At 33.7% G+C, this 62,329-nt stretch overlaps 1 protein-coding gene and 1 long non-coding RNA gene across 3 annotated transcripts; both read right to left on the reverse strand.

Annotated features, from left to right (window-relative positions):
* Window positions 1-2,914: 2,914 nt before the first annotated feature.
* LOC120090379 lies at window positions 2,915-6,066 on the reverse strand. The gene is made up of 3 exons (XR_005485531.1): window positions 5,839-6,066; window positions 5,573-5,702; window positions 2,915-5,460 (listed from the first exon to the last, which is right to left on the reverse strand). It is a non-coding gene; the product is annotated as an uncharacterized LOC120090379 (long non-coding RNA).
* Window positions 6,067-10,970: 4,904 nt separating this feature from the next.
* LOC120074647 (membralin-like protein At1g60995) lies at window positions 10,971-26,594 on the reverse strand. 2 transcript variants are annotated; one of them, XM_039027847.1, is made up of 14 exons: window positions 26,109-26,594; window positions 25,361-25,423; window positions 24,008-24,442; window positions 20,878-20,959; window positions 18,089-18,150; window positions 17,808-17,902; window positions 15,963-16,042; window positions 15,173-15,256; window positions 14,613-14,729; window positions 13,684-13,764; window positions 13,549-13,558; window positions 12,529-12,620; window positions 12,363-12,439; window positions 10,971-11,835 (listed from the first exon to the last, which is right to left on the reverse strand). In XM_039027847.1, exons 1-14 carry the CDS (start codon window positions 26,259-26,261, stop codon window positions 11,359-11,361), a joined length of 1,908 nt encoding a protein of 635 aa, XP_038883775.1. In that variant the 5' UTR covers window positions 26,262-26,594; the 3' UTR covers window positions 10,971-11,358. The 2 variants fall into 2 exon arrangements, with proteins under 2 accessions (XP_038883775.1, XP_038883767.1); XM_039027839.1 differs by having other exon boundaries at window positions 13,452-13,558; window positions 13,684-13,769; window positions 26,109-26,590.
* Between the last annotated feature and the right edge of the window lie 35,735 nt (window positions 26,595-62,329).

Raw genomic sequence — 62,329 nt, forward strand, 5'->3', positions numbered from 1 at the left:
CCCTCGCAAAACCACAACCTTCCATCTATTCATTTGCCCAAATGCCTAAATCCTCAACCCCTTCTAAAACGACACAGCAGCCTACGTCCAAAGGCTCTACCAAATCCACTACTGCAAATCACTATAAGAAACCAACCCCTCCACCAACCATCCCAACCACCATATCAAACATTTTGACGCATGACCCAATTCCTGAATACCTTCGAACCGCTCAATCGCATGTCGTGCATTCAGTAGTTCCCCTAGCCATTGAACCATTGGCCACTATCTTTCTCATCGAAATGGCTGAGCTTTCCTCTATCTCTTCACCTGGTTCGCCGCATATCCCTTCCAACATCTCGCCTACTACACCACCACTACCATCTGATGAACCCTCAAGTTCCAATAGTCCTGTGTTGGAACCAACCCCATAACCTGACCTCAATGAGCTAGCTCGCAGAGATGAGTAAGAGGTCTTCGGACCAATTTTAGCCAATCTCGACCAAAGGGAGATTGCTGAAATGGACCAAATGATGCATTGAGAAGGTGTTGATGCATCGATTGAAGTAGAGCCTGACAGGAAAAGGGTCGCAAGCGCCTCGAGTCTAATGGAGGAAGAGATGGACGGAGCTGATAGATATGCACTAATGTTGGAAAAGGAAATGGAAGAAGAAGAGAGAATGAGAGAATTAAGCTCTGACACATTTGCACCACGCATATCTGATGTGAATGAAGGGCCATCAGAACAGGTGTCATGAAAGAAAAGGTGTCTTATAATTGAAGAGGATGAAGAAGAAGAAATCAAATTACAGCTAGACCTGTGGTTGCAATGCAGGAAAGTAGCTTTTCAAACTCGAGTGAGTTGGAACTCAGGCTAGAAGAATACAGACATGTGCATCAAGGACAAAAGAAGACTACTCTTCAAAGAGAGTTTGAGGAAGAAGCAAAGACGTTGGCACGTGGGGTAAGGAGGCATAAGGAGGTTACCAACAGAAAGAAGGTGGCAGCCACATCACCAAAACAAACCAAAGGAAGAAAATGATAGTTTAACAACATTGATGTCGAAAAGGGCTTCTTTCCTAAACGCAACACATTGCCAGAGTACATCACTGACACGATCGATGCAATGGGCTAGTGTCAGCTCTGTGAAGGCCCAACTAAAATTTGGCCCCAATTAGTCCGCACCTTCTACGGAAGTGAGTTTGATGAGAAGAAAGATGCGGCATTGGTGGAGGACATAGTCGTTCATTTTTTTTCCAGAATCATCAACGAAGTGCTCGATGAAACCCTAACGCAGAGGGTAACCACATCCTTGAGCAGCCAAATCCAGACCAACTAGAGGATGCGGTAAGAGTGGTGGTTAAGCATGGGAGTTTGTGGCAAATATCTCGAACGGGCATCATGATGATGGCTCCCAGGAATCTTCTCCTAAACGTCAACTTATGGCTCTATCTTATCAAGAATCACACCATGCCTACAATGCATGATGAGACTGTTTCAAGAGAGCGAATCTTAGCCATCTACTGCATCATGCAACGCATCCCCCTCGACATTAGCAAAATCATGGTGGAGCAAACCAAAGCAATCAAGGGGAAGCCATGCGGGCAACTTTATTTTTCGTGACTAGTATGTGCGTTGTGTGAACGCACGGGCATCCCTCTAGAATGATGACTCTAAAGAAGTTGAAGGTTTAATGGACATCAAACTGATCAGGCGTATGCTTCGAGGCTCGTCTAACCAACCAACTCTACCTTTTAAACCTAAGGCATCAAAACCTCAACCTTCAAAATGTGCAGCGTAAAGAAGATGCGTCGAGCCTTTCAATAATGAGCCTAGAGTGAAGCTTCACAAGAAAAGCAAGAGTCTGAAGCTGAGTTGGCATTAGAGTACGAGGACATCAATATCGTGGACCTCAACTTATCTCTCCCTTCCTTAACCTTAACCTTAACCCTTGTTGATGACCCAATTGATCCAACGCCTTAAAATGAAACACACAGGGATCAAATGGCAAAACGCAAAGCCCTCAGCCTTCTCTTCTCCACTCACCCCTACTTCCTTCCTTTAATCCTCCCACGATCGTCTATAAGCCAATTAGGATAGAAACCAAAAAAACTCAAGCCACTGACGACCTAGTTGAGGAGACGTATGAAACACTTAAGGAATATGGATGAAATCAAACAATTCAACCAAGATCAAATAAGACCCCCGGCTGCATCCATGGAAGTACTTCATTTGCAACTGGCAGTACTGCAACACTAAAATGTTGTTCAAAGGGATTATCTATGCTAACAAACGCAAAGGAGCCATGACCAATTTGACTTTATAATGCAGTACATCAACCAGGTCTTGATGGGAATGTTTACCCTTCCTCCTCTACCTCAACATTTAAGGAATCCCCTTAGATTCATGGACGAAGACCTTGCATTTGAACGCAGGGATGATGCGTCAGCCTCATAATTAAATTTGGGGGTGTTGGCCTTTTTATTTTATTTTAATTTCTTTTCTATGAATTTACACATTTTTTTAATTCTATGTAAATTTCTTAATCAATGAATGAAACTTATATCATTATGATTCTTGCGTTTGACTTTAAGTATTCCTCTTATACCCTCTTTTATTACTTTTGTGCCTTGCGTCGAGCTGTGATACCTCAATGATATTATTAATGTTTGATAACTTACATGTTTAGTTAGGTGTTGGAAATATAAGAATAGAACCTCATTGAATGAAACATATTATGGAGAGGTGGAGCTAAGGCATTTAGATCATAAGAGTATGTTAAGAAATTATTTTAGGAATACTCAAGGACGAGAATTGTTCAAAATTTGGGGGTGTGATAACTTGTAGAAATACAAGTTATTATTCTCTCAAAGTTGGAATAGTTAGGATCTTTAGTGATATAAATGCACTCATCATGAAACATGACATTTCATTCATATAGTAAACTCGTACAAAAGTATCTTTTTTACGTAAAAAATTGCTTCACTATTGCATCTCAATACAGAAATCAAAGAAATTTACTAAGTGTTGCAACCAAGGCCAATGCAAGGGGTATGCATCCGAGAATATTTGACGCATGAAGGGCACATTGACTCGTGCATTTTCTGTCAAATCGCCACTTGCAGGCATATGCATCTGACTGGCGACGTCTGAATATTTGAGAAGTGGCAGGCGACTGCTCCAAGGTATGGAATTTAATGCAAGTCCAATCACCAAGTTGTTGAGGTTTGCCTATATATAGAAAAGCCACCTTCAGAATCAAAGTTAGACAATTTAGAGCCATTCAGTTAGAAACTTTTCTTTTTAGCACCAGTAGATAGCATCTATCGTTTGCAAGCAAGTAATAGGGGTGAAGATACCATTTAACCGTTGATCAAGAGGTATTGTTGGAGAGAAGCTTGATAAAGATATCTTCTTCAACTTCTCTACCACATTGATTGTAGCAAGCATAAAAAACAAGCCAAAAAGGACAAGAGATTAGACTCTCTGGCTTGACTTTTACTTTTCACATTCATTTCTATTCACTATTTCATTTCATTAAACTTAGATTTTATATATAAACACTAGTTATCTTTAATTCAATCTCAAATTTGACCATTTATCACATCTTCATCTATTTACCTTTGAAATTGTATGTGTTTGTGAAATTGTCTGGCTTAATGAGAGTATGAAATTTGTTGCTTAAGTATCTCTGATCAGTTGATTAAAGTAACTAATAAGTTAAGTCACTCGAGAGAGAAATTTAACTATTGAACGCATTAAGTCAGAGCGCGACATAATTCTAGAGATAGAGTTGCTTACGTCTTTTGCCTGTGTTCTTTATGACCAACGTATGCACCCTAGAGATAGGATTACATGTGGCTTTCACATCGAGAGATGCTGAACTTAGCATGAACTATAGAATAGAATTTCCAATGCATAGAACATATATTTAGATTGTAAACAAGCATATTTATCATCTTCATCTCATCTTCATTGCATTCATATATATTTGCTAAACTAAACAAGAAATCAATGCATACTACTTACACTTAGAACTATTCATCCATAAATCCCTTTCTCCTTCTGGACTCCTATTTCTTCTTGCATGCGTGTCATTAGTTCCGTGTAAATAACCAACATTTCTCAAGTTAATTAGGAAAATTTTTTATTAGATCCAAAAACAAGGTCTGCATTTGAAGCATTCTAGAGACCATACGTTTGACCCTGGACTTACCAGAAAACTTACGTTAGATTTATAGTTGAGTTTGACTTAAGAAAACTTGTATGTATTCACAAGGTGTGTACGCATCCACTACCAATGCATCCCCTGATTCTCTTACCTATAGAGAAACCATTCTTTCATCCATCTCCATCCAACATATTCATTCATCACAATTCTCCTCCATCATTTTAAGCACATTTAGAATCAAAATCACAAGGCGAACAGGCGTGTTTAGCAACAATTTTAAAATAGTTAAAATTATTTTTTTCATTTTTAAAATGACTTTTAACATGAATATTCAAAATTAATTTTGCCGATGTAGAAAATTGCACTTAAAAGTGTAAAATTAAATATGCGCACACATTCTTCTTGCGTGATGGGTTTCTAGACTCAAAGTGGCAGTGACATGACTAAACTTAACCTATTTCAATCCTTCCATTATCCTCTTCTTTTTTATATACTTATTTATTTCTTGGGAGAAGAGACCTCATTTGGACATACCATTTTCGTTTTGGCTTGCTTACAAGGGTTACATAAATAATCATCCAATTACGGGAAGCAAGTCTTTTAAAGGCACATAGCTTACTCATTCCTCAAGGGCACTTTCATATAGTGAAAACTACGAATGTCATAGTCGTCTCTTGCTACTTGCATCCTCAAGAAAGAGGAGTAATCCTCTCCTAAATACTTATTTCTTCTCTTTCATTTTTTTTTCTCATCATTGTTTTCCAGCTAGATAAATAAGGAGGTTGGTTAGTTAAAGCCCTATACATGTATCACTAAATTGAGTGTTCTGATAACTTAACATCTATCACCAAGGTCTTTTGATGTAACAAAAATATAGGTCAAATAATACAACTTTAAGCATAAAATACCTAATGTAGATGAACAAAGGACTTAAACATGTATGAGAGTTAAGATTTTTTTTTAGTAAGGATAAAAATCATGATTATTTTGTTTAAATATTATCTCATGCAAAAGCAATCACAAGGAAAGTGTCTCATCAACTGTCCTAATAAAACAAACAAGCAATTAAGAAAACATGCATTTCAGATACATATAGTTCGAGCTCAGATGCTCAAGGACTCTTGTAAGATCACAGACAACATCCAACCAACTCTAACTTTTAGAAATTGTGTGTCCTCAGTGTGCAAAAATGATAAAGCATGGGAATAAAAATAAAAGGTAACAGAGAACTCCCCTAAAATTTTCAGAGTTCATAGGTTGCGGCGTGGTCTGATTTCCTTGTTGATTCTCCCTCATGTTCGACTCTAGGCCTCAAAATCATAGGAATATAGAGTGATAGAAAGGATCAAGCTCAAGTAAAATAAAAACAAACAAAACTAAACTAAAACTATGAAAGTAAGTAAATGTTTGACGCTTGATTACCTCCAATAAGCACAAATGTTTAACATCGATTGCTCAACGATGGTCGGTACAATCACTCATAAACGGATTGCTCCATCCTATAAGTGTTTTCAAAGTACTAGATGGAATCACCCTTGTGGAAAACTTTCAACTGATGCCCATTTGATAAAATGTATAATCACGCAACGGAAGCACTCAGAATCGATAAACTTTCTAGTTACATTTAATTTGAGTTTTAAAAGCATGCAAAACATATTTATCATAAGAGGGTTTCATAAAACACATACCTTTGATGAATTCCTCCAATCAAAATTGCTCCTCACGAAATCTCAGCTCCAAATATTCAATGAACCACCAAGAGATCTTCTCTAATATTCTCAGGCTTGAATTTGAGTGGTAGAACTCAAGATTGAAGTGAATTTGATAAGAATTGGAGTGGGTTTGAAGAGAGGGAAAAAGTTTTCTGCTGAAAACAATTTTCAGAAAAACCAGCCCCCAAATTCAAGTCAACTAGAGAGTTTTATCCCTAATGGGGACTGCAATTGACACTTCAATTGCAATAAATTAATGGCCTAGATGTTTGGATTGAGAAGGTGACAACTCATAATCCAAAATTGTGGAAAAATAAACTAACTCAATCCTATCTTCCAATTTCCATTTTGATTTTATTTAATCCAAAAAATAATTAATTTTAAAAATAAAAATTCAATTTCTCAAATTGAATAAAAAATTGGAAATTAATTTGATTTTTAATTAATTAAATAATAATTTAATATTAAATATTAAATTAATCAAACAACTAATTTATACGTGAATCCTATTCATGTAATTAATATTTAAATCAATATTTAAATATTATAAACTCTCCAATTTCGTTTAATTTTGATAAATTAAATGTTAATTATATCGAATATAATATACAAATCTTAATTTGAAATTGAACAATTCAAATTCAAACCCTAATTTATAATTTAAACATTTCAAATTGAAACCCTAAGTTCAATTTGAATGCTTCAAATTGAAATCATTTCAAATTCACTCAATTTACTGATTCAAGGTGTTCATATTTTAAAAGTTAGTAGATGGATCTTATGGACCTACAAATCATGAACTCCAACAATTTGAGATTAATTGACTAAAACATTTTAAACCGAATGAATCAATATTCGTTAACTACCAAGTTACACCACTATAGCTCGATAGTTGCACTCTTCTCACTGTAGATATATTTGTGTCTACCTAATTTAACCATAATCAGTAAATCGATCATTTACAAGTTATTCGTAATAACGGCAGGGTCAAATGTTGTTTTACCCCCAAAGTTACATCTTGCTCCTTAAGTTCCACTTATCCTCTAAATGAACAATTAGTTTGTGATCCAATCACTAAACCAAATCCCTCTCCAGCCGATGAGAGGGTGGGGCTCCTTGTCAAGACCTAGATTCAACACTTAAATTAACAACCTTCCTTTTATCCCTAAATTGGGTAGACATGAATTCCTTACACCCTATGTCCCCAGCTATCTACCCAGTCTTACCCCTGAAATGGGAGACTTATTAAGCCGGCGTTATTGAGCCAACCCTCACCTATGCAAATCTAAGAATAATCCTGAATAAACAGGAGTTCATAATCAGCTCAGGATTAAGATCGAGTTACCTAGGTCATTTAAGCGAAATAGTGAACCCTAAACAGTAAATATCATTATAAAGTAAGATTGACTTATTTTTTGGTCCGATCTTATGCAAACTCATCGCATAGGATGCCCCCACTTCTCATATTAATACATGAACAAATCAGGATTACTTCGTTTGTAGCACCTTACAACAAATTGTAACAACTACAGAGTGGCCGCATCCGATAGTGTTACCAGAATAAGACACCCAACTTTATTCGTATACTATAGACCGTTTTTAGCTATTCATTCAAACTTGATTCATTTTTATGTCTCCACATAGTTCAAGTATTCATATAATAGCCACGAATCTTAGTTTATTGAATTTAGTCTTTAAAAGTGCAATTTACAAATTCAATAACAACTTTATTGAATAAATATTGAATAACATTTTTATTGATAATAGAAAATGTTTAACTTTACAAATTGTGAGTTTTAAGACATACAATCCAACACCATCTACTTTGAACATCTTTCCTGTCTCATTGTTGGTCACCTCCACTGCACCATAAGGATAAAATTTAGTAACTCCGAAATGACCAAGCCAACGAAAGCGAAGCTTACCTAGCATAAGCTTGAGATGAGAATCAGACGGCAAAAATTTCTGGCCAACTTCAAACTATTTTGGGGTGAGTATCCTGTCATGGAACGGTTTGATTTTCTCTTTATAAGTCAGGGACTTCAGCAAAGTCGCTCTACCCATGACTAACTTGCTGCAAAATGATATGAACTTTGACTTCACTAGGATTGCAAACAGGCCTTTGACCTGTTGAAGAAGACCTTGACCAGTGCACCCATCATTCAGCCTCCGTGATGGGATCTCTCGTTCGAGATTATATGCAATGTAAGTAACTATGATGTTGGTGCAGCCTTGGGACAGAAGATCGAAAAGAAGCATAATGTGATTTATTATGCTTCAAGAACCATGAATTCTGCCCAATGTAATGATCCGAATACGGAAAAAGAACTCCTATCTGTTGATTTTGGTTTAGAAAAATTCAGATCTTACATTATTGGCTCTAAAGTAATTGTTTACTTTGATCATGTAGCGTTGTGATACCTACTAACAAAGGAGACCAAGCCTCACCTACTACGATGGGTTCTCTTGCTTTAGGAGTTTGATGTGAAGATTAAGGATCGTAAAGGCTCTGAAAATGCGATGACTAATTACCTGAGTCGGTTGGTGAGAGAAGAAGATTGTCTACCCTCCGATGGAGACTTTCCCGGTCAGACGCTACTCTAAGTTGATTGTATTTCTATGACTCATTGGTATATGAACCTTGTTGATTGTATTGTCACAGGTAACTTGCCTTTAGATTTGAGTAAGAGAAGAAGGGATAAACTAAAGAGCAAATCTAAATATTATATTTTGGAGAACCCATATGTCTGGAAGTTTTGCTCTGATCAGGTATTTAGGAGGTGTGTTTCCAACAATAAATTTGGTGGCCATTTTAGCCCAAAAAGAACTCATAAAAAAGTGTTAGACTTAAATTTACACGAGAAACTTTTAGCACTACAGTAACACATACTACTTCTAGATAGTATTTAACAAACTCTATTGCGAAATCTTCTTGACCTTAGCCTTTCAATGGGAGGGTAGGATTCATACCAAACATCCATAACATAATTGTTTGAGAAGAAAAACATTTGTTTTCTTCTTTTCTTCAAACAATTATTAACCTCCAAGTTTTTTTCTACAATCTTTATACTTAAACGTTGAGAGGCATTGCAAAGTTCACCTTAAACATGTATAAGGTTACAATTTTCACCTTATGATACTTTTGTTCGAAGAATCATTCAAAGAAAAACAAACTCTCAATTGGGTTGAACGAGTTCTTTTTTCTATTTTTTTATTTAATGATATGAAATAAATCGTACCTCAACATCAAAGTTGAACTTTTGTTTTAAAAGAAATTAAGATTGGAAAGATTTATCCAAATCGATAAAACTTGCAAAATTTCCATTTTCATTGAACTGTTTAGAAAGATTTTTTGCTTATTGTTACAACTAGTGGATACAAGATACAACTAATTGGACAAGAGGTAGAATTGCAACATTTGTTAGTCTAGAATTCAATCACATTTATCAACATCGTGTAAAAATGGTTGTTTCCTTTATTTTATTGTTTTTCTTATGAAAAAAAAAAAGGACAGTTTTGTTTCCTAATATTTTAGGTCTCGTTTGATAATCATTTGATTTTTTATTTTTGTTTTTTAAAATTAAACCTATATCGGCCACATTTTTTACAATGATTTATATCTTTCTTAAATATAATGGTTGAATTCTTAGCCAAACTCAAAATAAAAATAACCTTTCGAAAGCACTTTTTTTTAGTTATCAAAACTTGACTTGGTTTTTTAAATCATTGGTGAAAGATAAATAATAAAGAAAAAAATTTGAATATAGAAATAATGTTCGTAGGTTTAATTTTCAAAAATAAAAACAAAAAAAACAATAGGACCTTAGTGTTCTAAAATTTTATTGTTGTCTAGTGATGTCCACTTGTTTGTTGTCTCTGTTGCTATATATATATATATAATCAGTCACATGTTTAGAAAGTATTATGCATGCCTACTTAAAATAGATTAATTCCACTTGTATGCGTGAACATAGTTTAAAGGGTCAAAACACTACTCACCCCCTAAAAGTCAGATTTTTTTATTCCTCTTGAGGAGGAGGAAAAAAAGAAAGTCTCCAAAAAAGGCGTCCTCATAGGTAAATACGTGCAACTTCTTGGTAATATCTACTTAAATGTCATTTTCTTTTAACAATACATGGGATGGAAGGATTGAATCTCTGAAATTTATAATACATACTTAATATCAATTGAGTTAAATAATCTAAGATGTCTTTGGATTTGGGTTTTGAAACCAGCAAAAGGTTCTCCAAAATTAATAACTGAAAATACCATCTAATCTAATAATTAAAGTTTCGTTTGGTATTCATTTGGTTTTTGCTTATAGACACTATTTGATCTTCAAATTTTTTCCTTTGTTATCTACATTTTATCAATGATTTAAAAAAGCAAACCAATTTTTGAAAACTAGAAAAAGTAATTTTTAATAGCTTATTTTTGTTTTTGAAATTTGACTAAGATTTCAACCATTACACTTAAAAAGATGTAAATCATTGTAAAAAATTAAGAAAAAATAAACATAATTTTCAAAATAAAAAATAAAAAACGAATTGTAACCCAACAAGATCTGAATATCCCAATAGACAATTCTCTATAAAGATTTTAGATGAAGTACAAATTAGTTCAATGAATATGACTTTCAAAGTTTAATAAACACCTGACATTATTGCATTTCTTGGAAAATAGTAAACATAAATTTTATCACCTCATTCCAATCACACATCTAAGAAAGTTCAAACTTTGATAATCTTCTGGTTCATGAATTTTCAAAATAGTCCTTATTTTTTTTTACAAGTTCTTAAAATAATTATCATTCTAACGAAATATTTGAATTATTAATCAATTTCCAAAAACAAAAAAGCTTATTACAAATAATACACTTTTTCCAAAGCTTAAGTTTTGACAACATTTGTAAAATATATATTACAAAAATCACTAATCCCCCGAAAATCAAATGATTTTTAAAACAAACCCTTGTTCATTTCAAAACTAAATAATATCTTTTAGTGAGAAAAAATCTTATAATCTTAAAACTTAATGGACAGAATATAAATCATGTAAACAGTAAATGAAAAGGGGAAAAAACATAAAGTTTTCACCAAAGATATAAGTTTATAACAATAATAACCAAAGACAAGCATTCATTTGACAAAATATAAACCTTGCTAGAAAGTGTTTCCTTCATCTTTTATACCATTTTTTCAACATGTGGAAGTACCAGTAAACATTTTTCTTCTTTCTATACACAGAAGAAACAGGATCCCCTCCCATCATAATGGCTTCAAGTAGATTTTTTTCATTGCTATAAACAAAAATAAAACTAAAGGACAGCGTTGTAACACAAACAATTAGATCAATATCATTCTACCTACCTTTCTTCTTTTCTTCTCCATTGCTTCCCCGTCGCCGCTCCATCCCCAAATCAATATTCAACTTACATACACTATTTGAGGAATATCAAACACCTAAGGATCAGTTATCAATCATGAAAATCCAAGACTATTGAACATTCTGATTCCCATTGTTTTCCTCAGTAGGTGATCCTGTATAAACTTGACCATTGTTCCTTGAATCTCGGAAAATTGATCGTAACGAGTTAATACCTTCAGATGTGGCCCCTCCTAAGATCCAAAACAGCAGAGAACTAAACGAGTTCGCATTCCTCGGTTGCCCAAGTTCATGCTGTCCTGGAATTTGAATACTGTCCCCGGCTCTATCGAGACTATTGTTTTCAGTTTGCTCTAGAGGATGGGGAACTTCTCCAGTCACACCTCCGGGTCCAGTGGGTACGGTTTCAGATGTAGGTCTCAAATCATGTCCAGTGTTCAGATCTGTATTTTGTCCACTGGGATTCCTGGTGTTTAACCTTGTGATATGCAATGTGGAGGCAAGAATAGTAGAAGAGGTAATGTGGAAGTCTGGATGTTGATGTATCTGAGATCGTCTATTCTGCATGAACCTCTGCAAAGCCGGTACCTGTATTGGAGTCGCATAAGCAACTGGTCGATTATATTTTTAAATGAGTAGTGAATATGCAACAATATGTGAGAGAATGACAAGACATCATACAAGGAAGCCAAGTGCATGCCTGTGTAAATATTTAAATTTGATCCGACTTCACTTGGAGAACGTAAATGGATTAACTCTTAATAACGCTCTCTCAAGTCATGTCCAGAAAACCAGTAAACAACAGATCCAATTCCCCAAACCAACGGCTATCTCCTGCTTGATATATACTAGCAACTTAAGGCCTTTTGGAATAACTTTTTTTGAGTCATTTCAAATATCCCCCTAGTCTTAACCAACCTCAACTGACATAAAAATGTGTGTAAGAGAAATAAGATAACAGACCAAACTGACTTTGAGAATTAGTTGTAAACCCCCAGGTCCAAGATTCGGACCAGGATTGAAATCTTATAATTCTTATAAAGACACTGATTCTAATACCATTTTCTGAAAATTATGTAAACGTACTTAATTAAAGAAGATGGAAAATAGTTCACCTCAAAGCGGTTCCAAAAATATAGAATCAAATGCTGCATAAAGGCTGCAGTTGTAGAAAGAGCCAAATAGGAAAAACCTGAAAATTTTGTGAAGATAGAATTTAGGATCTGGTTAACTATAAGCTATAATACAAGCCCACAATGGTTTAATAGATAAGTGGCATACCATAAGCATACGAGAAGAAATAAATATGAAAAACCAAAAAATAGAGCAGAAAAAAGCGGGGGAAAAACTTCATTGATATTGGGGTCCGCACACTGCAGGAAATGCAAACAATGATATTAGAATTTGTAAGAGCTAGACACAAGTCATTTATGTATTGTGCACGGCTAATGCAACCATGATTTGACTGTAAGCTCTAATGCAGAACTAGTAGATTTAATTATTGAATAAACCACAAGAAGCAAACTTTTATATTAAGTTATCAAAACTTGACATAAGAATTAAAAATTTTGGTTATACACACCCTTACCACTACAAACATTTGTCACGGTGGATGAATGAATTACCCCGCCGTGTTATACTTGGTCAAACTTTATTAACCAAGGAACTCAAAAAGGAAAATGCCATCTTATTTTAATTTGGACCAAGTACTCCTAAAACTGTAAGAGCAAAATCCACGGTGAGATTAGCCTTCCAACCTTGCCCACCACAGCCAGATAGCCAAATCAAATAGAGGAGCTCTCACCTAAATATTTATTTTAACTCTATATCTAAATGACATCTAATCTAATTATTAAATTTTAACGAAATTTCTAGTGGACTACCCACAAAATCTGGCCTAAATAATATTCTTTAATTTACTCCATACAAAACCACTATAGGTTTCTCCAATTGTGTCAAATTCCACAGGAGACACAAAGGTGTGTTTTTTCCTTGGAGAGGGCAAATAATATTCATTATTATTCTTATTTAGGTGGAAAATCTCTCTAGTGGAGTTTTTATGGGCTTGTTTTTGCATACCCTCCCATTCTTTCATTTTTTTTTTCTCAATGAAAGCAGTTGATTCTATCAAAAAATTAGCTGTCCTTCCACAGGAGATATACACTGTGTGTGAGAGAGAGAGAAAGAAAGAGAGAGGGGGAGACCTAATCAGTGTAAACAATTCACTTAACCACACCAGAATCAAGACCATGAAAGCCAAGAGCTGATCGTCATAAAACTCAAACAGGAAAAATAGTATACCGATCATAATCTGCAAATGTAACAATAGATTATTAGCATGAAAATCCTCTATATGGACCACCAAATAGTAAAACAAAACTAGAAACATAAGCAGGCGTACATATCAACAGTAAAGCAACAATCTGGAGTGCTTACTGGAACAAAGACAAGTGACTCGATTACATGCACAAAGATCAACTGAAACGTTGGGAGTTGATGTCGAGCATGGTGTTGAAGCTGCACTGCAGAAATTAAAAACAAGACTAAACCCATTATATTTCAAGATAATTAATGCGGCCTTCCTAGTTCCTACTCTATATGTAAGAATGGATGGAAATATTCATCAACAGTGCAGGCAGACCAGATATCTCAGAAGCCAGACATAAGAAAGTTGCTGTCTAAAAGAAATATTTATGATGTGGTCCGTTGGATGCAGAACTCCACTCGATCAACCATTTTACTACAGGCAGTCAAAGAAAATTTTGATATAACCCAAGTCTTTTACCACAAATTTTATCTAACGCCACCATTTCTGATGAATGATGACCCCATCTACAAAATCCCTATGTTGGATGTTCGATAGAGTTGCAACATTTAAACTCTATTTTTTATTGTAATTATATATAATCAGTGACTACGCACGTGGCACCATGAGATGAGAAAGTCTACTGAGTCCTTAATGTATTATGTATGTCTAGTACCCTACGGTCACTGCCAGTCTACTTTTCTTTTCTTTTTTTTTTTTTTTATATATCCGTGAGTGTCTGAACCAACTTACACCCACCTCGACTAATTTCATGGGACAACCCGCCTGACCCTACAACATTTGGGTGTTGAGAAAATCCATAGGATATTAAATCCTAAATAGTTAGCCACCATGGATTGAACCCATGACCCCTTTAGCCCTTTGGTGCAACATAAACATATTGAGTCAATAGCAGGCAGTAGACAGGAGAAAGAGGCTCTCTCCCTAAATAAAATGTAGCCATCCAGTAAAGCATGCCACACACGAAGCTATAAGCAGTACAAGGAAACAAAACTTTTCAGAAAACCCTAATTTCATAATGCAAATGAAAGAAAGGAACCTGTAAACTTCAACATGCGAGTCTGTGTTTCCCTTAATGTAAATGACACCGACATAGTGGTAGTGAAGAAAACGAAGAGTGACATCATGAGCACACCACACTTGGTCACGAAGTAGTCTGAATGGAAACAAGATGTGAGAACAAATACTTGGACAAAATGGGCGTACAAAAAACAAGCCCCAAAAACAAAACAGAGAGGAAAAGGCAGCTTTCATAATCTAAAATCTATATATCTACACACAGACTGCTTAGGAAATGACCAAATGAAAATAACTAAAATTAATGCCCACGTATTAAAAAGGCTGGAAAAACTTCCTAGTAACAGATCCGACCTGTAAACATTTAAACTAATTACGTTGAGAATGGAATTGAGCCCTTGATGGTTGAATGGTAAAAAAATCTTTAAAAAATGCCCTTCTGGACTTAACTCTACTTAATATATCGTAAAAAAACAAATACATGGAGAATGATAGAGAATAAACATAAACCTTCATCAGTTATTAAATCATCATATGAAAGGATCATATCAATGCAGTAAAAAAAAGGATAAATCAACGAACCTCCAAATCTGGCAGGGCCCTCAGGCGGCTCAAATGCATAGCTAAGATTGTAAAACTCCTTCGTTTGGTAATTGTAAAGATAGCCTGCAAGAAATCTAAACTTAGCTGGAGATGCAAATGATGGTATACATCCTCTTAAGTAAACAATACATTAAAGATTCTTCATATGATCATATCGAACAAAGGTACAGAGACATCTAAAGAGGAGAAAAGTTTAGTGGTGACAGAGTTTCAAGCAATTCCATGAAGATTTGTCTTATGAACATAAACTAAAATAATGGCCTCATTAACTTTTTTTCTTTTTCCTTTTCTTGTTCTTCAGCAGAACTACAAATGTTGGGTGGGGATTTGAATTTTGATCTAAAGGCAGAATATCAATACCTTGATCATTGAGCAATACTAAGGTTGGTCACTAGTTTAGGGTTACAGGCAAATCATAATAACTCATAAATAAAACATAATCAGTCCTAAGAAAACCCTCAAGATTAAACAAAAATTTCCCTTGTACATCCTTTCATCTATCTCAATGAAAGTTCGGTTTCTTTAAATAATAATAATTAGGGGGAGAGAGAGAGAGAGAGGAGTTTAAACAAAGATTATGTAGGTCAAAGATTACTCTTTGCACTAAATCAATTACTGATGGTAATTTTGATAAGTTTACAAAATGGCAATTGAAAATGCAGAAGAGGAAGGAAACCAAGTAATTTCAAATAAAAGTAAAACACATGCAATGCACACATAACACTTTCCACCATAACAACGTAACTACATAGAGATAAATAGTTATTACCTTGACCTGGAAAGGTCAGTAAGCTGTTCATCAAGATAGTATCATACCCAACAAATCTGTTTATGAGAAGTTGCTGCCATCTGCCAAGAATAATCATTATAATCATTATGATCATTATTAACATGATTGTGACAATTTGAAATAATTATTTCTCTGCACAATTCTTATTTAAAAAATTCACAGCAAGCCGGATAAGATTTTCAATTAGTTCAAAAAAGAACAAAAAATGCAGCTATGACAAACAAAAATACGAGCAAAATAGATGACTGTTCTTTTTTTTGGGGGGGGATGAGAAACGATCACACTGAATTTCATTGATTTCATGAAAATACAGAGAGGCAAATGATGCCATGGAGATGATTACATGAAGTAATTCCAACGTGTGGTAAGAGATGTAAAAAATATATGAACCTATAAATGAAAGACTGAGTCAGATAGAATTCTAAAAAGAAACTCAAATTTATCTGCTCAACATAAATACCGAGATGCAAAAAGCTAACAACTTGTTAGTTTGCTTCAAAAACTTCTTAACATTCATTGGTATTTGTTAGAACACTTGGTCTTACTAGTGATTATATTGATTCAAAAGAACTTGAGGAAAAGCCCGTGTATTCAAGAGCATCAGTAATCGCTCCCCTCTAGAACTACTGTTCTAGTCAAAATACACAATAGTAATCCCACAAAAAATACCAGGCATGTACTAATAAAGCAACCTGCCACCGCGCATTCTTACACAAAAATGTATCAAGCAAACTCTGGCCCATTAAAGGCTAGGCCCACAGTCATTCCCCTTTTTACCCCTTCTAGTATTTACAATTGGAGGCCTAACAGTATCCCTCCTTCCAGTGCCCAAGATGTTGTTCCTCGACTGCGCATGTTAACAAAGCCACGACAACTAATTGTTGAGATCTAAGGTCCTTCCATCAAGGCTATATGTTCACGATTATGGCTTGAAAAGAACCACGAATTCTTGTTGGTGCCTCAAGGGAGCCTTGAGAATTTTTTTTACCTTGTTTCTGAGCCTCAAGATAAGCTCTTCAGCTCATCAATTTTTCACTATTTTCTTTTTTATAACAGTTGGGATTTTCTTTTATGGTATCTTCTTAGTTTCTAGAGTGGGAGGATTCCAAATCATCGTCAAATCTAGTAGCCGTCTCTTTTACACCAGCGAAAAATTAACTAATCTAAACCACATTTGGGATATAATTGAGAAAACAATTCTGTTTTAATTTTTGAAAAAGAAAACATGATGCACCAAGGTGAGGAGGAAACCTTTATGTGAGAAAATGCTTCAAAGTTGTATTAAATGTGAGGGGGGAGTTTAGTTTAAATAATAAACTCCTTTTACAGTCTAGATTAAAAGTTACCAACGGTAACTTAAATTCAAGAACCAAGATTACACCCAAGATTTGCAAGAAACAAGATTTCAAACAAATGTTCTGAAAATTAAAATAAAACCTAAAGAATCAACAAAAAACTAACAAGAAAAGACAAGAAACAGCCTTCTGTTTTCATGAAATACATCAAAACATGTTCAAATGAGTAAGTTGATAGCGACCTATGCCCCTTTGTCCTCCTCACCTTGTTTCCCCTCTGATCAGAAGAGGACAAAATTTATATACGTGGTTATCTAGAAAGAAGGGTTATAGAGACGGAGGAAAAAGCTAACAAAGGTCCATTATCATAATCATGAAAAGTACAAAGAACAAATGCAAAATCTTACTATACAAATGAGGTAAAAATCTTAACTTGTTCCATGAGAATACGAACTGAAATTTTCTACAGGCGTCAACAAACATAACATTCAACATTCAAAAAGTAGATTCACCATATCAATAGATATACCTGTTTCCAAAGCATGAATGTTGAGCTGGTATACTTATATTCACTGTCTGTATATTATGCCTAGACTTAGCTCCTTCTGGTAATAAAAAATATCCCTGCACCATATGAACCACCTTATTGCCAATAAGGAATAAAAGCAACTTGAAAAGCATTTAGTGAAAAGTACTAGAAACCAGGATTAATTCAAATAAACGAAAATAATAAACTTTCATATCAGAAAACAGAAGCATTCTAGCAAAAGTTATAATAACAATAATAGATGGAAAATATAAATAAATTACCTTTTCCCTAGTATACAAGTACGTTGGTTCAAAACTTTTACTTCTTCTCACAAGCCATTGCACTGAAAAGAAAAACATAAAGCCAAGACACCAAAACAGGCCATCAGCAATATCTACAATAACTCCATCACTACGTAGCAAAAATCTAGAGTATTTGCTAACAAGCTTTTAAATTCCAATTTCATCCGTGCATTAAAGGCTTCATTAGGCTTCGTTTGGGATTATTGTAGCTTTTAAAATAAATGTTGTCCAGTTGTGTTTTTAGAAAAATCTGTTGCAAATTGAAGCAAATTAGTGTTTGGTAAATTTCAACTTTAGACCTCAACAAGTTGATTATAGTGTTTAGTATAAATACTAAACTATTTTCTTTTAGATATAATAACTATAATAAACCTACTATTAACATATGTATTTTTTTATAATTTATAACTTTTTAGATAATTGTTTTAAATGGTATATTTTGTTGATCTAGATTAATGGTTAAGAATAAGAAATTTTATTTTAAAAGAAAAATAAGTATGGTGTGATTTGAAAGAATTGGTTGCATTCAACTTATGAAAAATTAAGAGATAGATTTTGGTTATTTAAGAAACATGGACGAAAATATTGTCATTGATGTAAATATCGGTAACTCAAATTAATGGATAGATCAACGGATATTCTAGGAAAGATCATGGATATCACGAAAATTTATTAAAATATTGTGAATTTTTTAGTGAAATTCTAAAACAAACTTATTTAAGTAATAAACTATGCCTTTAAGCAAATAAATCAATAATTAGAAGCCAAAGATGATTGTTAATGGAATAATAGGTAATAGTGAAGACCGAAAAATGATCCTAAACTGAATATTTCATTAATAAAGTCTAGGTCATACAAATAGAATGTCATATACAAGATTCAATAGTAGAAAGTTGACCTAGGAGGTACTAGCTCAACATTATCATAATATAATTGATAATGACCGTATTGCTCCAAGTCATAATATGTTCAAATTTCTTATAATTGAAAATATGTCATCCATGAGCATCAACATCAACCCTAATGCTATCAATGATTCGATAGGAGGATACCTTGGATCCAACCATGTTCCATCAAAAAAATAATTAGAAGTTACAAGATTCAAAAAGTGTGTATCTTTAATATATTACAAAAGGTAAAATCAAATTTTAATACAAAAAGATGAAAAAAATAAAGGCAAGAAAACATACAAGAGGTAAAGTGAGGACGGAGATTATGGACTAGAGACAGAAAAAAAGTAACAACAAAATATAAATTATACAATATACAAAAATGGAAAAAGTATATAGTGAGAATTTTTAAAAAAAATAGACAAGGGGAGAGATGATGGTTGTGAATGATGTTGAGAAAAAAAAAACTATTATTATATAAGAATAACAAGAAGAAAAGTTAGAAATTGAAAAAGAAAAATTGTTGAGAGAATAAAAAAGAGAAAAATAAGAGGAGAGAAAATAGGGACGGTAATGAAACCATTCTGAAAAAAACTAAAATTTACTCCCGTTGGAATCGAAACGGCGCGCGCTCAAGCATGTTGGCATGACCATCCACCAAGGAGGCAATCAAAACGTTTTGACATTACGAGAAGACTTTGTTATATATTCTATATTCGCTACAGGATAAGGGGAAAAAACCCAAAATATCGCCAAAATATTGGCGATATCATCAAAATATTTGGTAATATCACCGATATTTCCAATATATCATTGACTTTTTCGACGATTTACAGTAAAGAATATGTTGCCCCTTGATTTCTCTTACGGTACCTCGATTTTGGCAAAATTTCGTGAGTTTTCATCCTTGGTGAGAAAGATACTAGATATATAAAATAATTTTTAATATCGAAGGATAAATTTGAAAATTGAAAATTTATTAAAAAGTGAAATATGATTTTATGATAATATAAAAGCTGGGAGGGAATTAATTTGAAAACGGCCTAAAAATGAACGTGTGTTTCAAAAAGTGATTTAAATAGATTTAACTCCAATATGTTTTACTAACACAAAAAACAGTTAAGATTCTTTAGAAATTACTTTTAACCCTCTCAAAGTCAACCCCAAACGCACACCAAAGGCACCATAACAATGAAGTAAGCTGTAATTAATTACAAAACTATCAGAAGTATTGGATTTATCTTCAAAACTATTTGTGTTAAAAGTTCAAATGTACCAAATACTAGTTTATTTCATACTACATCACACCAAAATTTTTAGTACTAGGAATTATTTTGGCAGCCAAAGAAATCCCAAATAAAGCTTCGGTCTCATGGAACCAAAGGTTCCCAAATATTCCAACAATCATATAACTCCGATAGGATTTTTCACCTTGTGGATTATGGAACATGGGAGGTATAAGATCTTGTTTGCTTCAATATTTATTCTTGGTAACTAGATATTAACATTTTTATAGCTACTCTATTTTCTTGATTCTAGCCAATTTAAAAGCATTTCAATGATCTACTTGACTAAAATTTGGACAAATTTCTGGTATTCAAGCCTTATCTATGCATTTTATAGGAATGAAATTNTATATATATATATATATCATATATGTATGTCTATGTTACTTATGTTTAGAACTAAAACCTTCAGAGGGTATAAATAATTCTGTCCATGCAAAAATCAAATAACATGATCATGGCCACAAAACCAATTATGTCAAAATACAAGGCTAGTTTTCTATGAATGGTCTGTGTCAACATTAAAAGAAAGCATTTCAAGTCATTGCATCATCACAGAAAACATACAGACAAAGAAAGTAGCCTTATTAACCTGCAGCTGACTGGAGCCTGTCCAGATGAAGAATGTGCGACCACTTGGAGACATCAAGACTCAAATTTATCCCTGCAACATTCTGCACTAGCAATCAGGCAAACAGCGACACGTGTTTGAAAGTAGTTCTGTTTATAAGAAACATCTCATTAACAGCAAGGGAACCATACAATTAGGAGGATAAGATTGCAAGCAGTAACTAAAGTTTAAAATGAATAACAGCTACTATCCAGGAGTATTAAAAGCTCCAAGGTCACAGTCTAAGGATTAAGGAATAAGGCTTACATCATATTATTCACCATAAACCGAAGCATCAACATATATAAAGCCACAAATTTGAAGACTAATACTTTGAGGGCTAGATCCTAATCACTTAGGGCATGTTTTGGCCCAAGGAGTATGAATTGGTGGAAGTGTTGTTAACTCTCACTCCTTGTTTTACCAAAAGAGTTTTAAGCTAACTGTAGTCCCACGATTAAATAACTCAGACTTAACTACTTTCCAAATTAAACAACCTCACTCCTTCCTCCTTAAGCAACCAAGCATCAACACTTTTTTTTCATTTTTTTGATAAAAAGCACCAAGCATCAAAAGACATGAGCCCAGTGAACCAACCACACACTAGTTCTCCAAACTATCATCTAAGGGTTTATTTACTTGCTTATGGTGAGAGGTCCAAGCATTTTGTTCTTGACCTTCTTAAGGCTAAAACTCAATGAGGGTTGGATTATAGTCATACTTCAACAAAATAGATCATCTATTTCCTAATCTAAATTTCTAAAAAGCTTTGAGTTTGAACCCTATCAAAGATCGGCTTTTGGAGGTGCCCTCAAGTGGTGGTGGTTTATAGAAAAAGCCAAAGTGCTATGGACTATGGCTTCTAAGACAACCTTGTGGCTTGTATGGAAAGAAAAAAATGTTAGGATCTTCCAGATAAGTTTAACTCTTTCTAAATACTTTTGTAACCTTGTACAGTTCCCAGCCTCTAATTGGAGTGCCCAACACAAGCTTTTTTTGCAATCACTCATACCATCAACTTAGATTGGAGGGCCTTTATGTAACCTCAAAGAGAAGGGACACCTTGTCCCCTTGTCCATTACCTTGGGCTGTTCTAGTACATTTGATGTCTCTTCTAATTAGAGTTGTGGCTTGTTTCTTAATTATATGTATATTAAAAGAAAAACCCACTTTTTGGGTTTTGTGCAAATTTCTAAACCCACAAGGGAAAGGAAGTGGTACAATTCTGATATAAGATTAAGTACTTCGTTACCTATTTGCTTAAACTTTTGGATTGAGTACTAAACTTTTTTTTTCTTTTATTGAGTAAACAATTGCGGGGGTGGGGAGTAGGGAATCAAACCATCGACCTTTAAGATGGTAATTTGGTGCCTTATTAACTGAACTATACTCGAATTGGCAAGTGGTGATTTAAGAGGCAATCAATATAAAGAGGTCTCCAAGGTTGTGACATGTGAGACAAGTTCTTGAAGATTTATTGCCACATGAAAAGGCTAATTTTTTCAGCTCGTTGACTTAAAGTTGTAAGAGGAGGAGAATAAAGTTTTCGGAGGACAGTTTATGAGGTTTCTTTTCCACAATAAAAGCACTCGAGAGGTTTGTAGCAATGAATCCTTGGGATGGAACTTGGTATTTAAGAGACAGCTTAATGAGAGAGGTTCAGCAAGGCCATGGCGGGAATAAAAAAAAAAAAAATCAAAAAACAAACATTCTAACCAGAATGTAAATAAATGCATGAGGAAGGTGCATGCCTCAACAATGGACCACCTTTTTCCAAATCTATGTTCAAATTTCTTTTTCCCCATTCCTTCACCCTTCCTAAGGTTTTTCCCTTCATATTATAAGATCTATATGACCCTAGTGGAGGTTAAATTCTTGATTTGATACCTAGCTTGATAAAACCAATTCATGCAATAGAATCCAATCGTGGCTATCTCCCCCACTGCTTTATTCTGGGATACACTACTGCCAAAATACCAACAGCATATTTTCTATCATTGTCACTTCTCCAACAGGTCACATGAGATCCAAGACTTGGTGCAATCTCATAAAAAATTCTTTCAAAAGAAGCGCTAAGGCCTTATGGATAACTGCTGCCAAGGCAACTTGCAGGGTTTATCCAGCTGGAGAGAAGTTACAGTATTTTTTTATGGGTCCTGGGTTCATAAAGGCAAAAAGATTTCTGAGGATTCAATTTTCTTCCATCCAATCAACCTATCTCCCTCTTGGTTCAGCCTTTTCCATTCCAACAATGAAACTATCCAACATTTCTTCTTTGATTGTCCCACATCTATAGGGATTTGGACAGAATCTTTTACTGCTTTCAACTGGACTGTTGCTTGCCCTAATGATACACAGAGTTATTAATTTGTTGGACACCTTTCAAAGCTGACAAAAAAACGTATGTGGTTTGGCATTATTTGGTGCTGTTTTGTTGAATGGGATGAAAGGAATGATAGAATCTTCCAGGAAAAAAACAAGACGACAAAGGACATAATTGACACTATCATTCATAATGCTTTTTTTTTTTTTTGTGCAAAGATATACCGGCCATACATAGTCATAATTTTTCTTTCCTTATTTCAAATTGGAAACACCTTTTGTACACCCTCTAATTGAGTTGTTTTTGTATCCCCATTGATAGGGTTCCTCTTGTACCTTTGGACATCTCATTCAATCAATGAAATGGTTTCTTATAAAAAAAAAATAATAAATTAATAAATAAAAGAAATTTCTAATTTTTGTGTTGGACCCAATCTATTTAAGTATTCCATAAGAATTAAGATAATGTGGGGAAATGGAGTATCCCAAGTACCACCTCCAAGAAATCATCCCCCTTTCCCAGTTTATCAATTAAATGGCTTCAGAATTCTAGAGCAAAAAACAGGACAGCAGAGGAGAACAGGAAAAGAAACCCCGTTATTTTATTTGAAATAATAATAATAATAATAATAATCTAATACGAAAAGGAAGGACCTTCTGTGAGCTTCTTTACTTTACATTGCAGTAGTAGAAGAATAGTAACTCAATAAAATATTGAAACTAAAATTGACCAATAAAGGAGCATGCTTGAACCTTACAATTAAAGTAATGCCATCAATAATTTACTCACAGATAGCTTCCACAAGCTGGTCAGGATCTGCTTTGTATGTTTACAAATAAATAAAAACCGCCGGTTCCACCTTCTACCAAAGTGAACAATCGCTGCCTTAAAAGTCTCCTTGACTGATATCAGAAAACTAACGTGGATCTCTTCTTTTTCAAGTTTGATGACTGTATCATCAACTGCTGCTTTTGAGCATTGATCCACACCAGTATTCTCTGCTTGATGTTCTAGAATCTCTGTATCTGATTTCCAGAGCTTTGGTGCAAACTTACCCCTTCTAGCACCTGAACCAAACCAATTTAACCAAAATTTGGCAGCCAAAAATGTCAATTCATCTCCATCATTTGCCACTTCCAAACTTTCTCTCACATTTTCCCCACGAGGGACACCTTCAATATTAAGTTCAGAATCATTTTGCGACCACAGGCCTGCAGTTGTTATCTATGGAAAATTACACAAGTTTAGATTTATACACTAAAGTAGATGTAAGTATGCACGGAAGATAAAAGGCAAGAAAAGTAATTTAAGATGTAGATTAATAGAAATTTATAAACCAAAAACAAAATAATCAAGAGTATAAATCCAAGAACATAAACTAAAGAAAGTAGAGCACTTGAGCGTTTCCAGTATTGATAATCATACTGAAAAGCAAATCAGGATTTTACTACTGAGAAATAAAATTTTCATCTAATTCCAATGTCCAGTCTCTAAGAATATCTGCCTCTTCTTGTCAGTCAGGAGAGAGATAAAAGGAACAAACATAAAAATATACCATGATTGGAAGACAATTATTAGGACTAATCTATATGTTTGCTTCTCGAAACCTTGTCATAAGATAGGATTAAAATATTTTTTACATTTATTTATTGATCAAGGAGATGGTTAAAAAAACCCAACAAGAGTTCGAAAAAAGTCGGAAGAAATTTCTTAGGCACAAAATAAGAAATTAGATTCAACAGCAAACATTTTCTAAACAGGAAACTATAACCTCGTAATCAAAGAGAGTAAGACAGAAAGAAGGAATGACAAATTGCTAAGATGCCAATGGGACAAACAAAAAAACAAAAAAACAAAAAAGGAATTGCATTGGCAGAAATCAGAAAAGTATCACAGTTTTTTTCTTTAAAAAAAAAAAAAAAAAAAAAGGACATGGTATTCTTAGAAATAAAAAATCCACATAGTAAAAATCTTTCATGGAATTATATGAGTTTTTGATAATCTCTCATTCTTATCAAAAAAAAAGCCTTAGAAGAAAAGCCATGCCAACATTGGTCCATGAAATTCTTGCTCTCCCAAAAACCATCAATCACCAAAAGCAACAATCGGTTCAAAGTTTGACTGCTTGGAGACAAGACTTACCTTAATTTGAATAAGTTGGGCTTCTGTTGTCTCAACTCCAGAGAGCTCACTGGAACAACCAGGCTTTGAATGCAGGAAGAACAAAGCTTAATTAAAACAACATAAAAGACTAAAGAACTATCCCATAGTCCATACATAACAAGAAATGGCCCAAAAAATAATTAACAAAGAGGTGGAGAAGCTATATGTCTACCACATGCCTAACCCATGTCCTAAAAACTAAAGAGTTCAACTCAAAATAGAGTCTCTACATTTCATTATCTTTTAAGACTCATTTTATGAACTCAAAATAGAGAGCCTTGAAACCAAAGCATTCAACTTGAAACCCAAACTGTTTAAATTCGAACATTCTGAAAGCATGTACTACAACCAAATTATGACCTTCCGACTTCAATATCTTCATTCTAAAAGACTCATCCAAAATCCATAAAGAAGACTCTATAAAGAGAACTGAGAACACCCATAATTGAACTGCCACGATCTAACACATTACACCACAGTTTGCAAGACTCAAACTGATTCAAGAAAAGTATGAAGAAGAAAAAACCCATTTCCGTAAAGCAGAACTAGATTAAAAATAAATAAATATAGACGAGCAGTGTCACTCAATTCGAAAACAACCAAGACCATCATAAATCCAGCCTAACCAACTGATGAACCCTAAAACCCACGACTAAAAAGCATTGCAAAATAAGAAAGCTCCCAAAATACAGATACATAGAAATCAAATCGTATTGTTGAGAAGAACCTGCTGTACGTAGTTCGCGTGCATGACCACAAGAATACAGAACAAAGTAATGGCTATACAGAGATTCATATACTCCAGAGTGGCTCTGACTTTGGGAGTCAGCATCTGGGAAAAGCGTTCTTGAACTCGAATAAACGTTTGTTCTGGATCCATCCTTTTGCCCTATTATCCAGAAATCGAACATCAAAAAGCTCTGGTATGAGTTTTTCTTCTTCTTCCCTTCTTCTAGGAAAGTGATGCAAGGTTTTTCTTCAGAAATCGATGTTATTGCTGTTATCAATTCAACCGGAACGATTCCTGGAAGCATTTGATCGTCATCCTTGATCTTCCTCAAAGATTTTTTTTTTTTTTTTTCTTCCTTTTCTTTACGAGGAAGATTATGCTCTCATCCTCCAGAAATTAAAAATTAACCATGCATATCGTACAAGATTGTCTTGAACTTGACTTATCCACCTTCCCAAATATTGTTATTTTAAAATTTTTAGGGTTTGTTATTTTAGTTCAATAGATGCAGAGGTAGAAGTAGAAGTGAGACATCGAACCTTTGATAATACATTTCTAAAATTTTAAGTCTCATAAGTTAATTTATGAAAAGTTTATATAGTTCTTTGTCAAAATTATCTCTAATTATGTGTTAATTTAGTCAAAATTTATTTAATTGGCATATTGAAAAGCATACCGTTAATGTTAATGATATTACCAAAATAGAGGTGCTATTTAAAGATACAATGACACATAGGACATGTGTTGCCCCAATAAGTAGTATTTGGAGAGTTCTATTTGTTTGACCCAAAGAGTTCGTGACTTATATACTATAGACCTCATCACGATTAAACAACTTCATTTCTTGCTCTAAACATCTTTTTTTAGTACAACAAAGGAAAATGGGAGAATTAAGGGGAAGACGAATCAACATGGAAGGCAAAATCTGCCCAAGGAGGCTGATTGTCAATTCGAAAAAACCAAATCTACGAGCATGAGAAGCTAAATCATGACCGACGAAGTTACTCCTGCGGTTAACTGAAATGAAGTTAAGGACAAAATCACCGCGATGGAAAACACAAATAAAATCCATGAAAACTTGAACCTCATATGTGTATTTAACTTTTCCAACCAAGAGATTTCAAAGGATTAAAGAGCCTGATTTGGCCCCAAAAGGAGAAATATCAGCTTCAGGGGTTTTAGAAATTCCCTTAAACATGGCAATAGGCTCAACGAGCTCAACAATCCCTACGAAAGAAAATGGCTTTTGATAGGACACTACAAACATCCTTAGGTATAAGTACACACGACTGACAAGTAATATAAAATGGACAACTTGAAGTATCGAATTCCAAGGGAATGAAGTACAATATATTAGTTTTGAAGGGTTAAAAAAACCTTCCCTAAATTTGCAACCAATGGTGACCAAGATAAATGATGGGGATTTGTGATGTGCTTTGGAAATAAAGAAATTAAGTGTTGAAAAATAGTGAAAATTATTAAAGAAAAGTATAAGCAATAAGAGAAAGATGAAATTTAAAAAAGAGTTCCAACTTTGGTTGGATATTGCAACCATTAAGCACCCGCATTTCCTTCACCCAACTAGACCCAAACATAATTTGACATGTGATCCTAGATGCACTCGTATCTTTACTATTTCAAGCCGAGAGGGGTCAAGTCGTATGTGATCAGAATGCACTTGCAATTTACCCTAACTGACAGTTAACCAAATGAATCAAATTCAACTCCTATTCAGCTCTCTTAGAGAACACGTTAAGGATTAAATACACATTTCAATGGCTAATTTAAACTTAGATAATTAAACATACAATTCTAATGAATCTATAGGTACTACCCTAATTCTAAGGTCAAACAAAATCTTATGTCTAGGCTTTTTCCTTCTATTTCTTTCACGAAAACTATTTATTATCTAACTCTTTCAATATTAGACTCAATATGTATGGCAACCTAGGTGATCAATCTAAGTTAACAATATGCATAAAATCAATAAAAGTAAATATAAACTAAACATTGAGCAAGAGTAAAGGGGACATATATGGACCTTTTTATTCCATCCTATAAAGTATCCACATCTTTGAATCTGAAAAGGATGCTTAGCTCATAATGGAAATTAAAGAACTTGAAAAATAAAGGATAAACAAGCTCATAATATTGACATTACAACAATTTGCCTTTAGATGTCAGTTGCCATTTTATAAATGATGACAGTTAAGGAATTCGAATACCCATAGCGGAAGCATGTATATGTAACTGAGTCTCAAAGTTCATTTTAGATAACACATAGTAACTCAAAGGACAGAAAAATGATAAACAAAATTCATCAAGCATGCTTTTACAACTGTGATTTACAAAGGAAAAAGGGAATCAAGAACATACCCTTGAAGATCACTGTCTTCACACTTCCTCTTCCAATTCACAGCAAGGTCACAAACGGCAGTTCTTCTCCCAAACCCAAACAAAAATGCACAGCAAATGTGAAATTCCGAACACCACCACGAGGGCTTCCTCGTTATTCTCTAGGATGAGAATCGGAACGAAGCTGTGGGCTCGCTGAGAATCATTTTGGTAGGAGGGAAGAAGAAAACTATTTCTTTTTCTTTAGAGAGTTACAGAGAATGGAATGACAGGGGAGTGAAGATGAAAATTATCCCCACCGTATAAATTGGTTGAATGAGATATTAAGGAAGAAAGTGGTTATACAAAATAACTCCCTCCCTGTTATTTAAAATTCAAAAAATCAAATTAATTTGAAATTTTAATAATAATAATAAAATTAATATATATTAACTAACTTTATTTATTTATTTATATATATATATACACACACATACAAACACACATACATATAAATAATTGTATGTTATATCACATATAACATATAATCTATACTCTTGTCCATTCCTACTTTTTATGATTATGAAATCTGGCAAATAGATGTTAAGACAACTTTTTTGAATGGCTATCTTGAAGAGAGTATCTATATATCTCAATCAGAGGGGTTTATTGCACAGGGTCAAGAGCAAAAAGTATGCAAGCTTAATAGATCCATTTATGGGCTAAAACAAGCGTCTCGATCTTGAACAGGAGATTTAATACCGCGATCAAATCTTATGGCTTTGAAAAGAATGTTAACGAACATTGTGTTTACAAGAAGATTGTCAACAAAAATGTAGCTTTTCTGGTTCTATATGTTGATGATATTCTACTCATTGGGAATGAAATAGAATTTATAGCTGATATTAAGATATGGCTAGCCACACAATTTCAAATGAAGAATTTGGGAGAAGCACAGTATGTTATTGAGATCCAAATCGTTCGGAATCGCAAGAATAGAACGAAAGTCTTATCTCATGCATCTTATATAGACAAGATGTTGTCTCAATATAAAATGCAATATTCCAAGAAAAGGTATATTGTCTTTCAGGCATGGAATTCATCTGTCTAAGGAACTGTGTCTTAAGACACCTCAAGAGGTTGAGGTAATGAAACGAATTCCATATGCATTAGCAATAAGAAGTTTAATGTATTCCATGTTGTGTACTTATCCCAACATATGCTATGCAGTTGGAATTGTCAGCAGACATCAATCCAATTCTAGATGTGATCATTGGACTGCCGTTAAAAACATCCTCAAGTATCTTCGGGGAACGAGGGGCTTTATGCTCATATTTGGTGCTAAGGATCTGATCCTTACTAGATACAACGATTCTGACTTTTAAACTGATATAAATTATAAGAAGTCTACTCTAGGGTCAATATTCACTCTTAATGAAGGATCTATAGTGTGAAGGAATATCAAGCAAAGTTGTATTGCTGACTCCATCATAGAAACTGAGTATGTAGCTGCCAGTAAAGCAGCTAAAGAAGTAGTATGGCTCAGACAGTTCTTGATCGATTTGGAAGTTGTTCCAAATATGCATCTGCCTATCACTCTGTGTTGTGATAATAGTGATGTAGTTGCTAATTCAAAGGAACCTAGAAGCCATAAGCACAGAAAACACATAGAGCGCAAGTACCATTTCATTAAGAAGATTGTATACCAAGGAGACGTGATTGTCACACAGATTGCCTCTGAAGAAAACTTGGTGAAGGAAATCAAACACGAGGATTTCCATGAGCAGCGGAAAGGATCGTTCGTAATTCCATTCGAATTGAACACAAAACAATTACAGTCTCAAAACGAAAACTAACAGGTCATGCACAACTAGAAATTACAGTATGCTACAATAAGAATCAAGGGATAGAGTATGCATACCTTTGAAGAACCATTCTTTAAGTGTCCCTCGATCAATCTACAATGCATCCAAAAACAGCCCTCGAACGCAACGAACAAGACACATCACGAACACAATCGGTCAACAACTCCTCGAAACCAATCAAGTCTAACTCGATCCACGAACTGAGTGAGGACACACCACAATGGTTACCTTGGTATTCTTGGTGTGAGAGTCCAGAAGTTGTGGGCTCTGTATGATCTTGGCTTGAGAAAGAGATTGGAGGTCTACGATCGAGCAAGTGGGAGATAAGATACTGTCTATCGTATAGATGATGTGCTCGATCGTTTAGTAAATAGCAGCCTATCGTATAGACTTAGCCACTCGATCGTGTAGTTATGATCAGCTGAGTAACTATCGTATAGTCAACTCTAAGGGGATCGCTTAACTGATCGTGTAGTCTTTTAATGTTATCCCTTAGTGAAACTCTTTCACTTGATAACTTATGCATGAGAACTTTTCGAATCAGGCAACTTCTAAAATTAGGAAAACCATTTTCCTTTTTTATCTCACGGTTACCATAAAACTTCCAATAACCTCCCACTCAATTGGTTATTGGAGAAAAAGAAATTAATTATCATATAATTAATATATTATAAATAAATATGATAACCAACTTACCATATTACATTTATAACCCATAGTTTTAATATTTCATCTCATGAAACATATAAACCGTAGTTATTTTTCTATTTTATGGTACTTAATGTAAATCATATTTACATTAATTCCTCCACTTGATGTATCTCATACATCACACCAATTATATCACATATAATTGAATTTCCTCTTGTTAATTTGAACACTTCAAACTTACCCCAAAAACTGATTCTCAACTTGAATCCATTGAGCTACCATAGAGACCTTATGTACCTGTACCTTGAAGCTCCAATAGTACGTGAATAACTGACTAAACTCTATAGTCACGAGATTCACCATCTGTTAACTATCGGACACTTCATTAAAGAACAACATCTGCACTCTTCTCACTACAGATATATTTTTGTGTCCATATCAACTAATCAATAATGCGATAACCCTTCATAGATCGCTCGTAAGTACAGTTGGGCCAATTTACTATTTTTCCTCTGTAGTTACATCTAACTCCTTAAATACCATCGATTCCTCTAATGAACAATAAGTCATAGTCCTACTATGACTGAGTTCTTTCTTCCAAAGAGAGGATATGGCCACTATGTTTAAGACCCGGAATAAGCCCTTAAGGGAGCAATCTATCTCTTTACCCTTGCTTTAGGGAAGGAGTGAGTTTTGTCTTGTGTAATTGAGTTCCCAGCTTCCCAATCAGATAAATCCCTAAAAAGATAGGCTTGTTGAGTTGGTAATCTGGCCACTCTCACCCATACTAATCAAATGATCGCCTTCATAGGCAGGAGTTCCTAAAATACTTAGAATGAAGGTCATGTCACCTAGGTCGTTTTAGTGAGATGTAAGTCTCAATTATCAACAACGTTATATAAAGAGACTAATCATCTCGTGGTCCAGTCTTATACAAACTCTTTGTATAGGATACCTCTGCTCGCATGTTTCCACATGAATGGTCAGGACCAGACCATCTGTAGTAGTTCACAACACTTGTAAACCTCTACAAAGCGGGTCGTATCCGTAGTGTCACCAGGATAAGGTATCTCTCTTTTATCCTTATATTACAGACCTTTAAGGTTATTAATTAATGTATGATCCACTTGTATATCTCATATACATGCTTAAGTTTACATAAAATAACCATAGATCTTTCCTTATTGGATATGAGTAAATGCAAATAAAATAACTCTTATTTTATTAATAACAACGTGTATAAAGTTTACAAACTACGAGACTCCGGGAGAATTAGGACACCAATCCCAACAATCTCCCACTTGTTCTAATGCCTCGGGAGACTAATGTACAATACATGAAAAACAAGTACAATATACAATAAACTAGGACATACTTTATACCCTAATATCATCTCTCACTTGCCCTAGGCAAGATGCCACATGTCCCATAGACCTAGACTCTCCAGATGATCCTCGAACACTTTAGCCGTGAGGGGCTTTATAAATGGATCAACAACGTTGTGCTCCGATGCGATCTTCGTGTCTATCACATCACCATGATGCACAATCTCCTTGATCAAATGATACTTCCGTTCGATATGCTTGCCTCTATAATGACTCCGAGGTTCCTTTGAATTTGCCACAACCCCGCTATTATCACAATAGAGTGTGATCGACAAAGACATATTTGGAACAACTTCCAAATCTGTAAGGAACTTTCTAAGCCAAACAACCTGTTTAGCTACTTTACAAGCAGCTACGTATTCGGCTTCCATAATGGAGTCTACGATGCATCTTTGCTTGATGCTTTTCCAAACTACAACCCCTCCATTTAGAGTGAACACTGACCTTCATGTCAATTTTCGAGAATCTCTGTCAGTCTGAAAGTTAAAGTCTGTGTATCTTGTAAGGATCAAATCCTTATCTCCATACACGAGTATATCTCATTCTTCAAAGATACTTGAGAATTGTTTTGACTGTCGTTCAGTGATCTAATCCTGGATTGGATTGATAACGACTGACAGTCTCTACTACATAACAAATGTCAGGTCTGGCATATACATTGCATACATTAAGCTTTCAACAACCGAAGCATAGAGAATCTGTCTCATCTCCTCAAGCTGTTGAGGTATCTTAGGACATTGCTCCTTAGAAAAAACCATTTCATTCAAAAGCGAGTCGACCGCTAGAACTATTGGTCTTAGAACCAGGAATAAATAGGCTTACTCTTTAATTGAATTAAAATTCTAATCCAAACTCAACCGCAGATCACCCCAAGGACGCCTTCGGTATCCAGGGGTCGCGAACCGACCATAGAACCTTGTTCAATAAGTGGAACGCATTAGCTATCCGCTCTCCGGTTGGGCAGTAAGGGTCGGAGAAGGGCAATCACTCATTCTTAGAACCAGCATTCTTAAGACCAAAGAGGCGGGCGGAAAAGGGGGGAAAGAAAGGTCAACCCGTGTATTTATTTTTATTCTTTGAACAAAAAAGGTACCATTTTCTATTTTTTAATTGAGTAAACAAAAGATTTCTTATTTTTTTTTACATACCCTAAAAAAAGAAAAAGCAATTTCATATTCATCCGCTCAAAACATTAGGAAATTCCACTAATTGCTTTGATAAAAAAAAATTAGTATTTAAATTAAATTATATTCTAAAAATTATAAACGAACTTCTACTAGGCTGTTTTTTGGGGGACAAATCAAATACAAATAAATAATTAAAGATTGGAATAATCTGAATCGGTTTGACTAAAAAAACAGCCTAGTAGAAGTTCGTTTATAATTTTTAGAATATAATTTAAATACTAATTTGGAATTTTGCATCCTGTACTAATCAACATTTGATCAATGTATGATGCCTAAAACAAGGCCAACCTATTGTTCTTATGATCCCGAATGATCTAGATCCCTAGAACATAATGTGCCTCTCCCAAATCTTCATTTGGAATTGGGCATCTAGCCACTTTTTAATGTTAATCAGAAAACCTACATCATTCCCAATGAGTAGGATATCATCCATATATAGTAACAGGAAAGCTACTAAGCTCTTGATGATTTTCTTGTAAACACAAGGCTCATCAACATTCTGATCAAAGCCAAACAATTTGATCACACTGTCAAATCTAATGTTCCACAATCTAGACACTTGTTTCAACTCATACATGGATCTATTGAGCTTGCAAATTCTTTGCTCTTAATCTGGAATAATGAACCCCTCTGGTTGAGCCATGTAGATGGTCTCCTGAAGATTACTATTAAGAAAAGTAGTCTTGACGTCCATTTGTCATATCTCATAATCATAAAATGTGGCTATGGACAAGAGTATCCTGATAGACTTCAACATGACAACATGTGAGAAAGTTTCCTCATAGCCCACTCCCTCGACCTGTGTATAACATGTTGCCACGAGTCTAGCCTTAAAGATTTGCACCTTTTCATCTACACCTTGTTTTCTCATGTAGATCCGCTTACATCCTATAGGTTTTACCCCATCATGTTGATCCATAAGTTCCCTGACATTATTGAAGTACATAGACTGCATTTCCTAGTTCATGGCTTTAATCCACTCATCTTTGTCAACATCCTCCATTGCTTGCTTATAAGACAATGGATCCTCGACCCCATTATTAGACATGATGTTCTGGGCTTCAGTCAAACCCATGTAGCGTTTTAGTGGGTTCATAACCCTCCCACTACGTCGAGGCAGTCTCAACTCTTGAGATGGTTGACTAGATGAACCGACATCAATAACTCTTGTTGATCTATCAGTCTGTTCAATAACTCTTGTTGAACCCTCAGTAGTTTCACTAGAAATCTCACATAAAACAAGCTTGCTTCATGGTTTATGATCCTTGATGTAGTCTTCTTCCAAGAAGATAGTATTTGTGGACACAAACAATTTATTCTCACTCAGATCATAAAAGTATCCACCTCTCATTTCCCTGGAGTAGCCTACAAAGAGGCAAACTTTCGAATACAGTTCCAAATTTTTAGGGTTGCCACAAGCACGTGGGTCGGACATCCCTAAATTCTAAAGTGGTGTAAACTACCTTTACGGCCTCTCCACAGCTCAAAAGGTGTTTCAAAAGCACTTTTCGAGGGAACGTTGTTCAAAATATAATATGCAGTCTCCACTACAAATCCCCCAAAACGAGTCTAAAAGATGAGCATAACTTATCATAGACCGAACCATATCCAATAAAGTTATGTTTCTCCTTTTTGATACAACATTCTGCTGAGGTGTACCTGGGGCTGAGAGTTGGGACGTGATTCTATGTTCTATCATATAGTTCTGAATTCGAGGTTTATATACTCTCCACCACGATCAGATCGTAGTGTTTTTATCTTCTTACCTAACAAGTTTTCAACTTCAGCCATATACTCTTTGAACTTGTCAAGAGCTTCAGACTTACGTTACATTAGGTACAGATACTCGTACCTTGAATAATCATCTATGAAAGAGATGAAATATATATATCCACCTTGAGCTCTAACAATCATTGGACCATAGAGATCTGAATGTACAAGCTCTAAGGTTTCCTTGGCTCTGTAACCTTTTCCAGTAAAAGGTCGTTTGGTCATCTTGCCTTCAAGGCATGATTCACATACCGACAAGGAGATTTCTTCTAAACTATTTAGAAATCCACATTTCACCAACTACTCAATCCTATAAAGGTTGATATGACCAAAACTTAGATGCCAAATATGGGTGTTTTCCTTAGGATAAACCTTTGGTCTTTTTGCAGTTGTTGCTGTACTGAACATTTTATTATTAAGCAAGACTTTTATGACTAAAGACCTTAATACATACAAGTTATTTTCCATTGAACCAAAACTAATCTTCATACCATTCTTGAAAATAAACACTTTACTCTCAGAAAAGTACACGGTATAACCTTGTTCAATGAGACAAGAAACCGCGATTAAGTTCCTTTTGATATGAAAAACTATTAAAAAACATTATCCAGTAACAGATAACGTTTCTTGTCCAAAAATAACTTCAGCCAGCCCACAGCAACAGCTAAAACAACCTCACTAGTACCAACTTGAAGAGTCAACTCTCCCTCTTGCAACATTTTTCAGGAACTAAATCCTTGGTAAGAAGAACTAACGTGATTAGTAGAACCCAATCAAGGTTCTAGGCAGAATCATCATTCTCTACCAAACACGTCTCCAAGATCAATAAATCTCATTTACTATCTTTAGACTTCTTCCTCTTTTAGAGAGTAGTAGGATCAGTATCAGAACCTAAATAAGCTTAAAGTTTCATTTCAGAAAACACTTCTCGTCGATGAACTTCATCAGTGTCAGTAACACTTGCTTTTTCTAACTGGAGGTTATCTTGGAATTGACACTATTGGTTTCTTTGTCATCCATCCCTTTATGCTCAAAAGTGAGAACTGACATTCAAACAATTTGTGCAACGAGTCCATGATCTGCAATGACCATGTTCTCAACCCTTTTGGCTAATGCATCAGGTATGCTAGCCAAAATATGAAGTCGAGCCAATGAATTAGCCTTCATCCACACCTCATATGCATTACGAACACTTCGCGGTGCATCAAGGTTCGGGACTTGAAGATACTCCTCAACCATGACAAACTCGAGGTCGTTTACCACGAACTACCTTTTAACAAACTCTTTCCAATGTATGTAATCTGTCAAACTAGAGGCAATTAATGGAAAATCATTCAAGTTGCTGAAAAACAAACACATTAACCTACATTAGGTTTTAGCAAATACTCATTGAAAAAACAACATCCGATACGGTTTAGCAAAACTGAAATGAACCCCGTGTGACATCTAATTTCGCAATGACGCTTCAAAAGTTTAGGACAAAAGCTACCGAAGGGTAGTCAATTTATCCCTCATCTGAATTGAAACATTTTCAACTAGTTATTAATACTAGAATAACTCGTGCTCCTATAATGACTAGCCATCATTGATTTGGTCAAGAAATCATTAACTGACTTAACAATTTTCTGTAAGTGTGATCCTTCATTTTAGGCCCTAAAGTTCCGCCCCAAGCAACCAATCTGAAGGGAAAAAATCTGATTGGGGCAAAAACTAAAGTGACCTTATCCATTTCTGGAGTTCATCTTGATATTGACCAACTGCAAAAAAGAGATCTGAAGGGGGACGCTCCCAGGGCGATACGAGGCAGTGCAAGAAGATCTCACGGTACAAACCAATGAAGAAGACCGCAGGACATGTTGACGCACACCCTTCACCCACTTACTATAAACACTATCTCTATCCACCTTGATATTGACTCATGCAAACACTATCTGAAGGGGGGCGCTCCAAGGTGCACCGAGACGATGCCAAACATGAATCTCATCAACATGAACATTCAGGAAGAAACGTGGAGTGGAATCATTGACAATAATTCAATATACTTATGCCTCTTCCTTCGCATCTGAGTATTTATAACCTAGGGTTTAGTTTACTAATAGAAAAGACGTTGGCTTAGAGGAATTTTAACTAAGTGACTTTTTAGGATTTGAGTCTCCTTAAGTCAAGTAAAATCTTCTTTTAGTTATTTGGATAAGTTAGAACAATCTTTTGATCAATTTCATTGACCATTTAACTTTATTCTTTTGAACAAGATAGTCTGTTGATCAATCTATATTGCATTTGCTTGGATAGCAATGTGGTTGAATATTTAGTCACTCTTTTCCAAAGTAGTTGTCCACGGGCCAAGGATGAATGGGGTGTTCTCGTTTCCGGTGTAGCCTTTTACCAGTAAAGGGGCCAAGCCTAGACAAAACCCACCTTAGACAAAAAGTCCCTTATAGATAGATTTAATACAAATTTAATTTTTAATGGAAATCAATTTAATCATATTAAACCGATTCAAAAGATTAAACTTAGGTATCTAATCTCATTAAAACCTTCAATTTAGGTCTGTCTCAAGCCAATTTTAAAACTCTTTTAAAACATGAGTTCGCCTACGTTCGCATGTAACTCTTTCTTATTGATTGTAGTTCTAATTTCCATTATAACGCTTATAACAGGAAACAACCAAAACCATTCACAACGTGAAGCAACACGTATAAGGCATTCATAACTCTTATAAAAAGCCTAAGTGTCATGCTTCATGCATTATTCATTCATTGCTACTTTTATATAACACTTATATAACAAAGCAACGAACCAAGCATACATGCTTCCATACTTATAATATAAAGATGATGCATAAATATGCTTAATGCATGCATAAATATAACTCTTATATTTCATGATGCATGCGCATGCTCTCTTGTAATTTCATCATGCCAATAACTATATTATTACACTTATAATATATGATGAATGAATAATTTCATAACCTAAGGTGGGTTTTAAATCTATATATCATACACTATGGCATATAAACAACATACATCTCATGTACATTAAATAAAAGTTGATGAACCGGGATAATTAGCCTCAAATCCTCAAAAACCAAAGCTAACTATTACAAAGCACAATGAGTCTCCGGTTCAAACAGGCAAACCAGATCTTAAATCGTTTGGGCGAAAAAATGCATCTTCTTGATCGTGTACCAACTCCTTGTGATTGCCTACATGATAGAGTAAACTCTTTACTCAATCGTTTAACAACACTTCCTGAGCTTAAACGATCATTTAGCAATAATCGTGTATCTTGACTATACGATTAAGCATGAAGGCACGTGATCGTGCAACGCAAGTCTTAAGCGATCAACTAAACGACAACGATGCGGTGAAGCATAATCGTTTAAGCGATCGTTGAGCAAGCGTTAAGGTATCATATACCAGGTGATCGTGTAGTCAGTGACTATGCGATGATGCATGCTGAACTACACGATCGTTTAGTGCATACCCCTTTAATTAAACGATGAGCATCAAATGCTCTATATAGTCGTTTACCTCCAGCGTCCACGCGATCGAGCAACCAACGCTATGCGATAGAGTAAACGCTCTACCCCATTGTTTAGCATTAGCTAAATAATCGTTTAGTAAATACTACACGATCGCGCATAACTTTTCTATATGATCGTTTAGCCAAATCTTAACGATCGTTTACCTTAGGCTACACGATACTACCAACCTTTGGTCTTCTTCCTCGATGAGAATTGCATCTCCATGCTTCAACACTTCATCACGAACGACTCAACAACTTCAAACACTTTGAATTACAGACTCGATTGCATGTTAATTATGCCAAAAAACGCAAGGGCCCTTACAAATTAACACTTTGTAATCTTAAAGAAAGCTTTAAACAGAGGCAACTATCCCGTAAACATTCATCAACAGATCCACAAACGTATTTAACTCTTAAACACAATGCAAAAAACTTAAAACCCACCAAGACTGTAAAAGAAGTTTAATACAAAAATAGTATTTCAGAACAACCTGTCTCTGATACCAATTGAAGGAAATCAAACATGAGGATTTCTATAAGCAGTAGAAGGGATCATTCTAAATTCCATTCGAATTGAACACAAAACAATTATAGTCTCAAAACGAAAACTAACAGGTCATGCACAACTAGAAATTACAGCATGATACAATAAGAATCAAGGGATAGAGTATGCATACCTTTGAAGAACCATTCTTCAAGTGTCCCTCGATCAATCTACAATGTTTCCAACATAACCCTCAAACGCAATGAACAGAACACAGCACGAACACAACGATCGGCCAATAGCTTCTTGAAACCAATCAAGTCTAACTTGATTCACGAACTGAGTGAGGACACCACCATAATGGTTACCTTGGTATTCTCAGTGTGAGAGTCCAAAAGTTATGGGCTCTGTATGATCTTGGCTTGAGAAAGACACTAGAGGTCTACGATCGAGCAAGTGGGAGATAAGATACTGTCTATCGTATAGACGATGTGCTCGATCGTTTAGTAAACAGCAGCCTATCGTATAGACTTAGCCACTCGATCGTGTAGCCATGATCAGTTGAGTGACTATCGTATAGTCAACTCTAAGCAATCGTTTAACTGATCGTGTAGTCTCTCAATGCTATCACTTAGTGAAACTCTTTCACTTGGTAGCTTATCCGTGAGAACTTTTCAAATCAGGAAACTTCTAAAATTAGGAAAATCATTTTCCTTTTTTATCTCACGGTTACCATAAAACTTCCAAAATCTTCCACTCAATTGGTTATTAAAGAAAAAGAAATTAATTATCATATAATTAATATATTATAAATAAATATGATAATCAACTTACCATATTATATTTATAACCCATAGTTTTAATATTTCATCTCATGAAACATATAAACTATAGTTCTTTTTCTATTTTATGGTATGTAATGTAAATCATATTTACATTAATTCCACTACTTGATGTATCTCATACATCACACCAATTATATCACATATAATTAAATTTTCTCATGTTAATTTTAACACTTCAAACTAACCCCAAGAACTGATTCTCAACTTGAATCCATTGAGCTACTATGGGGACCTTATGGACTTGTACCTTGAAGCTTCAACGGTACGTGAATAACTGACTAAACTCTTTAGTCACGAGATTTACCATCTGTTAACTATCGAACACTCCATTAAAGAACAACATCTGCACTTTTCTCACTACAGATATATTTCTGTATCCATATCAACCAATCAACAATGCATAACCCTTCACAGATCGTTCATAAGTACAGTTGGGCCAATTTACCGTTTTGCCCTTATAGTTACATCTAACTCCTTAAGTACCACTAATTCCTCTAATGAACAATAAGTCATAGTCCTACTATGACTGAGTCCTCTCTTTCAAAGAGAGGATGTGGCCACTATGTTCAAGACCCAGAATCAACCCTTAAGGGAGCAATCTATCTACTTACCTCTGCTTCGGGGAATAAGTGAATTTCGTCTTGTGTACCTGAGTTCCCAGCTTCTCAATCAGACAAATCTCCAAAGGACCGCTCTCATAGGAAGGAGTTCCCAAAACACTCGGGATTAAGGTCGTCGCCTATGGTCATTTTATTGAGATGTAAGTCTCAATTATCAACAGCGTTATATAAAGAGACTAATCATCTCATTGTTTGGTCTTATACAAACTTTTTTTATAGGACACCCCCGTTCGCATGTCTCCACATGAATGATCAGGATCAAACCATCTATAGTAGTTCACAACACTTGTAAACCTCTACAAAGCGGGTCGTATCCGTAATGTCACCAGGATAAGGTATCTCTCCTTTATCCTTATACTACAGACCTTTTAGTTTATTACTTAAGGTATGATCCACTTGTATATCTCATATACATGCTTAAGTTTACATAAAATAACCACAAATCTTTGTTTATTAGATATGAATAAATATAAATAAAATAACTCTTATTTTATTAATAACAATGTGTACAAAGTTTACAAACTACGAGACTTTGGGAGAATTAGGACACCAATCTCGACATTTGGCTGATCCATTTACAAAGGCACTCTCGGCTAAACTGTTCGAGGGACACCTAGTGGGATTAAGACTTCGAAATAGATAGAACTAGGGCAATTGGGAGAAGTACTGGGTATCTGATGCCTTAGTTTAATGTATTTATTTTATATATTTATATTTATATGTAAAATCCACTAGAGTTTTAGTCTAAGTGGAAGTTTGTTGGATTCTATATCCTAAAACTCACAGTTTGTAATGTTAAACATACTCTATTATCAATAAAGATGTTATTGACGTTTATCCAATAAAATTGTTGTTGAATATGTGAAATGCACTTGTAAAGTCTAAATCCAATAAATGAAAGATCCATAGCTATTATTTGAATACATGAACTTTATGTGGAGACATAAGAGTGGATCAAGTTCAGTAACTAGCCAAAATAGTCTATAGTTTATAAATAAGGCTGGGTACCTTATTCTGGTAACACTATTGAACGTGGCATATTCTATAGTTGTTACAATTTGAGTGCTACAAACGAAGTGATCCTGATTTGTTCATGTATTGACATAAGGAGTGGGGGCATCCTATGTAATGAATTTGCATAAGATCGGACTAAGAATTAAGTCACTCCTACTTTATAACGATGTTTACTATTAAAGACTGACTATTTCAAAATGATGACCTAGGTAACTTGACCTTAATCCTGAGCTAACAATGAAATCTTATATATTTAGGATTATTCTTAGATTTACATGAGTGAGGGTTGACTCAACAGCGCCGACTCAATAAGCCTTCCAGCCAGGGGTAAGACCGGGTAGATAGCTAGAGACATAGAGTGCACAATAGAATTCACTCCTACCCGCTTTTAAGGATAGTAGAGAGGTTGTTCCCTTTAGTGTTGACTCCGGATCTTGAACAAGGGGCCCCACCCTCTCATTAGCTCGAGAAGGACTTGATTTAGTGATTGGATCACACATAAATTGTTCATTAGAGAATCAGTGGAACTTAAGGAGCAAGATGTAATCTTGGGAGTAAAATAACTTTTGACCCAGCCGTTATTACGAACAACCTGGAAAGAGTTAACTTACCAATCATGGTTATATGGAGTGGACATAATATATCTACAGTGAAGGGAGTGTGATTACTGAGCTTTAGTGGAGTGATCCGTAGTTAACGAATGGTGGTTAATTAGGTTAAAGAGTTTAGTCGGTTAATCGCGGATCGTTGGAGCCCATGATCTATAGGTTCATGAAGTCCCCTACTAGCTCATATCAGATTAAACCTTAGAACAGTGTGACGAACAAATTTGAAGTGTTCAAATTCGATTTTTGAAGCAAAGCATTAAATATATACGATATATTTAACCTAATGTTTAATTGAGAATTAAACATAAAAAGAGAGAAAATAGGAGATATTAAAATAAGATTTAAATACCAAGATTATGAATAGTGATTCATATTGATTGAGATTAGTGTTAAATTTTAATATTAAATTAAATTAATTAAATTGTTTAATTAATTATTTAATATTAATTTAATTTTAAAATGGATTATTAGAATTAATTTTGAAATTAAATAGAATTGGTCAAAATTGCATTAAAAGTCAAATTGTTGACTAGATTAAAAATGCAATGAAAGTCAATATCTTGACTTTTGACTTTGAAAGTCAAAAAGTCAAATTTGTTGACTTTGGACTTTGAGAATCAAACTTTGACCAAGTTAGTGGAAAGATCCAACATTTGTGAGTGGGAAATGCCAACTTTTACATGGCTAAGTGTTGTCTTCATTTGAAGACACTTGTCCCATTAAACCCCACTTTGAGTTAGTGGATTTTTTAGTGTCAAATTCTCATCAAACTCAAAGTTGCATGTTTTTCATGTAATGGTCTTTAAAAATGAGTGTTTAATGAATTTAAAAACTCTTAGCCATCGTGAAATTTGATGAGATTATGTGATAATCTCATTACAATTTTCTCTCAAAGATTTAGTCTTTTCCTCTCCAAATTAGTCATTCACAGAATTCCACCATCTCATTCTAAGGCCGGAGAATAGTCGGGAAGACTCTCGTGGTAGTCTATGATCGTGAGAATATTGGAGCTAATTTGGAGAAAATTCAAAGTTTATAAAGGTTGTATTCTTTTTTCCTTTTTATTTGTTTCAACTACATGCTTATCTTTGTAATTAACCTAATTAGAGTACTTTAGATTCATTTTTCTTTCGCTGCACATGTGTTCGTTCCATCAGCTCTAAGGGTTCTTTGGCTCTAAAACCTTTTCCAGTAAAAGATTTTTTGGTCATCTTACCCTCAAGACAAGATTCGCATGGAGGTAAGAAGCTATCTTCTAACTGGTTTAGAAGTCCACTTTTAACCAATCTCTCAATCGTATTGAGGTTGATATGACCTAGTTTTAAGTGACAAAGATAGACATTTGGAGAAATTTTCCTTTTCTTATTATAAGTGTCAACTGTTTTAAACATCTCTATATTCAAACAACTTTTACCTCAGTCAGTTTTAACACGTATAAGTTATTTTCCAAATTTGTAGAACATATCTTAAGACCTTTCGAAATAATGAACACTTCATTATTTTCAAAAGAAACTTTATAATTACGATCTAGCAAACACGAGATAGAAATTAAATTCCTTTTCATAAAAGAAATATAATAAACGTTTTCAAGTAAAATGTATCTATCTCTAATAAATAACTTCATATCTCCCACTACTTTAACTGAAACAACCTCCTCGGTCCCTACCTTAAAGGTTGCTTCACCTTCTGTAAGTTGTCTCTAGGAACTAGTTTCCTGAGTGAAAACACATATATGATTAGCAATACCTAAATCTATTATCCGGGTTTTTTTTTTTTTTTTTTATCATTTTCCATTAAGCATGTCTCAATGACAAGTAAATCTTATTTACTTTGTCGTCCTATTTTCGTATCCTCGTCTATGAAGTTCAAAACTTTTTTATTTGAAGATGAGTTGGAAGATATAGAACATTCCTCTATTAAAATAAATTTCAAATCATATCTGCTAGTAAAGTTGATTTCCATGTTGAATTATCGTTAATTAAACTGGAAGCGTTTAATTTTGAAGAATTCGACATGCTAAAAATTTAAACAAATTTTAATTAGTAAAATTGATTTTAAACCATATTCAATTTTAGCAAAAATAATAATGTACCCAATTTTCATTATCTATTTGTAATGATACTATAGTGAGTTAGAATAAGTGCTACCGAGGGGCAGTCAAGTACTTCTTCATTAAAGCAAGACATTCTTGACTAAATACTATATTCATTTATGAAGTTTAAGTTGTTTCGAATCCTATGTTACAACCCTCCGAGGGGATAGTCGTGGTTAGCGACTAGCTAATGCTGCCTAAAAACGACACCAGCACAACATAGGAATCTCATTGCCCAAACTAATGAAAGAGACCGCATGACACGTTGACACATATCCTTTACCCACTTACTATGAACTACTTTCTCCATTCACTTTGCTATTGAATCATGTAACACTTTTTGAATGAAGGTCACTCCTAGGATGACACGAAGCCAAGCATGAATCTTATGGTGTGAACTCTTAGGGACGTGAGAGTTAAGATCAATATATCATATATATTTAATCGTACCATGAACTACTTCCTCTATTCACCTAGTTATTGACTCATGCAAATACTTTTCAAATGAAGGTCACTCCCAGGATGACATGAAACCAAGCATGAATCTCACAGTGTGAACTCTTAGGGACGTGAGAGCTAAGAACAACATATCGTATATGTTATCAATCTCCCATTGAAGTGTTCTAACATATCATATATGTTATTCATATCCCACTAAAGTTTTCTAATAGCATATCATATATGTTAACATTCATCTCCTACAGAAGTGTTCTACTTGTTTAGGTATACTTTTACTTAGGTTTATTTCGGCTAAACAAACAACCTAAGTCTATGTGTTTTATCCAAGTATAATGTTCATAATTGAAATTTAACCTACGATGTTTAGGTAATAAACCAACTTTTAACACCTCACACCGCTCACGCATGTTCATAAAACCGGTTAAAATGCTCAATTATTCGGCCATAATCCCCAGGTATGAGGTGTTTCGTAGTGTTGGGTTTTATGTCCTAAAACTCGCAGTTTGTAAAGTGATAAACATTTTCTATAATCAATCAACTTATTATTGATTTCATAAATTGTATGAAAGTCTAAATCCAATAAACTAAGACCCATGACTATTGTATGAGTAATTGAACTTTATGTGGAGACATAAGAGTGGATCAGGTTCGAGTAAATAGTCAAAATGATCTATGATATATGAATAAAGTTAGGTACCTTATTCTGGTAACCCCATTGGATGCGGCCTACTCTGTAGTTGTTACAAAGAGTTGTAAAGTGCTACATACGATGTGATCCTAATTTGTACATGTTATGACATGAGGAGTGGGGGCGTCCTATGCAATGAGTTTGCATAAGATCAGGACCAAGAAATAAGTCAATCTTACTTTATAACGTTGTTTACTATATAAGACTGACTATTTCACCTAGATGACCTAGGCAACTCGATCTTAATCCTAATCTAACTATGAACTCCTGTTTATTCAGAATTGCCCTTAGATTTGCATAGGTGAGGGTTGGCTCAACAGTACCAGCTCAATAAGACTCCCATTTTAGGGGTAAGATCGGATAGATAATTGGGGACATAGGGTGCAAGACGGAGTTTATGCCTACCCAATTTAGGGATAGGAGAAAGGTTATTCTCTCAAGTATTGAATTCAGGTCTTGAACAAGGGGCCTCACCCTCTCACTGAGATTGAGAGAGTCTGGTTTAGTGATTGGATCACAAACCAGTTTTTCACTAGAGGATTAGTAGAGACTTAAGGAATAAGACGTAATCTCGGGGGTAAAACAGATATTTGACCCAACCATTATTACGAACGACATGTGAAGGGTCGACTTGCTGATTATGGTTAAATCATGTGGACATAATATATCTACAGTGAGGGGAGTGCATCTATGGGTTTTAGTGGAGTGACCCATTAGTTAACGAATGGGGATTAATTTGGTCTAATGAATTTAGCCAATTAATCTCGGATCGTTGGAGCCCATGATCTATAGGTGATAGGTTAATTTGAATCGTTTAAATTAGAATTAAGGGAATTAGTAATTATATGAGATATAATTACATGTTTAATTTGAGAATTAAACGGAATAGGAGAATTTATATATTTAAATATGATTTAAATATATAAAGATGGATATATGTTAAAATTAATTTAATATTTGATATTAAATTAATTGAGTTTTATTTAAAATTAATTCATGAAATTAATCTTATTTTTTAGTTTTAAAATCAAAATTTGATTTTTGAGATAAAATTAAAAAGAGAAAACAAAACATACAAATGGAAAAATTGGGTTTTCCATTATCCATCTTTCAAGTAGCTCACACAAAAGCTTTCTTGTTTGCCTTGTCTTCTCCAAGCATGAGCTGCAACTCATGCAACTCTCTCATTTGCATGTTGATCTGTAATATAATGAAGAGATTGGAGTGAAAATCGAGCATGCAATATATAGAGATTTCGAGAGAAAATTAGGTTTGAAGAAATAGTTCTTCAATATAGATTACTACAATGAACATTTCTCCTTCATCCCTTGATTCAAGCTTGTTTTGAGTCCCACAACTCAATCTAGAGCATCAAGAGAATAGTGAGAAAGATCATGAGGTGGTCTGCAACAAGATTTGGAGAAGATAGCTGCTGAAGAATGAGCTTTGAAGAAGTTCTACAAGAGGTATGTCTTAAAACTCACTTATGTTCTACAAGAACATGCTTTATATTTTGTCAAAATTAGTGAATTTGAGTGCTTAGATGATCCTTGTGCTTCCACTGTTGCTGATACAATCCTAAACGTAGACTGTCAGCTTAAGAACCCCAGCCTTAGATAGGATTATATACTGATTGAGTTTGTAACCGTAGTTTTACAAGATAATTACCTATTTTAACTATTAAAACAAGTGGTTAACCTACATGAGCATGCAACTTATCTTTGTTATGGATTTTAATATCTAATTCAATTTTATAACAACTTATAAAATAATAGACATGCTTTGCATCCATAACATACATCAAAGGCATTCATACTTTAATATAACACTTATATTAAACTATAGAAACCCTAAACATGCATATTATATATTATAACTCTTTATAATATATTTTCAATGCATGTAACATGCTTCATGTGGTGGGATTTTAAATCTATATGGCATACATTATTCACTTATATGTTTCAATTTAAATATAACATACATCACATGCATAAATATTTAAACACTACTAATATGGTTCAACTTTGGCATCCTAAGCAAGAAAATGCTAACTATTACAAAAATAATTAAAAAATAGCTTCAACTTGAAACTGGATTGCTTGAGCCCACCCGAATCGAACCCAAATCATCCGAACTGGCTCTCGAAGGCTCTATGAGGTTGAATCGAACCAAAGAGGGTTGAATCGACTAGAAACCAACAAAATCGATCGAATCGACTTCACCTGCGCGAATCGGCACACGAACGCGCGCCTTTCTGGGATGGGATGAGTAGTGTTGCAATGCTCCACCCCAACATTGCAACGCCACGTGTTTCATCAAGAGCAGCATTCCAACGCTCTAAGGCAGCGTTGCAACACTCTGGGGCAACGTTGCAATTCTGCCTGGCAGTAGCTTTGAATCCAGTTTTTTGCTGCTGATCTTACTTGCTTCAAACTTTGAATACAGCCTAATTTCAACTCTATTGACTCTAATAAAATTACAGACTCTAGAGCACACATATAAGCTCATCAATCAAGATTCAATTACAAATTAAACTTCATAATCAAAGAGAAATCTAATGCCAAAATTGAATTTCAACCATATTAGTCAACCAAACATGCATCCATAGAAATTCATCAATCAAACTCAAATTAACGTTAATTGAATGCTTAAATCATACTCTGATACCAATTGATGGAATGTACAAGCATGCAACGGAAGCAATGAAAATCAATAAGCACTCTAATTGCATTTAATTTGAGTTCTAAAAGCATGTAAGAAAAAATATTTTCAAAGAACAAGATTTCAACACTTATACCTTTGATGAATTCTCTCAAATCCAGGCTACTCTCCATGGTTTTGAGCTTCAAAATGATAGTAGGCCACAAAGAATGTCTTCTCTACTATTCTCCAACTTGAATTTGAGTGGTGGAACTCAGAATTGAAATCAATTAGGAGAAGGGAGGATGAGGGTTTCGGAGAGCAAGTGAGAATTGCTGCATAATTCATAAATTCAGCATCATCCCTCCCCTTCAACTTCAAAATTAAAGTCTTTTATGTATCTAATACATGCAAGCACTAAAGAAGACAACAAATTGGTACTTCAATTCCAACATAGAAGTGGGCTAGGTGTTGATTTTGAGTTGAATCCACCAAGTATCTTAAAAACTTGGACATTTCCACTAACTCAAAAATTAATTTTCAAATTTAATTAATTCCAAATTAATTAAAAACCAATTTTCAAATTCTAAATTTGAAATTTTGACAAAATCAATTTAATAATTTAAATAATTTATTAAACATAATCAATTAATAATTTAGTATTAAATATTAAATTAATCAAACACCTATTTCAAACATGAATCATATTCATGTAATTAACATTTAAATCAATATTTAAATATAATGTTAAACTCTCCAATTATGTTTAATTTCGATAAATTGAACGTTAGTTATATCGAATATAATTATCCAAACCCTAATTTGAAATTGAACAATTCAAATTCAAAACTTAATTTTAAAATTTGAACACTTCAAATTTAATTCCCAAATTGAATTTGAACACTTCAAATTCACTCAATATACTAATCGGGACCTTATGGACCTACAGATCTTGAGCTCCAACAATTTGAGATTAATTGGTAAACTCTTTAAACCAATTTAATCAATATTCGTTAACTACCGAAATACACTACTATAGTTCAGTAGTTGCACTCTTCTCACTGTAGATATATTTCTATCCACTAGATTTAACCATAATTGGTAAGTCGACCTTCACAGGTTGTTCGTAATAACGACTGGGTTTGTTTTACCTCCGAAATTATATATTGTTTCTCTAATAAACAATTGGTTTGTGATCCAATCACTAAACCGAGTCTCTCTCTGGCCAATGAGAGGATGGGGCCCCTTATTCAAGACTTGGATTCAGTACTTAAGAGAACAACCTCTCTACTGTCCCTAAATCAGGTAGGTGTGAATTTCATCTTGCGCCCTATGTTCCCAGCTATCTACCCGATCTTATTCTTAAAATGGGAGGCTTATTAAGTTGGTGCAGATGAGTCAACTCTCACTTATGCAAATCTAAGGATAATCCCGAATAAACAGGAGTTCATAGTTAGCTCAGGATTAAGGTCGAGTTACTTAGGTCATCGATTTGAAACAGTCAGTCTTAAATAGTAAACAACGTTATAAAGTAAGAGTAACTTATTTCTTGGTCTGATCTTAGGTAAACTCATTGCATAGGACGCCCCTGCTCCTCATGTCATTACATTAACGAATCAGGATCACTTTGTTTGTAGTACTTTACAATAAATTGTAACAACTACAGAGTGGGCCGCATCTGATAGTGTTACCAAAATAAGGCACCCAACCTTATTCATATACTATAGACCGTTGTGGTTATTTATCAAACTTGATCCACTCCACATAAAGTTTAAGTATTCATATAATAGTCATGGATCTTTAGTTTATTAGATTTAGTCTTTACAAGTGCAATTTACATATTCAATAATAGTTTTATTGAATAATTGTCAATGACATCTTTATTGATAATAGAAAATGTTTAACATTACAAACTATGAGTTTTATGACATACAACCCAACATCTCCATCTTACTAGGATAAGGGGGGAAGTATGTAGATCCTGAAAGGATGGATTATGCTTAGAATTAATGAACTTGGGTTTAGTTACAAAATGACAAGTCGTGACAACTGAGTACATCACTCATATCATACTATCCTAAGTCAAGTATACATTATGATCATCCAAAAAATGAAGCCTATTACAACTGCAATAGTTGTACTATATTGTCCTATGCCTTGGTTATTAACTTGTCCAGCGTGAGTTGTATTATAAGACCTATACGCATTTTCCGCTTCATCGAATGTTTCATGCGACTTGTGTAATGCTCCCTTGTACTCACTGACTTGTCTATGACATTCGTGCCAGGATAGGTAAATCCCTGGTTACGACCAATGAATACGACATATAATTTTTGTTTTCCCATCTATCTATATTTTTAAAATAGGGATAGTCAATACCAATGATAAGCATTGAGGTGAATAGTTTTTTAGGGAGTTAGGATTCAGATGTTCTAATGGTTATGGTATAAGGGTTCTCATGCACCCTTTACTACCTATAAAAAAACTAAATTGTGCAACTAGATATTCTAGTTGACAAATTATAAGTGTGTCTACATAAAAGTGAAACAAGTCTACATAAGTATTATAATAGTCGAGATCTTTGGATTTGTCTAAAATTTATTATAATAGTTGAGAACACATTAGCCTACAATTTAAACATACTCTAAAGTTTCAATAAACGATAGTTTCGGAACTATAATAAATATCATCTAAAAAATGTAATGTGAGTTTGGAATATATATATATATACATATAAACAAGACATTACTTTCATATTATAAAAAAAGATTAGACAATGTAGTTTTAGTCAAAATTTGAGGGTTAAAATTTTGGAAAAAGTTATAGAGTGGAAAAAATATATATACGAAAATTTAGAACTAGCCAAAATAAATTCTAGGAAGACCATTGTTATCTCACACTCAAAAAAAAAAAAAATGATTATTAAAACAATTTTTTTTCTCATATTAGAACATAATGATTGAAATTTTGAAATTTTGATTTTTTGTTAAAAGCAATTTTAAGACTTTTTCATTTTATTCCTATGCATATAATGTTGAAAAGGTATCCACTTTTGTTACTATGTTTATTCATATACTTGTACTTTCTTTGCCGTAGAATTTATGCCATATTAGAAAATATTACACGTTTAGAATTGGTATCCATTCATTCATATTTTTTGTATTTATAGATATTTTAATGAAAATTAATTTTATGTATTTACAACTATTCTTTATATAAATAACAATATACTTTTTTATTCTATACAGATTTGAAATTTACTTTTTAATTTCTCAGATAAAATAAAATGAATATGGAATGAGCCAAATTAAAATTATAAATAGAATTCTAAATTGAAATTTAGAAATTGAAAATTAAAACAAACCTCAAATTATTTACAATAAATCAAAGTCCATAATTAAACGGTCCCAATAATGTCAATATATAAATGAAAAATACAAAACCATAATACAATACAAATGTTAGAATAATTCAAGCAACAAACTAATTCGACCCGTCGTCACTCCTCCGCGTTGTTTCTTTTCTCGTCGTTAAGTTTATTTTCCTTTTTTAGTTTTTTTTTTTATTTTGGTTGTTTTCTTTTCTTTCTTTTTTTTTTTTCTTGCAAAATTAGTTGTTAACTAACTCTAACTTTGTTGTTGGTGATGTGTGAATTGAGTTTGGAACTTAATTGGCAATCACATTTAAATTTATTGTTAAGAAAGTGGAGAGACACTTGATAAAGGGTAGAGATGTCCAAAAAAAAAATCTATAGGGTCGAATCTCGTGGGGACTCACCCCGAATGGGACAGGAAATCTCCGAATATTCGAAGAATGGGGGAGGGAGTGGAGAATTTCTTTTCCAACTTGTAATTTGGGGCCGGGGACGGGAAATATATCCTGACCCCACCCCGATTTTTGTATATAAATTATNAGTATATATATTATATATTAATATTAATATTGTAGACTTTGTTATAATAATTATGGAGATTTTAATTATTTAAGTATAAGACCTTATTATTTTAATTTCTTAGATGCTGTAATATTTAAGATATGATATTCTAATTGTTGAATATTAATTATAAAAATGATGAAAATTTAGCATTTTAATTATATCTTTTTAAATTGAATGTATATTATTGTTTTTATTAACAAAATTGATAATATTTTATTTAAATGAAAGTTGTATTGGATATGTTTAAGAAATTATTAAAAATATATGTTTAATTGAAATAAAAAAACTGTTAGATAAAATTGATGGCAGGAAAATTTTTTCACAAGAAACCTGATCTCCGCAAAATTCCTACGAGGAATCTAGTCCTGTTTGCCGCGAAAATATTTGCAAGAACGGGGAATAAAGTGTGTTCAATTGTGAGGAAACAATTGGCTTTGTGTAAAACCTCAAAGCTCACCTTGAATCCAAGTTCGTAGCTCTTGGTGCCGACTCCTTTGACACCATACACGTCTTATCATTCTTCATTTTTCTTTTACTTAATTATATAATTTAATTATGATTACAATTTTGATTACGTTCACAAGTTACATTCGAATTCACCCAAGAAAAAAAATGTTTTTCAAAATATTCATTTTTATTTAAATATTTTTTTATAAAAATTGAATAAAATACACTTAAAAAATTATTTTGAGTGGTTGCTAAACACTCAAATGACTTATTTTTTAAATTAAAAACTTGAAAATTTAGTCTAAACACACCTTAATCAAGGAGTATGTTCAAAAATAATTTTGGCATAATCTTCAAATAATTATCTTGTCTTTTCAAATGACTTTTGAATAGTAATCTTTATAATCTTTTTTAAATTGACTTTATACATCACTATAAATTTAAAGAAATAATTTAAAAATAATTTTGATCCAGACTTAAAATATGTTTCTCTATTTTAAAAATTATGTTTATATCTATTTTTGATATCTAATTCAATCACCTATTATTTGGTTATTTATGTAAGATTTAAATTCTAACCCTTCGATTTCTAATTTAGGTCTCTAACACATGTGATGGATCAAAATTGAATCACAACAAGTCACAATTGAAGAAATAATCTTAAGAAAATTGACAAGTCAAAAAGATCCACATAACATAGAAAGGAATTTAAAAACAATCTAATGATAATTAAAAAGTAATATTTGTAATATTTTCTTCTTAAACTCTAGTTAGTTCTAAAGTATTGGATTAGATTTAATTATGATAGTCATAGTTTAAAATTAATTAAAACTCTATTAATGTTGATTTGATATAAATACTGAATTGTTATGATTAACCTACCGTTATGGTAGTTATAAATTAATTATTGATAAGTTTATTTGCTTGGGTTGACGAGTTGTTCATGACTTCTTTTCAAAATGTTTTTTTCGTTTGTTTCTCAATGTTCTTGTCCATAATTTTTAACACTAATGGAACTTCCCTCACTTTACTGCACACCTTCAAGTCTTGGTGAAATCTTGTACTTTTGACATTCAATAGATATTAGTTTGTATTGTATTGGACAATACAAAGTTTGTTAAAAGGTTTGCATTTATTTTCGGATGTTCTTGTCTTTTATTTAGGGCAATAAAAATATATATGGCTCAAAGTACTCACCGAATACAAAAACATGGCAATATTACATGGCTCCCTATAAAGGAAAATAAAATCGAGTTATAATCAATTAGTTATTATTACATATGCAAAAAATCTTAATTATTGTTATTTATTTCTATGTTTCAGTGTCCTCGCCAAAAGGGTTGTGTGGATTGTGGGTATGATGTGATGAAGTTCATAAGAGTGGTTTTACATCATCCAGATACTCCTATCAATTTCCTTGTATGTCACTATTCTAACTTTTTACATATTGTGAACTTGGTAATAATGAATTTATTGTAATATTTGTTATTTATTTGTTTGGATGTGGTTTTATACTAAGAATCATTTTATCCAAGAAGAACTCGATGAGGTCCAAGCTGGTTGGGCAAAGCATGTGTCAAATTGCAACTTTATTGGATTGCATGGTGCCACAATATATATTTGTTTGGCTTTGGCTCTGAACTTTTTGTATCCCTTAGGCATTTTATGTGACTTTATTTGGTTGTAAAGTTGTTGAAACAGTTTTTTGAAATTTTGATAGATCATAGTCATTGTGTAGTTTTGAAATATATTGTGTAGCATTGTTTGGTTGAAGTTGTTGGAGATGTTTTTTAAAATTTTGGTAGATCTTATACATTTTGTGTAGGTTTGAAACATGTTGTGTAGCTCTATATTGAATTTCAGTTGTGAATTGATCATCAATATTGAAACGATACAACAGATCGTGTTCTCTACAAGTTCGTCTTTGTTTTATTGAATATTTGTGTGGAGAAATTAACCAAAATTGAGGATGAGAATTATTAGTACATACATTTATGTAGGATTTGGGTTTCGTATTTTACTAATAATTTGTTGCAGACTATATCAGATATGATGTCAGTGTTAATTTGCATCGTAATATACAACAATAACAACTATTAAACGACATCTAAACAAAACAACTTTGATTAGAATCAATGTTAGTTCCCAATTATCATCCATGATCCATATGATGTTGGTTATAAACTAATATTTTACCTAACTGTCACCGTTTTATGTATGATGTCAGTTCCTAATTGACATCATACAAAACCACCATTGAATGTCTATGATAGGATGTCAGTTCACAACCACCATCCTAAACAACTGCCATGTATATATACGATGGTGGAAGATTTGATGGTGGTTTTGAACCGCCATCAAAGATAATCCACCATCGTATCCTAAAACGACACAGGATACAATGGCGTTTGTAATCTACCATCATATGCATACGATGGCAATTCAAAATTGACATCTAAAGCCAAAATTGTTGTAGTGTGATAAATAGAAAAGGATACAAAATTTGTTCCAAATGTGAGGTATGAAAAACAGTATTTGAAAACCTAAATTAAACTGCTGAAAAATAAGAACTACGAAAGGGAAAGAAATAAATAACAAGAAAACTCTTCACTTTGCTTTTCAGTCTACCTAAAAGCCACCTCTTTTGATATGAATAACAGCACTTGTGCTTGTTCTTTCAAATCAAGCACCCAAAAGAGATTTACAAGATGGAAGAGGATTGAAACAACAACTCCATAGAGCGATCAAAGATTAGACAGAGAAACAATAAAATCTTCAATTTTATTCCTATATGATTCTATGCTCTGAAGATGAAACAAAGACTTTCATAGACTTCTAAGGGCTAGGGTTTCTATAAAAGCACCTTACACCTCTTTCCTAATCGATTTGGATAGAAATAATGAGTTTAATCTAATTTCGACCAAATTTGTGAAGAATCGACAAATTCCGAAAAATTTGAAACTTTTTGTTTTTGCATGTTGCAGTCACATCTCAATCATAATCTAGACAACTCTGTATTATGTCATCTAAACACAAAAATAGCTAAAAAGGTTTGACTCTTTTTGCACATATTTTACTAATTATGGCTAAGACACATGCTCGACTTGTTTTTGTATAAAACCACTCATAAAGCTATCAAATATGATATTAAAAACATGTTTTTTACTCAATAATTTTGGCCTCTTGAGGCTAAATAGTCGTTGCATAAAAATAATCCTTGCGCATGTGTTATATTAATCAATCAAATAATCTGAAATGAATACAAGTTTCCCTAATTAAACCCAAGTGTAAGTATAATTAAAATTTCCTAATGAGTCCAGGGTCGAACACAGGGACTTAATATAACTTAATTAAGAATGGTTGAATGACTTTCACAATATTTTCAGAGCATCATGCGTTGAAAAACTAAACTAATGGTGAGGTGAAATAGGACTAAAGAATGAATTATATGAATGGTGTGCGTCAAGTAGTGTGTGTTGGTGATGGATATGTGAAGTAGTGAAATGATGGTGTTGGTGATGGGGATGCAATCACAAATAAAGCAGCGTGCGTTCAAATAGATGAAAATAAGTTAATAAGGCAGGTTGAAAAGGTTTACTAACATTATCTTAAGTAATGCATAAGTATGCATTCATGTCATTAACTCATAAAATGAAGAACTCACATCTCAGTGTTTCATGCCACATTTACCCTATCTCTATGATGCATGCTCAAGTTAATTTTGGACAAAAGGTTAACTTTATCTCTAAAACTATTTCTTTCCTTACTGAATGAGTTCCAAAACCACTCGTTCTCTTTAGGAGTTAGCTATTTCTACTTAAACCAATTTGTCAGACGGATTCAATAGATTAAGCACACATTGAACAAGATGAACTTTAACTTATGCAAAACTTGTGAAAATATCAGTTTAATCTCTTCAACCTATTAAGGAATTTAGTTGCTCATGATGGAGAGAAGAGAAAGCATGGATAGATGAGAAATAATGGAAATCATCTTCATATTAAGAAATATAGACTTTCTCAATCTCAAGATCTTAATACAAATTGAAAATAACAAGAAAATAGAGTAAAGTGGGGAGGTCGGAGTGTCAAACCACAAGTTGCAATCTCTTGCTCTCTTTAGCTTTGATGGTGGCTGCTTCAAGGTGGTTGCGTGTTCTTTCCCTTTTTAAAGAAGACTGTCACTTTAAATTCTTTAAAGAGAAGCTCGAGAGGTGGATGACAATGGCGGATTAAGGGGGATTTTGGTAGAGCTTCAACCAATTTTTTAGCAAAAGATTTCATACTTGAGATGAAGCTTTTTGGGCTATTTACAACGTCAAAGTGAAGCTTCTCAGCTTCTTTTAATGATGATCTAACACATTGGACTTAATTTCATGTCCTATTGTGCCAAATACTCACATCACAAATTCATTAGTTTTGATGCGAAGGTCTCAAAGCAGCTACCAACTTGCACTTTGATGTGATGTCCAACGCTCATGCGTTTGTTGTTTTCTTCTCTTCATGTTTCTACTCAAGACATGGTTCTTCACGTGCAAAATTGAAGTTAATCTGATATCTTTAAGCGTCTGGCTACAACTTTTGTTTCCTTAGCTGATTTGTGCTTCTTTTCATAAGAATTCTACGTTCAAAGATGTTAGATTTTATAATTTTCAGGATAATGAGCTTTATAAATGTTTGAAAGCAAAGTTTATCCATTTCCTTGAATTTCATTTCAAGTTAATGCATTTTCCTTTGAATTTTCCTAATTATTCTAAATAAAGAGCTACAATAACTTGTATTTTTAGAACTTATCAATAGCTCACTTAAAGTGGAGTTATCAGTTCTCCATAGCAAACAAAACATCATCATTTGAGTCACGAACAATAGCTCCAACGTTCACAACACCATTCATAACAACCACTTTAGAATTTAACTTCAACGATCCAGAAGGAGAGGCTGACCAACGACAGACATCCTTGGAACCCCGAAGAGTGTGAAAAGTTGAGGATAAGCTCGCGTAGCATCTCGAAGATAAATTCCACTATATTCAATGCCCGCCTAATAGGACCATGATTTTAAGGGATTTGGTTGCCAAAAACAAGAAGATTGTGCCTACATCAGTTTGCAGAAGTAATAAGTGAGAAGATTCAGATCTCCAAAGGGTTAAAATCCCGTAGGCCCTACAAGAAAAAAGAAAAATAACATAAAAGAAGTGCATATCCAACAAAGAGAGACTAGGAGGCCAAAGAGATTATATATGTTTACCACAATGCATGGATGCTAGATTATGAAGCCTGGTAATACAAATGGTAATCCTATACACAATGATGTTCTAAATGTCTCTAGAATTCATAATTTAACCAGGAGAACAAATGTTTGAATCTTTCATCTTCATATGTTAAACTCGGAGGAAAAAAAAAACATTTTTATTCTCCCTATGCTTTGAAATTTCTAATTAATTATAATTTTAAAGTAATTTTCAGTCTATACAAAGTTGAAAGTGAAAGATTAGAGGCTTGCTTTTGGCCAAATGAACTACCATTTTAGTTCTCCACTATCAATTTTGTTTAAATTTAGTTTCTAAACTTTCAAATTGTCCATTCTTATCTTTAAACTTAAAAAAACAATCATCTTGATCCTTAGCTTTATTTTGTTTTCAATGAATTAAAGTATTTGAAAGTATAAAATTTAAAATGGAACAAACTTGATAGTTGAGGGGCTGAAATTGATATAAGTCTTTAAAAAGTCATGTCAAATAGGTCTCTAAAATATAAAAGGTTTCTAATAACTCACTAATTTTTCCATTTTGCCAAACGGGCCCTAAGCATTAACAAGTTGTAAACCCCAAACCCTATTTTTTCTAATTAAGTATGTTAAGTAGCATGTTGTTTAAGATTAAGCTTATGATAGTATTATGATTGTAGGGAAGAAGCTTAAGAATGAATGAAAAAGGAAGAAATGCACTAAGTTTAAGGTGGAAGCTCTTGGGTAGCAAAGTATGTAGGCACTTAGTAGGAATTTTGGCTAAGTGTGGAAGCTAGGGGTGGTTGGCCTTGTACGTTGAAGGGTGATGCCTAGTGTGCGGCAGCCATATACCATCAGGTTAATTTGGGCACATGATGGGTGTTAAAGTAAGGAGTAGGCAACTAATTGTTGGCCGAAGGAGATGTCATGCGTTAGGCATGAGCTATATGATGGTCGAGCATCAAGTTGAGGTTAAAAAGGGTGTTGACGCACGTGGCTGGGGCAAGGATGCCTTAGGCGTTGTGGCCATATGTGTGTGCAATGGCCAAGTGAGGTGTGCGTTAAGTGAGGCCCTAGCATTGGGCATTAGCCATCTTGAGTGGGCCAGCTGTCAAAATTATAAGAGTTAAACTCATTTAGTGGGCTAGCTGGCACTTTGGTCTTAAGCTGAAGCATGTATATTTTAGTACAAAAAGAAGGCCTCAGTTCAAAAGCTCGGTTTGAGCAGTCTACTAGTGCAAAGGAGATGATTTTAGAGCCATTTGAACGGTTGATGAGTGTAGTTGAAGCCTCTGGGCTACCGGAAGAAATCTTGTAAGGAATCAAGTTGAAATTTGAAGATTTTCTCAAGAAGGTCTAGTTCACAGATGAATCAGAGCCAGAGATGAATATTGAAGAATTTCGGCAAGATCGTGAAGAACTTGAAGCTTAAATTTGAAGGTAAGCAAGTTAAGATATTTCTACACAAGTTTTTAGAAGGAGATTTCTTGAATTAATGTCTAAAAAAATAAGTAATTTAAGCTTAAAATTGAATATGGGTTCTTGCGATGAACAGGTAGGCAACTGCTTAGGATGAGTAAGCAAGTAGCTTAAAAGGCCAGGCGGAGACGTTGGTAAACACGTGCACGAGGATAAGGCTGGGCGCCATACGTTGTGTTAAGTGTGTGTACAAGGGTTGCGTTGAGGGGCGTGAGGCATTGTGGTGTGTGAGGAGACGCGCATAGCGGTGCTGGGTAGTGAGCTTTGACGCATTGGTGAGGTGCATGGCGCATGGGCATGAGTATGGTTGGCGCAAGAAGTGAGTGCTTGAGCGCATAGCCTAGCAACTTAATCCAAGGTATTTTACTAAGTGTTGTATGTGTTGGGGCATGCATTGGTTGGTGTTCTAGGTTTAATGTTAAGCTTGTTCACATGAGTTAATTTCACAAGGGGACTAATAGCATTGGCCAAACATGTTTATCATTTCCACGGGTTAACGCCAATAAGGAAGGCTTATCAACCATAGAAAGGATACCCAAGGCTATGAGTGACAAAATTAAGTGTTTACCAAATGCTTTAGTAAACGCATAATTACTTAAAAGACTAGTTTTCATACTTGCTTTCATAGTAAGTGTGAATATGATAGTTTCCCAAGCAAACTAGTTTTCCAAAAGTTTTCTTAACACATGCTTAGCTTAAAGTTCCATGAAAGCATGATTTAAGTATTTCTATTCTTTATGTTACAAAGCATGCGTTAGTAGTTCATGATTTTATGATAAAGATGTTCGAAGCATATGATTTATGCAACTTAAGCTTTCAAATATGCTTATTTCAATAAGTAAGTTTTAATGATGCTTATGATAAACCCGGTATTGAAGGACTTGAGAAGGTATCTGGGCCATAGAACCTAAAGTATGTCAGTACTTAGTTATTACTACGTGCATGTAGGTAGAGTTGGCGTTAGTAGTGTTGAGATTACTCCACACCTACTAAGGATTGACGTTGAGGGATTGAGCAAAAGAGTTTTCTCTCAACTAAGGATTCGGATGTTTAATGATTTTCCAGTAGTTCCGTGTTTTAAAGTCTTAAGTATGAGTTTGCTTGGTAGTTTTGAGCATAACTGTATATGTTTTTTTTTTTTATAGTCACTCATTGAGCTAGTAACTCGTTTTTTTCAAATGTTTTCATTTTCCCCAGGGTCATGGTCATCTCCCCAGAAGTTAGTTGTCTGCTGCTCTGCCACTCAAGGACTCAAGATCTACTCAAAGTTTTCAGAGAAGTTTTAGGTGTTTACCTTTTTTATGTCTGTACATATGTGTTGCTCATGTTAGGGGCTAATGAGGAGTATTGGTACCCACTGAACTCTATATTTATTAATATGATGTAATTATGTTGTATGCAAAATCCTGGTTGAGTTAAGTTTGATTGAGTAACCTTAGCATGATGTATGTTGTATATACTTTCTAGGGTTCTCTAAGCAAGTTAAGAATGTATGTTAAGCAGTATATGCCAAGAAAAGGTTGGTAACAACTGCTGTCACATTCTTTTCCAGATTAAAAGGATAATCTGGAAGGGGATGTGACACAAACATCTTATAAATCCCTCTTTTGATTTGGTAAGTTTTGAACTTTCCATTTTGTTCCCTCGAGTCTTTGACATACTGATATTTATTTAAAAAAATTACGATCATATTAGATACAAAACTGGAAGTTTAATAATCTATTAGGTTTGAATTTCAAGATTTTTTAATAATAGATTTATTAGTTTAAAAAAATAATTATTTCTATAACCTATTAAATACACAATTGAACATTTAAAGATTTATTACATACAAAATCGAAAATCTAAAGACCTGTTATGTTTTTTGAAGTTAAAAGAGATAGGATTGATAAGATAAATAATAAATTTTAAATTTTCGTTTAAAAATATAGCAAAAAATATTTAGAATCATAAACATAGCAAATAGTAAATCTCCAAACTACCCATACTTCAACGTCAGGAATTAAAGCAAATTCACTAAACCCAAAAAAAGCCTCACCAATGCAAAATACAATTTAGGTAAATACTTTAAAAGCCATTAATTCAAAGAAAAACGAGAGTTGAAGAAAAAAAAAGAAAAAAAAGAATATTTATGAAAAATGTCTAATTTGATTTGAAAAGACTGATGGATTGAAAAACATCTACCAAACAAAGTAAAGAATATTTTAAATTAAATAAAATTAACCTCCATGTTCTTTCTTTGAATCGCATACATTGTTTCATAAATATGAATATTACATATTTAAAATTTCAATATTTAAATTTTAAATGTATGAGATAATTAATGTCTATATTTGAATATACATGATAATTATTGTCAGAAAGTTAAATATATGTATTTAATTTACAAATTTTATATATAGAAATCAAAATTAAATAATTACGTAATTAAATACAAGAGATCAATTATTATAATCATCAAATAAATTTAGCATTATTTGATTTATAAAAATAAAAAAATGAATACTTTTAAATTAAACCTTTGTTAAACACAATTAATTAATTTAAATTAATTGTTAATCATTATAATAATAATAATAAATTATATTAAATAGTTAAGTTTGTAAAGATATTATGTGAAATTTATTAAGTTTAAATAATATATTAATATTTATCCATTAACTAAAATTAACAATAATGAGTGTTTGATATTAATTGGTTAATTAATTAAGTTGTATTTTCTTGGTAATTTCCTTGGCATCAAAATTCCACCATTTTGCAGGATACTAAAAAACTGGTTTTGAAGTTGATAATAATATTTTGGATTTTAAAAACTAAATTTTGTGAAACACATAAGGATCTAAACGTCTGTCTAAAATTTTATAGAAAAACATGTGAAACAAACAGACCTTGAGGAAAAGGAAAATTTTAGGGATTGGGGTAACCCTATATATTCTCCATATTTTCAGCAAACC

Source organism: Benincasa hispida, chromosome 1 (assembly GCF_009727055.1).
Source record: "Benincasa hispida cultivar B227 chromosome 1, ASM972705v1, whole genome shotgun sequence".
NCBI classification, from domain to species: domain Eukaryota; kingdom Viridiplantae; phylum Streptophyta; class Magnoliopsida; order Cucurbitales; family Cucurbitaceae; genus Benincasa; species Benincasa hispida.

What these genes read in the sequence shown, in the direction of transcription:
- LOC120074647 (XM_039027839.1), bottom strand. Translation starts at nt 26,261, where the DNA reads ATGGATCCAGAACAAACGTTTATTCGAGTTCAAGAACGCTTTTCCCAG. An exon ending in AGTCACTTGTCTTTGTTCCA is followed by an intron (nt 13,559 to 13,683) that starts GTAAGCACTCCA and finishes TTACATTTGCAG; the next exon opens with ATTATGATCGGTATACTATT. An exon ending in ATTTTTGGAACCGCTTTGAG is followed by an intron (nt 11,836 to 12,362) that starts GTGAACTATTTT and finishes ACTCCAATACAG; the next exon opens with GTACCGGCTTTGCAGAGGTT.